The sequence below is a fragment of the Schistocerca serialis genome, chromosome 4 (genome assembly GCF_023864345.2).
Source record: "Schistocerca serialis cubense isolate TAMUIC-IGC-003099 chromosome 4, iqSchSeri2.2, whole genome shotgun sequence".
NCBI lineage: Eukaryota > Metazoa > Arthropoda > Insecta > Orthoptera > Acrididae > Schistocerca > Schistocerca serialis.
This window is the reverse complement of record NC_064641.1, coordinates 393,368,351-393,440,439: the sequence shown is the minus strand read 5'-3', so window position 1 is coordinate 393,440,439 and position 72,089 is coordinate 393,368,351. Positions and strand designations below refer to the sequence as shown.

The following is a 72,089-nucleotide window of genomic DNA, read 5'->3' as shown; positions in this document are numbered from 1 at the left end:
GCCTAAAAGTTTTATATAAAGTAGTGTACAGGGGACTTGCGTTGGATCGGAGACGATTTTGTGTTGACCTCATATTATGCGTACTTACTTGTGGTTTATATGTGTCAAAGTATGTAAAACTGTCGAAGTATGTAAATAAACTGTCAATATATTATTGACCTAAATAATTCGTTTTATGTAAGTGGTACACAACGCTGTAACAGGGAAAAGAAGAAAACCAGCTGAAAAATTCTCCTGTCGAAGAGAAAAAAGGCGAATACCCCTCTTTAAAAGACTCTGACAGAAAAATGGGGGACCAGCTGCCTTAGTCCTCATTTCGCCTGCCTCACCAAAACGTTTGGCATGCGAACATATTCGCGCTTTTTTGTGCTGAAAGAGAGTAGCTGAGAGACAGTGATGGTGGAAGACAGAGGAGGCAATGCCACTGGGAGAGAAAGAGAAAGGAGACAGTGATTGTGGGTGAGAGAATGTGCCAGTGAAAGAGATGGATGAAGACAATAGCAGGGTGGGGGGAGGGGGGAAGGGGGAAAGAGAAAGGAGATAGTGATGGTCAGTGATTTCGCAGCAGTAAAAGAAAAAGAGAGATAGATGGAGATAAAAGCAGTGAGAGAAAAACAGAAAGTAGACAGTGGGAATGAAAAAGAGAGATGAGTCGAGGCCATACATTGGCTTGGAGGGGGGCGGGGATCTGACGCCCCCCCCTCCCCCCGCCACAAACCCCCAGGCCAGAGAACGTTAACACGAAAAAATTTGCCCAGTTCCCTCATCACCTATACCTACTTCTTAAAGTTTCCCATCCAAGGGTCAAAACACCGAGCAAATCATTTCATGGACATGTGTGGGGAGGTGAGAATGTGGTTGAAGAGAAAAGTATCAGACTCTATGTGAGAAGGAAAGAGACAGTGGCAATGGGAGGAAAAAGAATGGGACAAAGACAATAAAGTAGGTCAGAGAGACAGTGGTAAGGAAGAGTGAGTGTAGAGTAAGGGAAGAAGACAGTAAAAGTGGGAGAGGCAGAAGTGAGAAAGTGTCAGTGGGAGGAAAAGGAGAACATGGGGGAGAGACATACGAGTTTATAGACAGTGGCAGTGAGAGGGAAATGCTGGGTATGACTATGACTGCTTCGCCACAAGAAGAGACTGGGTAAAAGGATTTGGAATGTTCTGTGTTAACAGAACACGAATATCTTACCATGCATAACTGAGGCAGCTGGTAGCCCACCTTTCTCTCAGTCACTTAAAGGGGATCATATTTACCTTTTTTGTGTTATGACAAGAGCAGTTTTCAGCTGGTTTCATATTAGTATGGTCTATTACTTTTTGCGAATAAGCCCATTAAGACAACGCAAAGTACTTAGAACTGGACACTTGCCTTTGATTGTGTCCATATTTCTTAGATTATCTTCCTGTGAGCTTCCTTCCTCTCCTCACTGTTTTTCCAATCTTCTTCTTTGGTTTTTCCACATGGTCACCTTGGCTATTTGTGGATTTTGGACCTGAAGATTTCATGGTTTTGGACAGGTTCTGGTGCAATTATTGCCAATTTCAGGTCAGTTTCTGTGGTGTGCATACTGTAAGACCTTCGGTACACACACCATCAGATTATTTGACTTATCGCTCTAACGAAGTAGGCGAGTGTCAGCAATATGTCTCATGGTCTTATCGTGGCTTGTTTACCTTCTGCTGTTAGGTCAGACGATAGAAATGCCACTTCCACGCTTAGAGTAGTAGATTGACAGTGACCAACATTAAACAGAACTTGATTAATTTTCACACACATTTATTAAAATAATAATAAGCATAAACATTACGTAACTTGATTCTGGATGCTATTTACAATTGACAATCTGAAGTTCTTTTGGTCTTGGTATGATAATCTTATTCTCACATATCTCTGATACTTGACGAAGTGTCTGTACATTTATCTTCATGGCTATGTACAGGAATATGGTAATCTTATTAGGTGCAGACTGGTACAGACAAATGCAGACTGACTAATTGGAGGTCTGTACACTCGTTATAATACCTCGCGTGTTCAGGTATCACTGCGCAAGTGTGATCCATGAGGAGAAAAGGTTCTACATTAGCAGCAATCTCATTGGCTACGTTACATATTAATACGCAGATCGGTGGAAGCAGAATTTGGTCCGTCTCTAAGGCAGCGCCATCTCGTAGTGCGGAGATGGACGAGCGCTGTGCCTGCGCTGTTGTGCTTAGCGGGGCGCGTTCTAGTTAGAAAGTTGTGTACGCGCTGACTACGCTGAACTATGTACACAACAGTTTCTATCTTGCCAGTCTGTTAAATCGTGTCCATTTTGGCTTTACTCCTGTTGTCAAAGAATTCAGCTATTTGTTTTGTACGCAAGCCGGCGTTCATTCTTTTAATTTGTCTGTAGACTCATACCCTGCGTTTTCTAATGACACCATGGATAATTACGTAATATTTAATTCCTTTTTACCTCAGAGTCAGTATTGCCTGTCTACTGTTTTGGGCCAGGAATGTTTCTTACAATTTTGCATTCCTTTTTCTCGATATTTTCAGTGTTTATTTACCTGATCAGAATTAGTGGTTCTGATCGATGGAGGCATTCAAGCTTACTGTGTTACTACTTAATTACTGTATATATTTATTTTTATATGCTTGGACCTATAAATAAGGTGGTCAAAAAGTGTCTCAAACGCTTGTCGTGATGATGTAGGGCAGATTGTACTGAGACATAAATGTTAAGAAAAAAATGCGATACGTTGCGCCGTTTCCGAGTTATTTAGCATTGAAGTTAGCCAATAAAGTCGTTGCGCGCGCGAATTCAAGTTTCTGCTAACCAAACAAAGCACTCGTTAGGTAACACCGCCCCTGGCAGGCTGCTTGAATGTGAACGCGCGACGCCCCGATTGACTACATTCAGTGCTTAATAACTCGGAAACGGTGCAACGTATCGAATTTTTTCTTAACATTTATGTCACGGTGTAATCTGCCCTGCAACACCTCTACGAGCGTTTCAGACATATTCCGACCACCCTGTACATGTATTCCTGTTGTACGTATTTTGGGTAAGTCGGTGTGAAGTTTCCGTTCTTTGGAATCTAATTACGTTTGCTTTTGTTTCGATTCCAGGATAGTTACACATATATATTTAAATAGTGAAACTCGTTTAATTTTGACTTATTTCATCCCCATGAATTTTTGTGCATGTTTGTTGCAGGTCGCCTACCCTGTCTTCTCAAAAGATATCTGGAGACTGACTTTTTTTGCAGTATCTTTCAAGAGTTCAGCTTGATTTTGGGTTGATGAAATGTCACGAGTTAAGATGGCTAAATCATCTGCAAATGCTAGGTAATCTATACGGTGTCCCAGGAGGAGTGGTCAATACTCAAGGATAATACAGGAATAATCATTGGAAGCAAAAAAGTTTAGTAAACAAAGTCTCTGAAGATCTATGAGCACTTCTTCATCTTCGGTACTGTAAAACAAATCCCTTCTACCGCAAGATCTTTCCTTTCCATGTTTCGAAAAGTGGTAGTAAGGACTAAACAAAAACAGTAAACATGGGGTCTAAAGTGCATACCTTTAGAGCTATGCAGTCTTCGCAACTGTGAAACACATCTCTTCTACTGAACAAGTGCTCATAGTTCTTTAGGTATGCGTTTCAGGACCCATGTTTAATAGACATTTTTGCTTCTAATGAATGTTCCTATCACCTCCCTGAATACTGACCATTCATCCTGGAAAACCCTATGTAGATAACTTGCATCTGCCTGCAGCGATTGTTTGGTCAATTTTGAGGATTGATTTCTTTTTGCCGCGTTCTAGTACCACTTTCTCAAGGACACAATTTAAGTAATAGAGACAGCTGTCTCCTTGTCTCGCTTTGATTTCGAAAGGATCTAATATTCCCTCCATAAGTTTAACTTTGGACATTGTGTCTTCCAGCTTCTGTTTTACAACTGCAAGTGTTTTCAGGTCTAGACCATCTTCTTTTGCATATTACTATTAGTAGCACTTCTAGTAGTAAAAATATTAGTATCTCTTTTAGGACCACTGGAGACCATATCCAGTAGCTATTCCGATTTATGGCAAACTGTTTCTGTAGCCCAGAAGCGCTACATTTTTGTTTTTCCTGTCCAGCAGCTGTTCTGCTTCTTCCCAGCGTGGAATCCCGTAAAGTTGTTGATCAGTGAGCTGCAATTCGAACTGATAGAGATGTCCAATTCTCTTGAGGTTCTTCATTAATTCCTTGAACCATTTATTGAAACAGTAGGGTTAGTTGTTCAGTACATTAAAAATCTGCTTCGTTGGTCTGGTTACATTCGTACTGAACTTATGTCTGTAGAACTTAAGTCGTCGTTTCCTTATTGAAGCCATTATCCGTTCATTATTCCGGTATAACTCTTCTCTTCCTTGCAGTCTGTACTTTCTGTTTATTATCTTAGAACTCATTTTCCGAAATATCGTGCGCTCTAACTTGTTACAGTCCTACCTTTCCTGTCATTCTGAGGGTGATCTTGCTAAATGTGGACAAAATGCCGAAAACTATCCCTGGGAGAATAAATAGGAAAAAAGGTCATATGGACATACGCCGGAAATATTTTCCATGGGAAGAACATGCACTTGAAGAGGAGATAAGACCTGTGACAGCGTAGCGCACTAGGAAATTGGGAATGTTATGTCTGTAAAAGTGCTTTTCCTCCAGACTCAAGAGAACAGTGATCTGGAGCACTATCACGTAGTAGCCACGTTACCTCCGTACCGTAAAAAGACAAGTCTTCCAGCATGGGAGGTAGACTCACCTTCAGGAAGTGCAGATATGCCTCATCTGTGAGGGGTTGTGGAAGGATGACTGGTCCCACAGGCGAGATTGAACCAGTGCTGATGGTTCGTTTTTACCATATCGTGGGGATTCTCTGTACCCAACAGGTGAGCGTTTTAAGGTTTGGCGACACCACCCCTTGTGTAGGTTCCCTCATCTGTGAATAGGACTGATGGCAGATACCCCAGAACCATAGTGGTCTGTGCAATGAACCAGTTACAAAACCCTCGCACAGAAGCACGTTCGTAGGTGTAAAGGCCTGTGCATGTTGTAAGTGATGCGGATGGGGGCAGCTGAGAATGTTACACACGGTCGTCTGGCTTACTCCACACTGACAGCCCAAGTGGCTGGTGCTGGCACCGGGGTAATTGTCAAAGATCTTTTATCTTCACTTTCAAGTGGGGGTAACTGTGCCTTCATCGTTTCCTGTAGTTTGTCCCCATGTAGCAAAATCAAACTGCTTACACTCGGTTTTAATTACTGTGTTATAGTGCATGGGTTTAACTTTTATTGAGATTTCCTCTGTCTTGTGCAGAACATTGTAAGGATGCAGATGTCGATCCGGCATTCGATGGATCGAATCTGCCTCTTAGGCTGCTTTGCTGCAGCATAGCGTGGCTCTTTGCTACGACGCAGCAGCATCGCTGACGGGGATGCCCCGTAGTTGTGGAAGGTGCGAGTTGACGAGAGGCAGTGAGTCAGTCGCGCTCGAGACGTAACTGGAGCCATGAAGAGAACAGAGTGCAAATTATATTAGAGCGCAATCGTGGGAATTGTGTTAAAACATATATTTGTCGATTATGAATCTTTTAATATTGAAGAGGCGATCGTACAGAAAAAGAATGGCAATGGCTAACTCTTTTTGTATCGTGAATTATGACTATGTACAAGTGGAGAGCGAGTGCTGTTAGAAACTGCTTTAAAGTTATTTCGAGTCAAGCAATGAATAAATCAAGTGTTCCGTACAAGTGTGTTACCTGATTTACAGCCTAAATGACTTTCATAACTTTCGAATGGGACTATTCTGTGATAGTGGGAGCAGAGTAGGTATGGCAAGTGTCGTAGGGTTCAAAGTTGAGACTCGACATTCCCCAGGCCGCAACCGGCCTAAGTGAAACATTTCCAGCAACCGATATAAAAAAAGGGGGGACAGCTTACAACACGCATCCTACGAAAAGGAGCAGCCACCTTCTCTCTCCTGCTGTCGTTGGCTTCTTTTCCGCTAGCTTTCCCCAGTACTCTTTCACCAAGGTATCTGGAACTGTGCACTTTTCCTATTTTGCCATACTCTTTTGTCAGGTGATCAGGCGCTCTTTTAATGTTGGTTATGTACTTAGTTTTCTCGAAACGGAGGCCAGTTTTTTCTGTTTGTGTTTTTTCAGCGTGTTTATCTGTTTTACAGCTATATCTGTGTTTGTTGACAGAATCGCCAGATCATCGGCGAATGCAACGTTGTTGATTCTAATATGGTTCAGTGAAACTCCATGCGATATTTGTTCAGTAACTCTTTCCACGATAAATCCTTTTCACATTCTTTGATGACCTTCTGTAACACGCAACTGAAGAGAACCGGAGACAGTTCATCACCTTGTCGAACCCCAGTTTCACTTAGTAACACTTTGGTGAGTTCTGCCATGAATTTTACTGTTGAATGTATGTATGTGAGTTTACTTGATAATTTCTACACTCCACTCCAAAATTTTATTCATATATCAAACCAGTAGTAATATTAGTATTTACTTGTGCTTAGATATTTTATAAAATTGATTAGGTACGGAACGTTAGACGCAAACCTAAGCAAATTTACACAGAAAATGTTCTAGCACGAAGTACTGGTCCGCTATTTGTCACTCTTTGTAGAGATTTCTGTCACGTAAAAGACATTAAATGATTACTTTCACTCCATTCAGAATGTCAGAATGAAGTGTGACACCCCACAGGCATGAATACATTCTTGTATTTGCTTTGGCGTGAATGCAAACAGCCTCTGAATGCCATCTGGAGGAAGCTTTTCCGAAACACATAAGTTTGTAAACTGTTCGCGTGTTGCGATGGTTAAAGTATACAGTGCGTTTCAAAAACAGCGATGCACCGTGGACCATAGAGGACAGGGGTGAACGACGGCCGCGCAGATGTGTACGGGCGAATAGACGTGCAACTGTTAAGCTGCTGACCGCCCAGATGAACCAAAAGGCTACCAACAGTGTTTCCTCAACGACCGTTCAGCGAACGTTGCAGCGTTTGGGCTCCCGTAGAAGGCGTCTAATCTATGAGTACTGCTCATCGGTGATGAAGGCTCGAATTTGAATTTGCATTTGGACCTCGACTGAGTGGCACCAGGTGACCTTTTCAGATGAATCGCGTTTTATACTCCATCGGACATATGGGCTTTGGCGTGTTTGGCGTCGAGGTGCCGTAAACCTTAAACCTTAAGCTTGCACAGTAAACCGGGAACTTTCCGACCAGGTTACACTCGACGTCCGCCTGTCTGCGCGCCGCCCACCACTACAAATTCTTACGCGAGCCAGCCACGCTTGCCCCTGACCGATTTAACCTCAGGCTGGTTCTTGAGACCGGCGCTGGACAGCCAGAGTCCCCCAAAAGCTACAACTTGCCAGCCACGTGCCCCCCAGGCTCTGCCAAACCAATCACACTCACACCTCGACCAGAGACCTTAGTTCGCGACACACGATGAATCGATGTCGGCAACCTAAGTAAGTGGTGGTGCCAGTGGAATGCCATGCCAACAAGATGTGCACACTACATGCAGTTTGTAGGTAAGGTGTCATCTCCCACCAGGATAATCCAATGTGTCACACAGCTCACAGTGTACATGCATGGTTCAAAGAGCACCAGGATGTGTTTACCATCCTCCCCTGCCCACCAAATTCCTCGGATTCAAACCCACGTGAAAAGCGGTGGGACCATCTCGATCTGGGAGTGCACGCCATGGTTCTTCATCCGAGAAACCTAGCGCAGCTGGCTGTGGCGTTGGAGTCAGCGTGGCTCCATATCCCTGTTAGGACCTTGCAGAACCTCGTTGGCTCTCTTCCTGCACATGCACGTGCCACAGTAGTCCGCGCTGCAAAAGGTTGTTATTCAGGCTTTTGACAGGGGGTCACATTAATTTCACTAAACTGTGTACATCTACATGATGACTCTGCAGTTCACACAGAGGGTACACAGTCTTGTTGGCTCTCAACACACACTGGAGGCATCCTGAGGCGAGGGCCACAGCTGTACTGGCCAGAAGCAACTTTAGAGTTTTGCCAAGGCAGAATCTGATCTTGTTAAATCAAACTCTGGAGTCAGGTCTGTTAAGATCTGTAAACCAGTTCATTTCAGCGCAAGAGGAGTCCATATCAGCTGAACAGCTTGTGCAAATGTCGCTCAGTATAGGGAGAGGCAACGACAAGTAACGACTGTTTTGAGAACCTCTGTGTCAAGTTCCATCGCAGCCTTAACTTTGTTGTGTGTTGTTTTTATTCTGATCAGGCAGAGAGCCAATTCCAAGAGGGAACCGACAGTAGTCCAAATCCGACTCACATCTAAGTTTTCTAATAGTAGTAGTAAATATGTCATAAGTACATGCCGAGCCAAACAAGTTTAAGAGTAGGTAGAGGTTGACCCGGGGATCGGGTCTTTCCGAAGGGGGGGGGGGGGGGGCGAATAATGTAGTGGCACCACCGTTTAAGATAGGAAAAAGTTAGATTTGGTGCAATATTTCTGAGCGCACAAGTTACAGCCAGGCGCGGGCCTGTTGACAGCAAGTTACACTTACCAGTGGTTGCAAAGTAGAATGGAGGCCACAGGGCTGTAGAACTGCTGAAAAGAGTAAACACAGCAGTTTGCATGGCGCAAGTTACAGGCAGAAGGGGCTCACTGGCCCAACTTAGGTGTTATGAGTACATGACTGGAGCGGCATGTTAGCAAAACAGAGGTGCACAGCCGCGTATAAATAGGAGCCGGTTTTCTACAGACAGGGATTCAAGTGTGGCAGCTCTCCTGGATGGCGGAGCATGTCACACCACCAGCTGCATGCAGCAGCAGATTGGGCACCAGCATTCCAGTCCACGGCTAGTCGCTGGTTCGACCCTCTGAGGCCAATGCAGGGTCCATAGCCAGCCAGCGGCGGGCCACTTGATGGCTCGCTACTGCGGGCAGTCTTGTTGGCTCCTAACACACGCCAGAGGCATCCTGAAGTGAGGGCCACAGATTTGGCTGTCGGATCACAGGCACTTGTTGTCGCCGCAATCTTAACCATGACGGTGAAGAAGCACGCAGCAGGCTGCCCTGCAGCTCCCAGCAAGTGGCACTGAGCCAATGGGGACGAACCTGCTGAGTCAACTGCTGGCGCATTCTGATGTCGTCAAAACACCGTGGCTGTACACGGCCGGCATGCCGCAGTATTTTGCATGGGTCGCTGAGGTAGCCCTTCTGCGCCAAGCTGTTTTGCAGACAGCAAAGTGGCGTCCTCGGCATCACGGGACCATGTGACACAGACAGGGAGGAATGCGGAACTGTAGCTGGGAATGATAAAACACTTCACGATCATGGCTGAGTTTTAATATGGTGCATCCAGCAGTTTCCATCCACATCCAGCATTCCGCCACTGCACACCAACATGTACATTTGGCAGTGACAGCTACGCATCATTGTTGTATTTACCTGACATTCCATTAGATTTCTTCCTTCACAAATCAGCTGCAGTCATGTCGACAGAACAAAACGATAAACTGAGACATGCCGCAGTCATAATATTTCCACAGATTTTGCACTAACACTGCTTAATATTATCAGCCTAACTCTAACAAGCTTAACTTCGACATTGTCTCCACCAAAATCGTCAGCATCAGTCCAGCTGTCTTGTGTTCCTAGAAAACCAAGCCATTTAACTAATGACCTATTCCCTACACGTCTTATGACACACTCTTTCACATACACGTCTGGTTCTGAGCTCTTCTGAATTTCCTCATTGTACAAGCATCCTGAAATTTCAGTGACTCTGCTGTCATTTAAGATATAAATTTAGGAATTTGTTCTCTGCACGTTGGAAACTGTACATTTTTCACTCAACCAGTTTGGGAAGTATGACTTTTCAAATGTTGTCTTGTCTTTTGAGATACATACCAAGTCACTCCCCCCCCCCCCCCCCACCCACCCGCAGGAACTATGGAGGCTTGCGTGCCTCAGCGATACAGATGGCCGTATTGTAGGTGCACCCACAACAGAGGGGTATCTGTTGAGAGGCCAGACAAACAGGTGGTTCCTGATGACGGGCAGCAGCCTTTTCAGTAGTTGCAGGAGAAACAGTCTGGATGATTGACTGATCTGGCCTTGTAACACTAACCAAAACGGCCTTGCTGTGCTGGTACTGCGAACGGCTGAAAGCAAGAGGAAACTACAGCCGTAATTTTCCCCGAGGGCATGCAGCTTTACTGTATGGTTAAATGATGATGGCGTCCTCTTGGGTAAAATATTCCAGAGGTTAAATAGTCCCCCATTCGGATCTCCGGGCAGGGACTACTCAAGAGGACGTCGTTATCAGGAGAAAGAAAACTGGCGTTCTACGGATTGGAGCTTGGAATGTCAGATGCCTTAATCAGGCAGGTAGGTTAGAAAATTTAAAAAGGGAAATGGATAGGTTAAAGTTAGATATAGTGGGAATTAGTGAAGTTCGGTGGCAGGAGGAACAAGACTTTTGGTCAGGTGAATGCAGGGTTATAAATACAAAATCAAATAAGGGTCATGCAGGAGTAGGTTTAATAATGAATAAAAAAATAGGAGAGCGGGTAAGCTACTACAAACAGCATAGTGAACACATTATTGTGGCCAAGATAGACACGAAGCCCATGCCTACTACAGTAGTACAAGCTTATATGTCAACTAGCTCTGCAGATGATGAAGAAATTGAAGAAATGTATGATGAGATAAAAGAAATTATTCAGGTAGTGAAGGGAGACGAAAATTTAATAGTCATAGGTGACTGGAATTCGAGAATAGGAAAAGGGTGAGAAGGAAACATAGTAGGTGAATATGGATTGGGGGTAAGAAACGAAGAGGAAGCCGTCTGGTAGAATTTGGCACAGAGCATAACTTAATCATAGCTAACACTTGGTTCAAGAATCATAAAAGAAGGTTGTATACATGGAAGAAACCTGGAGAATCTAGAAGGTATCAGATAGATTATATAATGGTAAGACAGAGATTTAGGAACCAGATTTTAAATTGTAAGACATTTCCAGGGCAGATGTGGACTCTGACCACAATTTATTGGTTACGAACTGTAAATTAAAACTGAAGAAACTGCAAAAAGGTGGGAATTTAAGGAGATGGGACCTGGATAAACTGAAAGAACCAGAGTTTGTACAGAGTTTCAGGGAGAGCATAAGGGAACAATTGCCAGGAATGGGGGAAAAAATACAGTAGAAGAAGAATGGGTAGCTCTGAGGGATGAAGTAGTGAAGGCAGCAGAGGATCAAGTAGGTAAAAAGACGAGGGCTATTAGAGATCCTTGGGTAACAGAAGAAATCTTGAATTTAATTGATGAAAGGAGAAAATATAAAAATGCAGTAAATGAAGCAGGCAAAAAGGAATACAAACGTCTCAAAAATGAGATCGTCAGGAAGTGCAAAATGGCTAAGCAGGGATGGCTACAGGACAAATGTAAGGATGTAAAGGCTTATCTCACTAGGGGTAAGATACTGCCTACAGGAAAATTAAAAATACCTTTGGAGAAAAGAGAACCACTTGTATGAGTATCAAGAGCTCGGATGGAAACCCAGTTCTAAGCAAAGAAGGGAAAGCAGAAAGGTGGAAGGAGTATATAGAGGGTCTATACAAGGGCGATGTACTTGAGGACAATATTATGGAATGGAAGAGGATGTAGATGAAGATAAAATGGGAGATATGATACTGCGTGAAGAGTTTGGCAGAGTACTGAAAGAGTCGAAACAAGGCCCCCGGAGTAGACAACATTCCATTAGAACTACTGGTGGCCTTGGGAGAGCCAGGCCTGACAAAACTCTACCATCTGGTGAGCAAGATGTATGAGACAGGCGAAATTCCCTCAGACTGCAAGAAGAATACAATAATTCCAATCCCAAAGAAAGCAGGTGTTGACAGATGTGAAAATTACCGAACTATCAGTTTAATAAGTCACAGCTGCAAAACACTAACGCGAATTCTTTAGACGAATGGAGAGCTGGTAGAAGCCGACCTCGGGGAAGATCAGTTAGGATTCCATAGAAATGTTGGAACACGTGAAGCAATACTGACCTTACGACTTATCTTAGAAAATAGATTAAGGAAAGGCAAACCTACGTTTCTAGCGTTTGTAGACTTACAGAAAGCTTTTGACAATGTTGACTGGAATACTCTCTTTCAAAGTCTAAAGCTGGCAGGGGTAAAATACAGGTAGCGAAAGGCTATTTACAATTTGTACAGAAACCAGATGTCAGTTGTAAGAGTCGAGGGGCATGAAAGGGAAGCAGTGGTTGGGAAGCAAGTGAGACAGGGTTGTAGCCTCTCCCCGATGTTATTCAACCTGTATATCGAGCAAGCAGTAACGGAAACAAAAGAAAAATTCGGAGTGGGTATTAAAATCCATGGAGAAGGAATAAAAACTTTGAGGTTCGCCGATGACATTGTAATTCTGTCAGAGACAGCAAAGGACATGGAAGAGCAGTTGAACGGAATGGACAGTGTCTTGAAAGGAGGATATAAGATGAACATCAACAAAACCAAAATGAGGATAATGGAATGTAGTCGAATTAAGTCGGGTGATGCTGCGGGAATTAGATTAGGAAATGAGACGCTTTAAGTAGTAACTGAGTTTTGCTATTTGGGGAGCAAAATAACTGATGATGGTCGAAGTAGAGAGGATATAAAATGTAGACTGGCAATGACAAGGAAAGCGTTTCTGAAGAAGAGAAATTTGTTAACATCGAGTATAGATTTAGGTGTCAGGAAGTCGTTTCTGAAAATATTTGTATGGAGTGTAGCCATGCATGGAAGTGAAACATGGACGATAAATAGTTTGGACAAGAAGAGAATAGAAGCTTTCGAAATGTGGTGCTACAGAAAAATGCTGAAGATTAGATGGGTAGATCACATAACTAATGAGGAGGTATTGAAGAGAATTGGGGAGAAGAGGAGTCTGTGGCACAACTTGACAAGAAGAAGGGACCAGTTGGTAGGATATGTTCTGAGGCATCAGGGGATCACAAATTTAGCATTGGAGGGCAGCGTGGAGGGTAAAAATTGTAGAGGGAGACCAAGAGATGAATACACTAGGCAGATTCAGAAGGATGTAGATTGCAGTAAGTACTGGGAGATGAAGAAGCTTGCACAGGATAGAGTAGCATGGAGAGCTGCATCAAACCAGCCTCAGGACTGAAGACCACAACAACAACAACAACCAAGTCACCAATATTAAATTTTTGTTTACATGGATCCAGGATTTTAATACGATAGTACACTGTAACCATGAGTCCATTTTTTTTTTTTTTGTGCTGTGTTTGGTTCGATTATACTGCACTGTTATTTCTCGGAATGTATCTGTCCATTTGTATGAGCTGTGAAGATTAAAACGCATCCACTTATGACCCTTTATTATTCTTTTCAGATGTTCCACAGTATTCGTCTTCAGATGCATGAATGTTGAGTAGCGATTGGTTCCATAATTCCATCACAGTTTTGAAAGACACATCAGTTTTGAGGTTTCCAGGGCCTCGATTTGTTTGTGTCTGCAACAAACATTCAAATACCATTGCAACATTTCCAGAAACTCGTTGAAACTCTACCTTGAGAGGATTTCATATCACTGGAGCTCCATTTCCCAACGAGGAAAAATATCAATTGGATTGGTGCATGCATAAAGCGTAGCGAGTCAAGGAAGCGGAGCGGAACTCTTGGCGTCATTCATAGGACGAATGGAATATATTTCTCGATGCTCTCAGGCAGGACACTGAACTGATTTTTGTCCCAGCCGAAATCAGCTAAGCGCTTAAGAAAGTGAGCATCATACCCGCTTAAATTATGGAAGAAAAACGGGTATTTGCCTTTGTTCATAATGGTTCAAACGGCTCTGAGCACTATGGGACTTAACTTCTGACGTCATCAGTCCCTTAGAACTTAGAACTACTTAAACCTAACTAACCTAAGGACATCACACACATCCATGCCCGAGGCAGGATTCGAACCTGCGGCCGTAGCGGTCGCGTGGTTCCAGACTGTAGCGCCTAGAACCGCTCGGCCACACCGGCCGGCATTTGCCTTTGTAAGCGGTACTTCAAATTGCATGTGGGCTGCGCAGTAGAACTGTGAGGCTGTGGGCTCACCTTCACAGTGGGTGACAGGGGCGAGAAGGCTTTCAAAAGGAGGCATACATCATAAATGGGCATCACTCCTGATGGTTAGTATTCTTAAACTTCAAGTATTTGTTTTCTTCAGTAGGCATAATAACACGTACTGGGTCCTTGGGAATGCAGTCTACTAGGCGCGATTCTGGTAACTTGTCTGAGGAAAAATAATTCAAATACCTTAAACAAACATGCTTTTTACATTTGTAGCTACTGAATTGAGAGGCGAGGAGTTGGGAGATGGTTGCAATCCAAACATAATGATTATTGCTGTTTTCCTTATTATTCTCATCGGAGAATAAGAGCATGTTTACGTGCATCTTATGCTCACCAACACATTTTGAGAAATAGTGGGGTCCGATGACTATATGGTCGTTCTGACTTGCGTTTCTCCAGACCATAAACATGAACCAATATTCTAGTATTCTGCACCTTAAATCTAGATATGTCCTGTATCTCGACAGGCACCTCAATGCCATCAGAGTTATTACACTTATGAATGTCAAGGTATCTACCATATCGATACGTGTGCTCTGGATTCTCTTTAATATTCCTTTTGGACGCCAGGACTGACCATGCACAACAGGCTGATACTTTTCATTTTTGACATTAATGTCTGCATTCTTGGCTGGTATATCCTTAGACAGCTTGATATAGCTGGCACCTCCATTTACAGGATCACAGACATTTGTACAGATATCCAGGTGTAGTATTCGGCTGAGTGCTTTAGCTGACCACCTAACTTCCATCTCGGAACACTAGGCCAGTATAGCTCTCAAGGTGGACTCTCCAAGCCACCCCGTGATCGATGCGCTCCACATTATTACGATAATGAAGACCTGCCTCTTGAATGCCAGAGGCAACTCTGGGGGGGGGGGGGGGGGGGGAGAAGATGACAGTTCAATGCACAGCATGCGCCATCATTAACAACCTTGAGGGGCTCCAACAGGAAGGTACACATTCTTAGGAACCCAATACCGTCGTGATACACGGCAGCCGCGGCAGCGGCTTCCCACTTGTGACTAGCGGCGCGCGAGGCAGGTCCACTGTCCCCATATTTGGCGAAGCAAGCATCACCAACCCCGGGTCTTGCACCACTTCTTGTTGCGAAAATTGTTCACCTGATGCAGTCGCTGTAGAATAGAGAGAGAAGAATGAAAATTATGTGAAATGGTCCAGACACAGCCTTCTGTTGCTAGAAGGAAAGAAAAAACACAATTATTATTATTATTATTATTATTAGGTCCAGACACAGCCTTCTGTTGCTAGAAGGAAAGAAAAAACACAATTATTATTATTATTATTATTATTATTATTACTATTATTTGTAAGCAGAGTGAGTATGTATTACTCATTCCGCTCTGGCCCCTTGGCATCTCCGTCAGATTATCCAGAGTCTCCTCATGCAGATGAAGGCCTCTCTCCATCTCCTCCACCCACTGTGGCATTTCATCCTTGTCTGAGTTGGGGAAGAGCCATCTGTCCATCTCACTGACATCACCGAAAACTACTTACCAGTTTTTAAATTATAAAAAAATATACACAGGTAAGAAACTACAAAAAATATATATTTCTTAGAATATGCACTTGGAAGAGTTCTGTGGTGGCTCCTGCTCATTCTGACACATGCCTCTCCCTGTTCCTCTTCTTCTTCTACCAGGAGATGGTCTACAACTGAAACGTAGAATATGTGCCATATTACATATACAAACATATACAATGAAATTTTTGTCAAACGCAATATATCACGCATACTCAATACTACAAAGAAGAAAATTTTATATACTACTCACAGCACTGATGCTGTTGCTGGCTTTCAATATTCAACTCACCAATTATACATTGGACGTAGACTGAAACAGTAAGATGACGTGTATTTAATACTACAAAATTCCAAGTGAAAAAGTTAGTTACCTATTTTGATTTGTTCAGGGATTAGTGGGACTTCCAGTCTGTGGCCACATGATTTGGCACAGTGTGCAGGCCTGTCTCCCGACTTGCACATGTGGTAATACACAAAGTGTCCAGCATGTCTGCCATGTGGTCAGTGCGAAGATGATGTCAGAATATTTTTAACAGTGTTATTAAGGACAGTGAGTTATGTTGATATCGATTTTCCTTCCATGATCGAACAAAAAAGTGATCTATGTAATTACTTCTTTCCTACGTTTTTTACAAGACCTGCATCTTCCAAAACAGCAGGGCTTTTCCCACCAAATAAAAAAGAGACCGAATCCCTGCAAATTGAATTTTATAAATAAACAGTGTATCCTTTGCTATGTAATGGACACTGATTTGAACTTCCTGGCATGAGATGCTTTGTCTCCAGCACAAACTGAGTCCTTTTCTCGCTATTTTCCAGGTGGGAAGGGGAAGGGGAGGCCTGAGGGATTTCCCAGAGGGGAGGAGAAATTAATTTATCGATTTAATTAATTAGTCAATTATTTCAATATTATATGTGTCCTTGTATCAGCGATGGGGTTTCCCAGAAGGGGGGGGGGGGATGGGGGTATCTCAAAAGAACAACTTAATTGCAGGGGTCATAAATCAATTAACAGAACAATAAGTTAGGGGAGGGGAGGGGAAGAGAGGGAGTCATAAATCAATCAAGTTTGCTCCTGAATGTATGTAACCCACTCTAACAATGTGCCCTAGAAACCCAGTTACCCTACTGCTTTTGTGTACCACCAGCAGCAAAAGGAGGATGGTTCGAATGCCGGACATTTGCCACACTTGCCCCTTCGCCAGGTAGCGATCCCTAAGGTAAGGGACGCCCTTCCTACTTCTGTCCGCTTTCAAACCGTCGTCTCCACATCTTACTCCATACAACCAGTACGTAAGGGACCTTCTTCTTCGACATCTTGGCCAAATACAGAGCTTCTTTTCCGAAATAGAAATATTTATAACTTTTGGGAAACAAAAGCAATACCGACGATTATGTAGTATGTAATTAGTTCTGCCAAGTATAAATATAGATCCCTCTGTCTGTACGGTAACTTCCTTTCACGCTTACTGATCGCGATAGAAGCAATCCATCGCCATGAGAGCAACAAGAAAGGAACGATGTAAAAAGAATGCGAATGTACGCTAATCATTTCTTTTTGATCACTGCATTTGTGCCTACTTTAATTACTACAACTGCATGCTCAAAAGACAATAAGGAAAGAAGAAATGGGTATGTGAATGTTTGAAAAGAACGACATATTCCATATTAATTTACTCTCTAAAATACGATATCCTTTGCGGCGAAACATTAGTTAATAAAGTGTAGCGGGACAATGTTCAAAACATGACTGAAAATACGTTCACTAAATAGAGATAAGATCATCTATGATCGACATGTCATCTAAAGTCGACATACAATTTTAAAATGTTAGAAATAAGGAAATGAAGTAATGCAGAATGCTATGCTTGTAACGTACGTTGTTGTTCTACATTGTTTAGCTCTGGTATTTACAGGGTCACAGAGAAAGCATCCTATGTTTTCGAGGGAAAATCCGTTAATTGTAATGATCTGCACTACAACAGAAACAATAAGCACAACTTCAGGAACAATAATGTAATGTGTGCTCCAGCTCACAAGCGACATTGAAGTAGATAGTTCCTGTGACTTAGTATGGGCAGAGGTTATATTCGACAACCGGAGTAAGGTAATAACTGGCTCCTTTTACAGATCCCCGGTCTCAAATGAAACAGTTGCTGAACAGTTCAAAGAAAACTTGAGTCTCATCACAAATAGATACCCCACTCATACAATTATAGTTGGCAGTGACTTCAATCTACCTTCCGTATGTTGACAAAAATACATTTTCAGACCCTACTGTAGATAGAAAACAACTTCTGTAATTGTTATAAATGCTTTTTTTAGATTATTTTGAACAATTAGTTCACGAGGCCATTCAAATTGTAAGTGATTACGAAAACACACTTGATCTCTTAGCCACAAATATTCCTGAGCATCACGACGGATACAGGGATTAGTGAACACACAGTCGTAACGAGGCTCAATTCCGTAACAAAGAAATTCACCAAAACTAAACGTGAAATATATCTATTTATTAAAGAAGCTAAAAATTCAGGTGACGTCTTTCTAAGAGACAGTCTCCAATCCTTGCAAACTATGTAAGTGAAGACCATATGTGGCCTAAGTTCAAAGAAATAGTATCAACAGCACTCGAGAGATTCATACCAAATAAATTAATAATAGACGGAACTGATCCCCCCATGGTACACAAAACACGACAGAAAGCTGATGCAGGAGCACCGAAAAAGGCACGTATAATTTAGACGAACGCAAAATCTGCAAGATTAGCGAAGTTTTACTGAGGCTCGAAATTTGGTGCGGATTTCAATGCGAGATGCATTTAATAGTTTCCACAATTAAACTCTCTCTAGAGATGTGGCGGAAAACCCAAAGAGATTCTGGTTCTATGTTAAACAAACCAGCGGAAAGGCTCAGTAAGCGATGACGAGGAGGAGGAGGAGGAGGAGGGGGAGACAAGGGACCCAACCCTCCGGAGCAGGTAAAATCGTGGCAAATGTCCGGCGTGGCAAATGTCCGCACACCGATGGTTCAGGTACATTCAATTAGCAAGTATTGTGATGAAGAGTTTTGCTTGTAAAAAGTAATTGTTGCTGCTTCTATGTAATTTAAATGTGTTTCAAGAAATGCTTCCAATTCTCAAGTGCGTTTTTCGCGTAATATGTCATTTACACATTATGTTTTGTGTTGTTAACTGTTGCCTAATTCTGTTGCCTACACTGTAAGTCATAAACATGAGCGTTTTTCTGAATGATGCTGGACCTTTCTATATACAGTGGGATCCTGAGAAACTTTGATAGTTAATGCTCTTGGAAAAATGACATATCGTTCCAATTTTAGTCTGATGGCTGCATAGTGGAAAGTATACATTCAAAGATCGCTGCGGGCTGTGAAAGGGGACGACCTGCATCGAATGATGGAGTAATGTGAGTTTCTTGAAAGCATGCTTTGAGGATGAACGGTTTACACGGACGGGTATTGGTCTGATAGGTGCAATTCAAACTGAACAGTTCTCTAAACCGCCACAGCTGCATATACTAGACTCCTTAAAATCCTCATGTTCACATGGACAAACATGTTAATCTAAAGGGTGTTAATGTGAGGTGTGATCTGTCGTTGAGCGGTTTGATTGGCCCATTCTTCTTTGGAGATATCGTAACTGTTAAGGTGTATCTTCATATGCTGCAAATGTCGATTTTACCTGCAATCCGAGAAGTGTTGAGAAATGAAAGATTTTATCTATAACAAGATTGCACTCCACCTCACTACCACAGAGATGTTGCAGCCTACTCGGATGATATCCTACCTGGACGATAGATAGGTATAGGTCGACTGTGAGCTGTTATGCACCCATCAAGGTCTCCAGATCTCACCTCTTGAATTCTGCTTGTAGGGGACTTTGAAAAATGAGGTTTATCAAAAAAACCCAGCTACACTGAACGAACTACGAGAAACCATTGAGGCGTCCAATGCAGCTATCACACTGGCAACACTGACACTTGTAGTTCAACCTTAGTTCAGTCAACAGTTCAGCACCATCGACGTTGTTTGGCTGCTAATTGGCGTCACTTTGAACACATAAAATAACCTTCCCTTCCCCCCTGCCCCCATGCAATAATGGTAATGGTATGTCATTTTGTTCCATTAATACTGACAATCAAATACTGTCCATATTTTTCTGGACCCCTCTGTAGTTAGTTGCAAATTAGGAAAACATTTACTTGCAATTTTCTTCTAGTCCTCTTATGCAAAAACGTACGCATATTAAACATGACTTTAACAATTTACAGTACACGTTCAAAACAAAACAAAAATGTTCAAATGTGTGCGAGATCTTAAAGTTATCAGTCCCTAAGCTTACACACTACTTAACCTAAATTATCCTAAGGACAAACACACACACACACACACACACACACACACACACACACACACACACTCGCGCGCGCGCGCCTGGGGGAGGACTCGAACCTCCGCCGGCGTTCAAAACAGAAACGTACAACAGCAAAGTCATAAAGATATTTTACATTTTCTCAACAGAGATGTGATGTTACAGGTAGTCCACAGTATATATATATTTCCTACAAGCTTTCCCTTTCCTCAGATTCGAATAGCTTCAGCCACTTCACTTAGCTTACTTCTGGAATGTCGTTTTACGGCGACCCAGCAGCGACTGGTTACGTCTGATACGAGAAACTCTCTGGTCACCAGTCTTGGAGATTTCATGTTCAAATGAATCTGAGATGCTTTTTTTCGTTGCTTATGCAACAGTGTTCTGACCTGTTTTGTGTACCATGGGAGATCAGTATGTGTTTTATTTATTTATTTGATATAAATCTTTCAGTCTCTGCTAGGATCAAGTACCGTAACTCAGGGTTGGAAAGCTTTGAAATAAAGGCACAGGGTCGTCAAGGAGATGGATTGTCACCGATTCTGTTCAGCTTACTATAAAATTAAGTGGTCCATTAATGGAGACAGATGAAAAAAATTATGACTACTGTAGGAGTGCTAACTGGGTACAAAATGAAACATAGCGCCACACTAGAAAGTCCAGCCGTTGCCAATGTTATGACGTTGTTACGTGAGAATGAAGAAGATGCAAAAATGGCACTGGAAAATCTTACTGTAGTTGCAGGCAATGGCTGTCTCAAGTTAGTGTAAAATGAGGTCAAGGTCTTTAATGCAGGCATCAGCTAGAAGGTTGAAGACCAAGTGGTGAAGAATGTGAACAGCTTTTTACCTTGGGGAAAACATAACAGACAAGTTACAGACCAACAACAACATTACACACAGGTCGCAAATGCTGTAGAAACTACGGTATGTTGCCAAAACATGTTGTGGAAAGAAAAACCTGTCCTGGAACTCCAAACCAAGACATTATATGTCACCAATCATAAATACCGCATTGTACCCAACGAAGACCTTGGGCAAGAAAGTCTGCATCTGTCTGGAGGAAGAGGAACGAAATATTTTGGGAGACATATCGAACATAAAGTTGAATCCCAGGTACATAGATCAAGGAAGGAGTTGTAAGCGAGTTTTGAAGATAAGACTCGGATTTGCTGTGCACTTCAGGAGAGGATGGAGGACAACACTTTGACCAAGAAGATACAGAATGCAGCATGCTGAACAGGGAACAGCTGTATGAAAGAAGCTGGGAGGACTGGGAAAAAATTGGTATAAGTGAAGAAAATCCATCCCCCGAAATGCGAGAAAGGACCAACTGTAGGAAGACAGTGGAAGGTCATACGTGAGCTGATACTAGAATCAAAATTAAGGTCATGGAAGTAGAGAGAACCAGGTGGAACGAGTGACTGAAGAGGTACTGGTAAGAAAGATGTGTAGTGAACAAGTCACCTGTTATTCTAAAGGGTTGAAACCTTGGCCTAATAATTATAAATTATTCAGCTTAGTAGAGGTCAGAGGATGAATGACCTCTACGGTGGATCATGGATCTAGGGTACTAGTGGTGAGGAGGGCCTGCAGTTCACCATTGTGGGTGGAGTTGCTGGGTGTGGTTAGTAGGTACTGAGTGGATGCCTGACGCCCCGTCATGGAAACAGTCTTTAGAGTTAACCTTTTATTCGATGCCAGAACACATTAGTTGGACAATGCCCCAAGGTGCAGACCAGAGTAGGACGGTGAAGTTTGCTTTGGACAGTGAAGCTTGGTTCTGTCAGCAAGTAGCTTCTTGGCACAGCCAGCAGTGGTGTCAACCTGGATAGCAGATGATGTACTCAACTTTCCCTTTCTTGTGGTATGACGTTGACTCAGGCGCCTAAAGAGGTCAATATGCAGCTTCTAGAGTAGACAGCCACACTGACTGATGCAAAGCACAGCTCAGTGTGACATGCACCAGAATGTACAGAATTAAATTGTGGACCCCAGTATGGATGGCAACAACTCGCAACAGTGTCATGAGCCTGCACACAGGATTGATCAGCACAGAGTTTGTGCACAGAGAGTAACGAACAGCAGGAAAATTTGACTGGGCAGTCGATGGCAGTTGAGTGCTTAGGTGACCAAGGCTCAACCCATCGTCGCCCATGGTAGGTGGTCAGTAGCAGATGGAAGTTAACTGACAGGTAACCTGCATGTTGGTATGCACCAACTCAGCAGCATTCAGACTTAATTTGGACAACAGACCTGCAGCTGGTGTAGAAAGTGTCTGTTGGTGGCAGCTTGATGACATATTTCTTAGTGATTCCTGTTGTAAGCTTTCCGTTGTGGCTGGCTCCTGATGGTGGCTGAACACTGCCTGTCAAAAATGCTAGATTTTATATGAACTCGGTCTGTTATCATTTTTGAAACGGCAGTGCTCCTCTCTCCTAAGCCATTACAGAACCAATGCGTCAGGTATGGCTGTTGGGCAGCCACGACATAATTGCCCCAGTCTTTTCGTTGTGTCAGCAATTTCATAATTCTGTCTGGGCAGTATCTCTGCAATGTTGGCATAGCCTGAATGCAGTTTCTTTCACAAGTAAACCTACTCGATCCCTGAGGCTGAGTTTATGGATGTCTATGTCTACAAATCTTAATAATCTTATCAGTCACATTGTTATTAATTTTTATTTTGAAATTTCTTAGGTAATTTTCGTGTTTGTTTGTTTGTTGCTTTTCTGTCATGACAGTCCAACCGCCTCAGCAGCAGAGAGGTCGGTGCAGATGACTTCCATGAGAAGACTCCAGGTCTGATTCCCAATACTACCAAGCATTTTTCCTTCCTGAGAGTGCACTCAACTGCATTATGCTAACTGAGGAGCTAGTTGAATGAGAAATATCGGCTCAACACACTGAAAAGTCGACAAAACAGCCAGGAGGGCGATGTGCTGACCACATGCACCTCTGTACCATATCTGCATGGCGCCACAACGTAGAGGATGATACAGCGGCCTCTCGACATGCTTTGGGCCTTCAAGGCATGGACGACAAACTAGTCTTTCGTTTTTATCCTCATGTCAAATGACATCACAGGGAGGTACCTCTCGCTGCAGATGAGCCGTGGGAGACCCTCGTCTGCCCTCTGGCCGTAGTCCAGCCTGACCCATATACTTTTATCTTATGTAATCATTTCTCATGTCTGGTGTCAATATTGCACTCAATGCTTCGATTTTATAACTCCTATATTCTACTACAATTCGTTCTGATTTCTGACTGATGTCGCTGGCACCAGATGACTGTCCCATGAACCAGGGTCTCGCTGTTTATTCCCTTAACTCCCAGACAACAATTACTATCTAGTTCGTTAAACATAGTAAATTTGTGAACACAGCTGCAATGTTCTCTAACCAAAATGAATAAAATACTGCCAAGTTTAATTTTTGTACCACTCGGCAATGAATAATATAGATATTTTTGTCAACAGAGTTGCCAAACAGCTAAATTGCTAAAATTAAATAACCACCGCAGGACCCAGCAGAGCTCCGGTCGGGTTATATAGTATCCCAGTATCCCCATGGGACCCACCGTTACGCAATACAACTTATATTTTTGGCTGCCGCCTCACCAGGCTCCTCATGACACCATAGCAGAGGTGCAGGATAAGCAGTATAGCCACAAACGTAAGTACACCATGGTTGTTGTCAACTGCATCTCCTGCAGGTTCCATCGTGAAACATGGCACCAGCTTTTCTGCTACAGGCACTGTAATTAGTGGTCTCATCATGGTATAACTACATATCACAATAGTGTTGCTGACAACAATCCCAAAAAGTATGCATCTTGCACTTTAGTGAATCATCACATTCTTGCAAAATAAAAATAGTCGATTCAGTGGTATTTGTCATACTTTTTATCAGAAAGTAATTCTTTCATCATGTATTTCTTCAAATTGGTTTTATATCTTTAACATATAACTTTGCAGAACAGAGATGAAAGAAGAGTGGAGCCATAAACAAAACACGACAAAACATTCTGCCTCCCATGGCATCAACTTATGTCCAAAGACTATAATACATCAGAGATAATTTTCAGAGAAGTTACATTGATCTACATTGTGACATTAATATTTCATGCATTATTATAAAATACAGTTTGTTTTAACTTTAATAATTATTTCTAGCCAATTTTGTTTAAGTTAAATGTAAAAATACCTGGATGACTAGTTTTTTAGAGTGAACATATTTTTGTAGATAAAACATTCAGAATATTTTCATAGCTGTCCAGTAGGATAAACAGAAATAATGGACAAATACAAAAACTCCAGCTCCCCAGCAAACAACCAGAACTACACAAAAATTAACAAAAAATAGTATTGGATGATTCATTAACAGTGACACCAGCATCGACAGAACCAATTTGGTAAAGAGAAAATTACCCTTGGATTGTTGCAGCAGGCACTGTTATCATTTTGCAGATCATGTGCCCCCCAATCTCACAGAAGTATTCTTTCACTGGGCAATTATAAAGGACGTCCTATAAAGGATGCCACCTGGCCGACAAAAGCCAGTTCACACCAAAGGTTTCTCCAGGCCATAGCTCCAACTCCAATTGCCATTACCTTAATTGGAACTCCTGTTACCCAGCTCTGTCATATGCTCGGAGCTGTGTCCAAGCCCTTTCTCTGTGTGCTGTCCGAGTTCTCCATATGAGCCATTAACATCTTCACTCTGAGCCATATCTCGAGTCTTCACTCCATGCCTTGTTAAAGTTTTCTATAGCAACCACTGATGCCTTAACTCCAATTCATGTCCACACTGTTGCTACATGTCTTGTCCGAGTTCTCCACAAGAGCCCAAAATTAGCCGCTTCCACTGCCCATTTGTGCGCAACTCACCATCACTCTCTGATTACATTGGCTGCATTATCAGCCTTTCCAAGGCAGCCATCTCTCCACTGCAGCCATCTCTTCCTCTGACCGTCTACAAGCTTCTGCCTCATCAAGAGCTCTTTCCTGGACCATCGTTGAGTGCTACCGCTCCCCACCAACACGGCCACACCGAGATTGCACTTTTAAGAAGTGTTGGAGCACAACATCAATGACTATCAGTGGTCTGGAACCAAATAGTGTATATTCAAGTCCAAATGACTGTTTTGTTGTATTCCATTGAGTGTGGATGAAGTTAATTTATTTCTTGCTAACTGGAGCACATCATTTTGAGTGGCTTTCTCAGCTACAGAATTTGTGGCTGAGTAATATCCTTTTTTAATTATAATACATTGTACATCACGTCAAGAAAACAATTGTGTCCTCTAGTGCAGTGAATGACAAGTGATACCACTTAGCAAGGATAGCAGAAGTAATTTATAAACTACCATTCAGTGTCTTGAAAATCATTTGCTGTAGAATCTTTGAACATATTCTGAGGTCAAATGTAATGAGGTATCCTGAACAAAGTGACTTACTCAATGCCAATGAACATGGATTCCGGAATCATCAGTCATACGAACCCCAACTCCATTATGCCTTGATAACAATGGATGAACACAATCAGGTAGATACATATTTGTTCTTGAATTCAGAAAAACATTTCACTCAGTACAAGACCAATGTTTATGAAATTAAGTGTGATATTATGTGGTGTTAAATGAAATTTGTGACTCACATGAGGATTCTTGCTAGGGAGGATGCAGCATGTTCTCTTGCATAGAGAACCACTGACAGACCTTGGAGAAACTTTTTGTGCACCCTAGGTAAGGGTGGTGGAACCTTTGTTGCTCTTTATGTATACTAATGACCTGCTAGACAATATAGTATGGTATTAGTTGTATCATTGGACGTGTTGTAGGTGACGCAGTCATCTATAATGAAGTACTGTCTGAGAAAAGCTTCACAATTATTCATTCAGATCTTAATAAGATTTCATTGTAATGCAAAGATTGGTTAATTTGTTAAGAAATGCATAATAACACACTCCACAAAATGCAGAAAATTACAGCCACTCAACTGCCACAAAAACCTAGTCGTACTGCTTTGTAGAAATATGAAGTGGGACGATCACTTAGGCTCAGTCATGTAAAGTACCGTACATGGTGATGCAAATCAAACAGGAGTAACAGCTCATACTGAACATATACATAAAAGGGCAACACGTAACTGCTTTATTTGACCCATGGGGAAACATCAATGAGATGCTGAAAGCCTGAACTGGCTGTAAAGGGATTAAGTCACAAACGAATCTTTGAGCCACCACAAGACCATCATGATGAAGCCAGGGCTCTGTCAAGTTGATCACAGACAGTGGAGGGAGCTGCATGATCAATGACTTCACAACACTAGGGTGAACCTGGCAGTGCAGCACCAGTCACCCAGTAGCAGAATGCACTGTCAGCAGCCAGAGGCCATTGTCTCTGGGGAGACGCCATCATATTCTCCGCACCGCCCACTAATGATTGTAATCAAAGCTCAAACTCATTGCAATCATCATTGGGCCTTCTTCAGATGCCCAATATCCTCCTTCAGCAGAGAATCCTAGCTCGCACTAAGCTTGAAACTCCAGCAATCACACAAAAGTCTATTTACCAAGTTTCAAGAAACTGCATTAAGCGAGCCATCTAGAAATGTACTACATCAGCCTACATATAGCTTTCACAGGAACAACAAAGACAAGATTAGATTAATTACAGTGTGCACAGATGTATTTAAGCAGTCATTTTTCCCATACTCTATGCAGAAAGGGAAAGAAGGGATACAATGGAAAGTACCTTTTTCCAGGCACTTCACAGTGGTCTGGTAGATGTAGATATAAACGTTACAACACAGATACATCTACAGAAGAATTGTAAACTGAAGTAAATGTGTTCCCAGTTATGCCAATCAGTGTTCATAAAAATGTTGAAAAAGTTGCTCTTGTAGTGCAATGTCTATGATAGCCAGAATCACGAAATGTTTTCTGGCTGGATAAATGAGATAATGAACACTTATAATGTCACAATTCCTGACTGTTATGGTTCCAAGCTGCCTGTAATATATTTTCTAAGCTGCGTGTGTGCAGTAGCAAATGAATTTGATAACCTTGAAAACACAAAGGTGCTTCATTCATTCTCAGTGATTTTGCTGACCTTCATGGACAAGCATTCTTTGGGCATCCACTGAGAATTTTTCGCCTCAGATGTGCATATAATTTTGTATAATATGTTAAGTTGTCAGTGTGTGTCTTTGAAAGACACCATTAGGTTGAACTTGCAAATTGGAGGGGTAATGTTTACATTCTCGTCCATCCATCTAGACTTAAGTTTTCCTTGGTCTCATTAAATGAGTTAAGAAAACACCAAGACAGTTCCTTTGAATCAGAAATGGCCAGTTTTTCCCTTGTGCCCTAACCAATGCTCACCTCTAATGACCTAGTCATCGATTGGAAGCTGAACCCTAATCAGTCCTCTTTCCTTCCATTCTGAATAGGAAACTTCTGGTTTGGATGAGACTGTCAGTTGGGTCTCAGAGGAGTTTTGGTACAGATTAGAAGCCCTGTGGGGCTCAGAGGAGAATAGAAGTTATTGCAAAGAAGTTGAATTTAGTGAGTTTCAAATAAAAGATGCAGATGGTTGTCTGTGCTTGAAGATGTGCGAAAAGTGGTAAATGTTCAGTGTGTAATTGCAGCTGGAAGAAAGGAAGGGATTTTAAATTTGTATTAATGCAATTGTGATGTGATCTGGGGTCTGACAGGAAAGATGTACAATTTAGTCTGAGAAATCATGTGCAGGGACGGTATCTCAGTGCATCACTCACGACAAATATGACTGTACATAGGAGATGCTACAGTAACATTAATTAAGAAATAATGTTTGAATTAAAGTGAAGGCATCTTAAGTTCTTAAAGAATGCCTGGAGCTGTTAAGTTAATGGATTTAATTAGCTACTGGACTTGCTAAGTGGCAACGGAAGATCGTAATGATGTGGTAAGTGGCTCAGGGATCATCGTGTCTACAACAGACAGACCTGTGTTTAATACACAATTCTGCCAGGGATTTTTAACTAGTGGAATAGCTGAAACAGTGCTCATGCAGCCTTTTGAATAATAATGAAGCTCTATTTGAAGAGGAGATAAAAGTTCCAGTTTTGTTATCCCACTAGGAGAGCATTGTGGTATACTGCTCCACCCACTAATACTCTAAGCAGGTGCTGAAGAAGAGGTATGTGCTTCACAGGACAGAAGATATCATTTAAATGAAATATGATAATGAGAACAAGGTGAAACTTGAAATAAAACTAAGGAATCTGCCAAGATAATGTACCTATGTAGCAGTTCACAATTAATGGTCATATCCCCTCAGTCCCTTAGACACTGAAGAGAGATTTTGATCTTAATGCAAACCCTGGTGGTCAGGATCGTTATGCTACAACTTACCTACAGCAGCCAAATAGTGATGATTAAAATGTCTTCCAAAATCAGAGTTCAATCCATCACATTTCTTGAAATGAGTGCCAAAAGTGTGTGTCAGCAACTTCAGCTAAAGTGGTGGTTTAAAAAAAGCAAATAATATTACTTTGTTTGAGACTAAGTATTTGTAGTAGAAAGGAGGTGGTGACCAAAAGATTGTTGTGGGTATTTTTGCTGTATAAATTAACAGAAGTTGTGTTCCAATGTTGTATGTTATTTTAGTTTGTCACTTATCTGAAGAGAGGCAACAGGTGCAAGTGGACCTCATATGAAGGCAATCCCATTATTGTGGAGCCATAAATTTACTATTTGTAGGGCACTGTGTAGTTCTGAGAGAGGCCAATAGTCACTCAGGTTCCTATTAATCAGAAATATGTCAATATAAGCAGAGACTAGAACTCTTTTCTGTGGATGTACTACATGCTAGTAAACAGTAGATTCAATTCTAATTAATCTGTAGCTGATCCTTGATGAAAGTGGAAATGTTAGAATTCACGTTCATGATAAAATTCCTTAGATTATATGTGTGTGCTTCTGCCAAGAGAACAATGGGTATGACTCTTTGAAATCATTTGCCAGCAAATTTAATAACAACTTTCTTTGAGTGGCAGTAAACTAAGCACTTGCTACTTAACAACTAAATGCAAATGCATTACCTTTATTCCCACAGACATTGCATGCATTACCAATGAAAATTAGTTTTTTAGAGTATGTTGGTGATTTAAAAAAAATACATGTCACTAAAAACCAGTAACTGTTCTGGCTGGGATAGTGTTTGTGGTAAGTTATTAAAATATTCGGTTGACATCTATAGGACTATTATTGTTCTAAATACTCGTAGTCAGTGACTCAAACAGATTCTCTGACACATTTAATTTTTTTGTATTTCTTATCGAATGACAACAATCACAAGCTAGTCACACGGATAGCCAGTTTCAAGTGTAAGATGTACCCATCTTCAGATCAAATGTGCAGCTAAATTGTCTAATTATGGGGCCTACTGAGTCTATGCTTTGTTATACTTGACAAACTATGGCCTCAGTAGCAAAGATCATTATTATGCATTCTATCTAAAGATGGTTTCTATGTTCAGCTGAAACCAGTCATAGTGTATGACTAGCTTGTGGCTGTTGGCATTTAATAAATACAATAAAATATGTTTTGCAAATATGGATCCTCGTCTGGCAGGAAATCAGAAATGGACATGATAAGAATTTATTCATGAATAATGATGTGTTCCCGATAAAAATGAGACATCGAGTTCAGCAACTTATGAAGATAATGCTAATATAGAAAAAAGGGGCTATTTTTAACAAAGGTACTTTGGCAAATAGAAGTTTCAGATATCAGGCAAAGGAAAATAAAATCTCAAATGGGTGAATGTCACCAACACATAGAAGGGTAAGAATATCACAGGAACAATAAACACAATATTATATGAGAGTATTTGTTAAATGACGTCCGTTTGTGATTGAGAGTGAGAAGGTACACGATCACCACAGTGTGCATGTGTGTCTGCTCTCAGCATGCTTTGTGCACATTTGGATGCCATTTTCAGCTGCAGTATCATCCATCAGTGTGCTGAGCGGCAGAAATTTATATTGTTTGAGAAAATTGAGTCATCTGCCAAGTTTCAATTTTACAATTATTTGAAAATTTATTTAAAAGTTTGATCTATCTGAAATATAGACAATTAATAATGAAAATGACATTCTGCAAACATACATGACAAGAAGAAATGACTGGAGCCTACAGACAGTAATGCTCCAGTACAAATTGTTACAGTTGCAACCAAAGGAATAGATAAAGAACTTACAAAAATACTTCCAGAATTGCTATGGTGGAAGACGATTCCACAATCTGAAACAATGCTTCAGTTGTGATATTTCACAAGTAAAGAGAGAGAAAAACTATAGACTTATCAGCCTCATCTAAGTAATGTATAAAATATTACCAAAAATTGTTGCCATTTGGAAGTCATGAAAAACATTATAAAACAATAGATAGAGTATCAATTTCCAACTTTTCTTGGATTTTCTGAGACTGCAACAGAAATATACTAACAGCCCTTGAGGAAAAAGATATTTCTTCAGCCTACCGAGCGAGGTGGCGCAGTGGTTAGCACACTGGACTCGCAATCGGGAGGACGACGGTTCAATTCCGTCTCCAGCCATCCTGATTTAGGTTTTCCGTGATTTCCCTAAATCATTTCAGGCCAATGCCGGGATGGTTCCTTTGAAAGGGCACGGCCGATTTCCTTTCCCATCCTTCCCTAACCCGAGTTTGCGCTTCGTCTGTAATGACTTCGTTGTCGACGGGACGTTAAACAGTAACCACCACCACCATCTTCAGCCTACATTAGTATACAGACGAATGTATAAATCACTGCTTCAGCCTCCATTAATTGTATCAACAAGTCATGTCATCTGAGAAAGCTATCAAATTATGATACAGAGTTGCTGACCTGTACTTAACTTAAGGAGATGAGATGGCTAGTACTGACAGTAGCTTCCAAAAGACGAAAAATACAGAGACTGTAATGTAATAGAAGCAGGGTAGCTAACATAAGAAAACCTACAGGAGTTTCATGGATGTGTATTTTAGAAGACCATAATGAATGAAAAAGTACTGTCCATGCCTTTATGAAGCAGTGGATGTCAAATGGCTGATATAAAAAATGATGAAATGTAACCAAATGTCGCAAAATGTTGCTTGCTGTATATCATTAAATGTTTTCTACAGTGAAAAAATGTAAGGACTAGTGGGGAAAAAATACATTTTATCTCACTTGAGACTCCAACTGTCTGCCCCAGAAGAATTAATGTAAAACCTTTACTCATTTTTGTCAAACACACTTAATGTACCCCAGTTTAAGCAGCACTGAACTTGCATGAAAGAAGATGTACATTGTAAGACACACCAAACAAGTGGTTGCCTAAGCACAACCATGACACAAGATGAATCTAGGAGGAAGTACCACACACAACACCAAATAAGGAAAATGGATGGTGATGACTGATCCTAACTCAAAATTTTATTGCTTATCATATTCAATCTACATTTTAATGTGGCTGATTTGTAATTTCACAGCTGCTAATTTTTCAAACATTTTGTGACATTGTGAAGTAGTGTAAGAGATACAAATAAGTGTTTAATTTGTGAAATAAAAGTACTCAACTCTAAAGCCACTTGTCACTGTGCCACAGAAAATTTTAAATCCTTACAGATGAAGAAGGTACATCATGCCTTTTTCTGTATAGAATTTATGCTGAATCTCTAGAAGATTACTGTAGCTATTAGACTTTTATCAAGCATCAGAAAGCCTGACTTTATAGGATAAGCAGGAGTAATTATATAATATAGTAGTTCACTCTGTCGAGTAAAAAGTGAAAAACTGGAGGCTTCAATAAAATCAACCTCACCATGCACTTTTTTAAGACATTGCTCTGCAGTAGTTTGTTGTTCATAATGCAGATATCAGACAAGTGCCGTGGTTTAGTCCTACGATCTTTTCTGGCACATAATTCCTACTTTCATCTCTAGAATTCTGGAATAGAAGTGTTTAGTGTACATTACTAATGCAGATATATAGTGGTATGTATTCCATGTTAGAACTGTAGTTTGCCCTCTAACTACCTAGTTGAGGCCATTTGTCAGTCAAAGAAGAGAAGAGAAGTGCTCTCTCTCTCTCTCTCTCTCTCTCTCTTTCTCTCTCTCTCTCTCTCTCTCTCACACACACACACACACACACACACACACACACAGAGAGAGAGAGAGAGAGAGAGAGAGAGAGAAATATGGATAAGTATACTCCCTCTCTCTCTCTCTCTCTCTCTCTCTCTCTTTCTCTTTCTAGAGGACTGATCCTCAAAGGGTGTGCTAAAGGATATTTTACCAACTATTTCATACAGAAAGAAATAATGACAATTCTTTGACAGTAATAAATACTGGTTTACTCCAAATTTGCAATATAAATATACAATATGTTTTAGTCTCTGAAAATAACACTTCCCACTGACATTATCCAAACAGCATTTTTGGTCTTCTGTAACACCAATGAATGGCAACTTATCATTTCTTATGACAAACACTTGGCATAAATGAAGTTCAATATTTATTTGACAAATATTTATATAGATTTCACAAGGCAAGCAGAACAACCTAGTAACCTCTCTACATCACACCAAATACACTTTACCACTTATTTTGCTCATAAAAATCAGTTGAATCATTACTTTCAGATCAGTTGGTAAAAAAGTAAACAAAATGTAGGAAATGCATATTGAGAATACTGTGCACACATAGAAAGCAGTATGGAAACACCATCTGCAAGTGAGACATATTGTCAAATACGGATTCTTGACACACTAATAGCAAAATGTGAAACAGATAGAAGTTACATTATTGGAAAGTGTTAAGTTATGATCTACAAAAATCAGGAAATGTGTATGTTCACTGTGAGTACTGTTTAAATTAAGCTGCAACATGTAGTAATAACATTATATAATTCACGTCTTAATTTTTTGGTCCCATAATGGAAACATTTACTTTGGAGGAAAGACAGATAACACAGACTTTGTTGCAATTTTTCTATAACAGTTCAAAAAACAAATGCAATTAAGGGAATTTACCAGTCATCAAAAGCTAAGCTGTGTACAGGTACACATAATTTCTACTGCTCAGGTAACACAGTGTAAGTTTTACCAAGCAGAACTGAAACACAGAAAACTGTAATAAAAAAGTCCATCCGTAACATAGCACACCACAAAAAAGAATTACTGGCATAACAATCAGTCTTAAAATAGTTTGAAATATCTTTCACATTAAAATGTCATGTCATGGCATGTCAATAATATCTCTTACATTTTTCTTTTTCAAGAAACAACTGATTCTTATCACTGAATCTGAAAACAGTGCAATACATCTATCATTACAGTTATTGGCAGCAATGTAATTAGGGCCTATGTGATAAATCAATCACGAAAACAGAGCCAGAAACATGTGACACATAATCTTTTGTTTTATGTTAAAAATCACATAAGTTTTATGTAAGTTTCAATGTGTAGAGAGAGAGAGAGAGAGATCATGCTTACTCTGGATTATAGAAACCAGATTCACATTTTTCCCTAAGAGAGATGCATTTACCACAAGAATAAGTTTAAAGAGCAGTTTTGTTTCACTTTACGTTATGGCCTATAATTTTCAACTTTTATGTTGAAAACAAATGTGCTTAAAGTGTTTTATTACATTTCTATGTAAAATTATACAGATGCCACATACTTGTCTTGTTTAATGTTTTCTTCACCTTTTTTAACTGTGTTGTTAGTTTGTCATAGGTCCTCAAAATACATGAACTTTGAATTAAAGGCAATGATAAAAGAGAGTATAGGCAATGGAAGATGTGCACTGTTCATTCTATCAGATACTTTTAAAATTATTCGTTGAGTCTAAGATGACATTGGGAATGTACACCATATTTCTTTCCCCCATAGAACTGTATTCAGCTTGTCTCGAAAGATTCACATGGCAGAAGTTGTGACATAATACATCGATTAGCTTACATAACCTCAGTCAAATCTTGTAAGACTTAATATTGTAAGGATGACAAATGCATTGTTACTGCACATTCACAGAACAGTCACTACCAATATGAATTTTGGAGGAAGTACAACAATTTGACCAGCACTATGTATCACTGATAATTTTAAGAGGTCATATAGAGTAATGGAAAATGATTGGGGTTTTGTATGAGTTTTACATTAAGAGTACTGTAAGCTGCAAAGATCATCATCCTGCAAATGTGGAACAGCATTGTAATTGAAAACATACAGAAAGACACAGGAGGAAGAAAAAGCAACAAAACTTGAGACATATTGAGAATAATGTCTATGGTGAACAATGTGCAGGGTTATTTTTATTATTACATGTATCATCCTGATTTTTTTTTTTTTTTTTTTTTTTTTTTTTGTGAATGAGTATATTTCAGTTTGCCATAACACAACAGTCAGATTAATCATGAAATATTGTCATCTATTTCTGGGGCTGAAACAAGTTAGGTATGTATGGCATTACTGTACATTCAGTGAAGTTGCACGATGGAATCACGCAGATATTTAACTTGCAGATAATGTAAGCAAGAGGGATTTAAATCTCATTAATTCTGTAGAGTGATGACTCCGTAACCCTCCTCCTCAGTAAATGTGCTGAGCTGTCTGGAGAAAATTGTGACTAGACATCCAAAGAAAAGTCCCTGCTCAATGTTTTACACTATCAATACCTCAAAAATGCAAGACCTGCATCTGAATGTTCAGCTACATAATAAGTATGAACCCTTCCCAAAATAAAACTCTTTACACACAGCCTTACTTTCATTTGCAAAACACTGCTTTACAGTAATTTTTACATCAGGATAATGCTCATGTATCAAGTTACAGTAGAATGTTAATTACATCAAATTCTTCATCTTTTTGCTTTCACCAGAGGTCTTAATTTAAAATTGCAAAGTAAAGGGAATTTGCTTTCTAACAAATATTTTTATAAAGGAAAATATTTGTATACTCAAATTTACTGTACGTTTTCCAGATCTCTTTGTCATAGACAAGCAACAGTGCTTTGTTTGTATTGCATTCCATACACTACTGTATTATAAGCACTGTTGGTGCCTTCCACTTTTACACTGTATCAAGTATTCAACACAGGTAGTGTTTTAATAAGTGTGTAATTACAACAATCAGTTTGTGATCATTGACACTTCACTTCTCTTCATCTAGAGGTTTCCTGTAGTTATCACATTCTAAATTTAAGCAGCACTAAAAATTTTTCATTAATTTGATGGCTTGCTGCTAGTATGCACAGATTTAATGAATAAATAATTTGGTGTGATTGTTTGTGCTCATTTGAGAGTGAAGTTTTCTTTTTCCAAAATAGAATAACATAAAAAAACATCAACTACTGTGTTCAGTGAAACTCTGTAACATTTACTGATAGTGAATGAACATGTATTTTGAATTAAAAATCATTTAAATTTTTTCTGTACAACATACAACTAGCCAGTGAATGAACATAATACTTACACATATTAATTAACAAGTACTATATTTTGAATGTGATGCAACCACTGTCTGTTAATGACACCTTTCACACGTGTATAGGCAATAGAGCCACAGGTAACAGTCATACTTTTCTTTTCCTTTTCTTTCTGCTGGACGACTGTAAGGTGGAATTTTGATTTAAATATTTCTTTTATGTGAAAACTTGTGTTCTAATAACCCTTGTTTATCATTGCTTTAATCCACCATTTCAGTATGAGAGGACAGTTTGAGTATTCATGAGAATGTAAAGCCTAACTTTTTCTCAAAAGATTGGAATAGTATACAAACAACACAGTTAATTTGCACAGCATCATAAAATATCAGATGGGTAATTGTACTGAAAGTTTATGTGCAACAAATGTGTGCACTGATAACATTTATTTGATTTTGTTCACTTTGAACTAATCATATGTAAGTGAAATAACTATAATTAAATGCACATGAATTACATAAAACATCTCCAAAGAATAGCAGAAGGAAGTTTAAAAACAGTTTTTAAACCATAAGATGCAAATATGTGGCTGTTGTACTTTTCGTAAAATAATGTTTCTTGTACATAATGTAATGTTGCACTCAGTACATGTATGACTTGATTTTAATGCAATATTGATACATTTGCTTAGGTACCAGGTTTTGAATGTTGCTGATTGGTAAATAATGTTCATAACTGTTGAAATAAAAATATAATTTTGTGTGTGTGTGTGTGTGTGTGTGTGTGTGTGTGTGTGTGTGTGTGTGTGTGTGGAAATAACATATGAGAGCAAACAGTTCTTAAAATCTAACATTAAAACAGAACTAGTCCCAACAGCAGCTAATTGCTTACATACTCTTACTGTAAACTGTAGTAATATCTGTGTACATACTAATAAAATATTACAATAATAGCAGTAGTAAAATGACACGTGATCATATGGAAATTTGTGGTACTGTTGGAGCTGCTGTTCTGGATATTACAGTAATTCTCTGTACAAAATTCAACAAATGTGTAAGCATTGTCATTCAAGACAACACATTGTATGTCCATTACCATAACAGGAAAAATGTCACAAACACATACAGCACACAATAATGGATGCTTAGTTAAATGCAGACAATATGAATGTACATATATACAGCTGAATATGGTGAACTCAGGTAGTAAAACTACAAAGTGAACAGTTGCTTTCCTGTGGTATTACCTGTCTACTGTATGATACATAAGTGAAATACAAGCATTTTATCCTCACAGCAAGTAAGGGAAAGGCATGTATAAAAATCAGTCACAGTTTACAGAAACTACATATGTATAACCATTAAATTTATATAGAGTATTCTGGTGCATGCTAACTTCACAGAGTCAGGTAGCAGCACTGAGTATGTGGGGAGCAGACCTTTAGCATGTTAACAGATTGCTTAAAAGTGCCATAAATGTATTAAATACCTATTGAACCTCAGTGTTGAACAGATACATGATTCCATGCATTGATAACTTTACTTAACAACATAGTGTTTGCACCATTTGTAAAAATTTGTACAGAGTTAAACAAAACAAAGACAATGCAATTTTAAAATAACTAACATGAATTCTAGGGGAGGCATTAACAATGAAGTGCTTTCTGTTTGGTTTTTTCATACACATAATCATTCTGCGAGGGGGAGTGTCACTGAAACATTCTCTCGAGAAGACTGCCAGTATTACAACTACCATGTATCAATTTCAGTGTACTTGGAATGTACATATGGAAAATATTCCAAAATATTCCACAAATATATTTCTATATATCACAGCCGTACACAATTTTTCTACAATGATTACTTTTCTTCTTCAGTTAAAACAAATACATCAGCAGACCGCAGGTATGTCATAGCTGCTGTTGAACTCCTACCACTGTACTTAATGCGTTCCAAAATTTTCTGACTTTATTTAAGTTACAGAAAGAATTTCAGTGAGTAAACAAAAATTTACGTCTGCACATCACACAAAATGGTAAAAATAATTTCTTCTTCTTAAATAATAACTTTTGACAACTTTTGTTTGTGTATATTATGATAATAAAATATATTAATGTTTCACGCAAACATTTTTTGTGTCATTCATTTAAATTCTAAATATATTTTTGGGAAAAATATCACAATAGCAACACAAAAAGTTAAAAAGAAAAATTTCTGTACACCATATTCATGAAAAATTATATGTATATATATATATATTTATATATATTTGTGTATAACAAAATCAAACTTAAACAGTTCTTGGCATTGCACTATAGGCTGCAACTTCACTTTCTCTTTTAATCATTCACACAAAATTACAGCGAGAATAAGTTCACCTTACACATATACACATACATTAAAAAAATCATCTGGAACATCTCTAGAATGCTCATCAGCATATTTATAATATTCATTTACTATAATAAAGCTTAATGGGAAGCTCAGCTTCCATCTGATATATTATTACTTTGAAACATACAGAACATCATGCTGATGAAAATTCATTTAACTGTCTCTTTTTATCTTCACGGCACTTTTTCTTCATTACTGGTTTGAGATCACATCACATTCAATTTAGGGGAAAATTTTCTGGTACATGTTCGGCTGGAATGTACGCATTCTGATTCTCCAATAAAAGCTTGCGAAGTAATTTTTTTTTTTTTTTCCTATGGAATGTAAGACTACTGAAAATCATTCCCCAAAAATGTGGTTACAGATCTGGACTAAGGACTTGGCGTCCTGTCACCAACATGCTCCTCTATGCTAGGCATTAAAGGAATTGACAACTCTAACATTTACACACTGAAAATATAAATATTGTCTAAATGGAAAAACTCAGACTATTAAACACACTGGAAAAAGTTTGTCTGTAACTGTGCCAGACATTCACCGACTGCAAAGAGTAAAATTGGAAGCAAAGCAAGAACACAATTATGTCATCCTGATGGATGACAACAATGTATATGCTCAAACTTATGTAAGGACATGAAATACATTTACCCAGTTCCCGAAGTAAATGCAACATGAAGTTCATGTTTACTTAATGTATCCAAAACATGTGACTGGTGTACTTATGATTTCACCCTGTATTTAAAAAATCTTATCAACTGTCCACTTTCCTGTGTCAAATATCCCACTAATTAATGCAGAATGGTTATACAAGAAATGACCTGTGGTCGAATTCCAATTGCTTAACACTGTCACTGATTACATCCCTCACATTTGTTTCATCATTTCTGCCTCCATTTACTTTGTAATTTAATGCCATATACTCAAACATGTATAAATTGTAAATATATATGTATGGTACAATGTGTATAAGTTCATACCATCTCTAATTGCACTTCAATTATCAAACAAAATTCAAGTTTCTTTTATCAATATATAAACTAGTCTAGTATATATATAAGATATTGATAGAGAAAATATACATTCAAAATTTGGCTTCATCACAGACAAGTAAAATTCTTGGAGAGCCCCAAGACATCTTTAAAAAATTTTTCCTTAATATTTAAATTTCTGAACATCAAAGCACCTGTCTGAAGGATAAGACAGATACCAGGATCATCTGTTATCAACAGTATAAGCACAGACAGAAGACACACTGGTTACATACAGTGATATAAGCAAAATGACAATGCACGCAATGACAGAAAAATTGTTGGAACAAATGACTCAAAAGCACATCACAGAATTTACAACAGTGAAAGTGATATTTTAAGTACCCAGCACACCAGACTATGACTATAATTTCATTCGTTTGAGGAAAAAGATATTAAAAAGGGAACTGACCATCACATGTCTGTACTGTACCAATAATCTTACATTTGCTGTTATGAAAATAATGGGACACTTGGAATTGTGAAAATCGAAATGACAACAAATATGACAGAATTATGAAATAATTCTGAGTGACATAAAACAATGATGATAGAAAAGGAAGTATGAATGCACTGACATTACTAACACTAGCATATTAATTTTTTTCTAACCAACATTCAGTGTAAATAATGAAAAATATAAAGAATTTGACAATAGTTACATGAGACTTTGAAGATTCTTTGGACAAATGGGAATGAATTTTAATTGCTCTGATAAATATCTTGGGAAAACTCCAGAACATTTTGGTTATATTAAAATATATATATATATATGTTTAAAAAGTCTCCACAAATTTATACACCTACATTTTTAAATAAGTTACATTCAGATTACCAACTCTACCTACTGTAAAAGAAGGACAAATAATTGATGAAATCTGATAAATATAAGGGCATGTGTTCCACATTAGCTTTGGCAACATTTGGATTGTCGACCTCACAGTAGCAGGAAAAGTAGTCGCACATCAGTATGTTGAAGAAAGAATGTTATGAAATGCCAGTGACACACTCAGGGCAGATAATATTAAGTTTGCAAATACCTCATATTTAAAAATTGAATTCTTTTGCTTTCCTAAAATAAAGAAGAAATACAGTCAGTATCATTAGTGTTAAACACCTACAAAATCAGTACAGCAAGGTGATTAAAATAAGATACACCTTAACAATATACATAATAAAATCTCTTGCATTCACATTAAATTTTTGACATGTTATGAAATAGTAGCTAAGAAATGCATCAGTCTCTCTATGAGTTGACCGTCATTGATTTGGTATCCTCAGTTTGTTCTGAATCCTCATTGCCTTCTTCTTTAGGGAGTAAGTCTTTGGCAGCTTCAATATCACCAAGTATTTTTACAGTTTTACTATCACAGGCACTTTCATCAGTTGGATTATGAACATGTTCTTTATGAAATTCACTTGAATCTTTAGTAAATAATTCAGAACTATCTTCAGTTGGTGTCACACAGTGCACCCCTGACAGTGGCAAAACACTGTCCTTGCTATGTTTTTCATCTGAAACTGAAGTAACATGTTCACTATCTATTCTACAGTCATGTTCTGGCAGGCCACTGGATGAATTTGATAGACAAACTACAGGCTCTGCAGGAGAAGCAGATTCTAAGGGCTTGTCCTGGATGACACTTTCTTGCTTTACAGGTTCTTCATCTGAGCTATTTACACTGGTACTGCAATCTTTTATACTAAAAGGTGTTGGAGCTTTGGGCAGAGGAGTGACACAACTGTTACGACAAAGCTGGTCAATGAGTGCTTTGTTAGACATTTTTCCGCTATTTCCCACACCTGTACTGCCTTCTTTGGGTGAGGATGATGGCAAACCCATCTCAAGACTTGAACGAATTATACCATCAAGAAAATTACCATTAGCTCCTGTTCCATCATACAAAGATGCTGCCATCTCTCGTGCAGTCTTCCCAAGAGGAGGAACTACTGAAGACGGGCTTGTTCGTGGTGCAGTCCTAGTTTCATCTTGTAGCCTGTGTATCATTTGTGGTGCAAAGAAATGTTCAGGATTTGGAGGAAAGCTACCAGCAGGAGTGGCAAAATCTGGAACTGGTAAGGCATGAAATGGACCAGGCCAAAATGGAAAGGCTGTTGTAACATTAGCATATGCAGCAAGAGATAAACTGGGATCAAACAAGGGTGGTATTTTCAGACCATTTGGTGCACCAGGTAATGGAGCAGGTGAATTAAAGGCAGTCTTGGGAGGTTTAGGCAAAGTTTTAAGTTTATCATTTGCCAGTGCTGATGAGGTCGTTGCTGTGCTCCTTGGAATTGAAGTTACAGATTCATCTTTCCTTTTAACTTCATCAGACTGTTGTTGCTTGGGCTCCCTCTTCCGAGGTCTCATCAAATGTCTCTCTTTGACCTTGTATTCTAATGTTGAATGTGGAACACCATAATATGATCCTGCCCTATGGACACTCATTTCACCCCTCTGCACTGCTCTAACAGCTTCCACCAAACTATCACGGTCATAATTACGGTATTTTCCACGTTTTGGCCGGGTTCCTTTGCCAGTAGAATTTGATGAAGCTTTTCCACCTGCAGGGGATGTCTTGTTTTTATCATCAACATTAGTGTTGTTATTGTTATTGTGTTTTATAGTGCACGATGTGATATTTGTATTTAATGGAGGAGTAAAACGACCTCTCTTAAATGGGGGTGGCTCATCTGCTGATAATAAGAGCTTTTGTGACATTGGAAGATCAGTCGGTTGAAACTTCTGACTAATGCTTTTGGCTATAACATCACGTAAACTGACCCCAATCCCTTTTCCTACAAGGTTAGATGCTGGTGGTGAACAAGACTCATTACTGTTGTTACTGCTGCTGTTCAATACATGACTAGATTCCTGGCCAGGAAATGCAGGAACTCCAACAGTCTGGAATGGAATTTCACTAGAAGGCAAACTTCCACTTCCTCGAGTAGCCACACCATTTTTCGTAGTTGGTTTAAAGGACGGAATTCTCAGTATCACATTTGGTGGTGTGGCAACTCTAGAAGTGGAAGCTGTTGCATCTGTGTCAGATGATTCGTCTGCTTCCCCAACTTTTGTTGTAGCTTTCAAAGGGTCTGTTTGAGATGATGCAGATGGAACTCTCGGTGGCCCAGCACTGTTGTCGCTATCACCTAACTTCTGTATCTCATCACCTGAAGCACCATTCAATGTTACATTTGTATTTGCTTCCAAACTATTGGCACTACCTAGCTTCTTTATCTGCTGTTGCTGCTCTTCTGCCATCATGCGGCGGACAAGTTCGGGGAGAAGAGGGGAAGAAAATTTTGGGAGTGTACCTCCACTTTCAGCATGGCAAGGATCTTGAGCACTTCCAGCTATCAGAAGCTGGGAGATGTAAGGTCCCAATGCACTCTGTTCTAGACCATGCCAAAGTTCACTAGACTGTGGGAACACTGGGGAAGATGCTGACTCACTTGCTTCACGATTGTGTCCTGCAGAAACTTCCTCCAGAAGAACTCTAAGAGCATCCCCATCTAGCACAGATAATCGCAGAAGATCATCAACAGAAAGAAGAGGACGACTTAAAGCACGTTCAACTTCCTTCTCATCCTCAGCGCCAGATAGGTCTCTTTCCTCTACTGTAGGAACCACTAAGTGTGCGTCACGTTCACGCTCCATAGCCAACTTGTACACTTTGTTCCGAAGTGTGGAGCGTGGTATACCATAAATAACAGCTGCACGCCGAGTTCCTAATTTTCCACTCTGGATATCTCTCAGAGCAGCCTGAAGCTCTTCTTCTGTGTATGTCCTTCGACCTGCCACTGCACTCATTCTTGGTTTCGCCCTGTATTGAAAATAACAATAACATGTATCAGTTATGATCTGAATTTAAACCACAACAATTATTTTAATATCAAAACTTATGAGTCAGTTGTATGATATTCTTTTACTGTTAGATATATAAGTCATGAGGATATTCGCATGATGTGTGCAGTAGGTATAGTCCTATTACATACCTGTTATTCACAACAGAACATTGCCCTGTATATAGTGTTCAATTAGGAACTAATTAGCATGATATATGCATCCTGAGACTTCAGTGTCAAACGCAATAAAACAGACTATAACAACACTATTATTGATGCTTGAGTGTCAATCATGCTTGAAAACAGACTATAACAGCACTGCTCAATCTCTCAACAGCAACACTATTTAAATAGCCACAAATGATAGCAACTCACTGCTCAGCAGTAAAAACATGAGTTATAATAATAGTGCCAATAGTTAAACAGTTTCATATGGTGGTGAATTCTCAAAAACTTACTGTTTTTAACTAAACATTATTGAACTCATTTACTGTCTCCTAACATCATCTGCCTTCAGCCTCACAACAGGTGAGTCCCTCTTATACTGGGATGTGAATGACCTACCCTTACTTTTCATTCTTTCCAAACCTATCCCACTTTTGCCCCTGAGGAAGGAATTATTAGTTCCAAAAGTTAAAATACTTTCTTGTACTAATAATTTTGTCTCCTGAAGGTAAGTGATAGTCGGTCATTCTGTCTTACTACACTATAAAATTGTATGTGGTTTCCAAAGGAAAAAAATTTAGCAACAACAAAATGAAGTGTTCCGCCTTGCACATTGAATGATTTATTAATTTTTCCTATCCACACTCAAGAAAGAAAACTATACTACATAGTTTTTGGAAACACTATAAGAACGATTTATGTTACTGAGTAGTTGAGTCAAATCAACTTCAGTGTGAGGAAAGTGTCTACTGCTTGATAAAATGTATGTGTCTCTTCAATTTGGAACTGTTAAACAACTGTGCCTTGTAAAGGACACACCAAAAGTAAGCATGAAATACATGTTTTTACTATTTATATAGACATTGGTTTAATGAAATAAAAGTTTTGAAGTGATGTTACAGATAAAATCCAGTTTGAAATGCTGTATAAGATTGTAACACAAGTAATAACAGAAAAAAATTGAAATGCCAATAATTTTTATGGTCTTGTTAAATATATTTACTTTGTAAATAAATGAACTCAAAAGAATAACAGTATTGTAACAAGAAGTGTAGGCCAAGTTTAGAGGTGGTCTACAGTTTCTACTTCCACACAAAACCAAATATTTAAATTTATTTTATTAAAGAAAAAAAGGGAATCCTAAGAATAACATTTAAATTATTTTAGTACAAGTGCAAATATATTTGTGGACAAATTAATCATGTCTAAATCAAGACAGAAAAAATACTATCTGAAACATATTATATCATATCATTCTCCTTGCATACTGACTACAGCACTACCTTATATCCATGCAAAAAATGAAAAGTAGCAATGAATAAAGAAAATCAAATCGTAATAATAGTAATGTGGCAGAGTGGCTGACCAGCAGGCATCCTTGTCTTCAGGAAGCATAATTCCTGTGCTGCTGACTGACATATTTAAAGGGGAAAAAACTGATCCTTGGTTTCAGGACTATTTGATCCATCCTCAGGAAAGAAATAATATTTCTGACAACTTGGACTAGTTGCATCTGTCAGCAGTATTTGAATTTTGACTCTTGAAGGTAAGTAGTTGCCAGTCATTCTGTCTTGTAATTTTAAAGTTTCCAAAAGTGAATTTGCTTTTTGATACAACTGTTATTAACAAATGCACAACAAATGCAATGTGATGCCTCATGTAAAGAATACACTTTAGTGCTGATAGCTACACCATGAACAGTCAGCTGAGGACCTGTCAATGATACTGATAGAGGCAAGTAAGTATATACACTTTCGTACTGGTCAGGGGAAAAGTACATGCGTCAGAAATGACAGAGGACCATGCAATCAGAAATGATGGAGGACCTTGGAAATTTTTACTCAAAATATAAGCTCAGTATAATTTCCAGAATGGTGGAAATTTATGAGACAACAATGAGAATAGTACATACATCACATCAATTGCCAAGTACAGGAACAGTAGTACTGATAAAAATTATATTAATCTTATGTTTAGTAATGGAAGGAAAAATACAAAAGCATCAACATCCTCCACAGTACTTGCAACTCTGAACAAACTCATTGTACCTCCCCTTACGGTGTCAAATGTTTGAAATTCTGATAAAAATGGTCACGATACATAGAACGAAGGTAAAAGCCAAATGAGTTGCTGAACAGGGAAAATAAGGAAGATGCACAAGGACGACAACAACAAAAGTTCTGTTTTTCACAAAGCAATAACACATACAATGTTTATTAATAAAAATGGTGACTAAATGACAGTCTTCTTCATAATAGTCACCATGGCCACAAATCTAGTAAATGGATGCTGCATATTTCCACCTAGGCTATATTTATTTAGATTACTTCTTGATTCCACATTTAGTTTTGGCTTTCTAGCTTGTTATTGAGGGTTGATGAACTGTAAATCAAAATGAACCAGAGCACATCAAGTGAATATGCTGCCATTTCCATGTATGGCACATTTTCCTAGCTAAAAGCTTGATAAAGGCTTAAAAACCTGGAACTAACTGTGGAATGAAGAACATAAATACAGCCTACATGGAAAAATGCCATCTTCATTTTATAATGAGTAGGGTTCTACAGATATTTGAATCACAATAATTTGAAATTTTGCATGTTGTCCATCCAGGAATTTCAATTGTTGCTATAATTTGAAATAAAGGAAGTCATGAAACCAAACACTGCATGAACTTGCTGTTATGAAAGGTTTAAAAATCAGGAAATTTCATATTTCTGTAGTTATTCATAATTATGATTTACATTTTTAACTTCATGACTTATACATGCATCTAATGCAGTATCTGAAATCTTACAATATTTATTGTATCAAAAGGAAACTTCACTTGAAAACTCTAATATGACAAAACAATAGTTTTTTTTCTGGGAAGTGAGAAAAATAATTAGCAGAAATGAATGTCAAAAAAACTGAAATTCTAGACAGGTCACCTTTTGAAACAAGATTAGGAAGTCTGGGAGTTTTCAGGAAAAGGTCAGAAAGTACATTGCTGCATGGACAGAAAAAAAAGAACACAGTGAAAGAATCAAGAAATATTGGGAAGACTTAAAATCAAGAAAAAGACAGAACAAAGAGGCAGTTTACTTTATGCAGCCCACAGTTTACTGAAACCAATGAAAGAAGAAGAAGATAAGGAAATAGGATGGCTGGCGAGGGATCCTGCTTACCTTCAGGATGAGAAATTGCGAGTACTGTCTTAAGAGAAATAAAAGTACAATAAACTAGCCTAGCTTTTGGAAAGTTTTTTTGCATTTTTATATATATACAACACAGCACTTAGAGTTTAACCTTCAGAAGTACTGGTCATACATTTTACAGTCTTGATCACGACATCAAATCAGAAAAGCAAGACCTGTAATTATACCACTCACAAATTACAGAGCTGGTATTCAAATGATACAAACAATGTCAAGAATGTAAGGAAGTACAGTCCTTCTAGCATGTCAGTGTGTGTAACAAAGGAAACATTGTGTGATACCTTTGCTCATAGCCGGCCGGGGTGGCCGTGCGGTTCTAGGCACTACAGTCTGGACCCGCGCGACCGCTACGGTCACAGGTTCGAATCCTGCTTCGGGCATGGATGTGTGTGATGTCCTTACGTTACTTAGGTTTAAGTAGTTCTAAGTTCTAGGGGACTGATGACCTTAGAAGTTAAGTCCCATAGTGCTCAGGGCCATTTTGAACCTTTGCTCATAAAATATTTGTAGCCATTTTGCATATATTACCAAAGAAAGCAATTGTCATTAGTTCCTTAATATACATTTTTTTCAGTTGCTCAGTAGAATGTCTAAATATGTGAAAAACATGGTGTCTTCATGGTGACCGATCACTAATTAAGGATACGTTACTAAATTTGTACTGTTGTACTCAGAAGAGACTCTTCAGCCCAAAGATATTTTGAGTGATTTGAGCATAGAACACAAACAATTTGACCAGTGTTTGAAGGCACTCCATATATGTTTTTTCCCTGTGACTGTGACTTCACATTTTAAACTGAAATTGTTAACTGCAGTACACCTATATGCTGCCACTGCCACTGCCACAATAAGTTACATAAAAAATTCCACCAGGACAAAGGGGTATGAGCTTAGAAATCGCAGTGTTGTGCATTAGAATGATTATTAACAAATGTTATCTGATGCCTGGAAATGTATTTAATTCATTTGTTTTTGACATTTATGGGATTTAAAGTAAAGTAATACATGACCTAATTCTTAGAATGCAAAACAAAGAAATGGATAAAACCACAAAATACTCATACAAATGTTGGTTTCTTCACTGATGTCAAAGAGGAAAGAAATTTTTAAGAATCAAATGAAAATAATATAAATACAACATGTGAGCAACATCAGACAGTGAGTTGTTATGGGGCAAATGAAACAAATTTTCTGGGGGCAAATAACACAAATAAAAATTTAAGTTTGAAAATTTGAGGAAAACTAAAATATGTAATAGTGATCGAAACCATAAAATATGTTCGTGTAAGTGAATTAGTTTTATTTCACTGCTGGGAGAATCAATGGGGAAGGAACATACTAGGGAATGCAAATTTCACTTTTACAAAATGAACCAATAATTGAAAAAGAAACTGAAAATAGCAGTGTTGTTGGGCAATATGCTTGATTTTGTCAAATGGCTCTGAGCACTATGGGACTCAACATTGATTTTGTCCAGATCAAATTATGGATAATCACATCATATTTTAGGAAATGTTGATTACTTGCCAGAACTTAACAATGGAGGAAGAATTGTAAATATCTGTTCATATTTTACTGAGGTGGTTGAGGAACAGCAAACTATATCAATGTTTTTTTTTTCTTCTTTTTTTTATATTTTGTCCCACTTAACTGAAAGAGAGATCAATTAAAACTCTTGGTCACATAGAACTGTATGGCATAGTAAATTGAGTGAAGACAGGAGACAAATACCTACAGGCTTGATAAGGAAGTATTTTCTAGTTTGTATATTTGATTCCTTTTTTTAACATACCAAACAGCAATGTTTACTGTTCATGAACAAATGTGTTATCCCATATTTTTCTACTTAATTAATTGCTTCTGTTGCTGTGGGGCTTATTACAATTTTAGATCATTTACTGTTTACTACTACAGACATTTTCTGAGTATTAAGAGAACCAGACTGGTGACAGTATCATTTTCTTCATTTACATCACTACCACTGTCATCATGGAACTACTGTTGCTCAGGTTGCCACAGAACATTTCCACTGTCACACCCTAAACACAGGGCTAAAAAACTGCTTCATTTAGTTAATACTAAACACAGTATTAGCACCCTTGCAAGAGCTATTAATTTGGTGCACATCAGATAGTTTCATAAGCAGTGACTACTTTAGTTTTGGCCACTTCCATAAACTACTGTAGCACAGAGTTTACAGCTAAATGCAAACTTAAATTCCTATACCTTGGAGTAACTGATGAAACTTCCTTTCAGATCGATGTACTGTTCTCGCTAAAATGAGGCAAATGTAGCAACAAAAAATGCAAACACAGACAGCAAACCTGTTATTTCACAACTTTCTACGTCTTTGTCTATATTCTTATGAAGAAATACCTTCAAAGGTTCTAAAAACTGAAAATTAAGTAACCTCCACTCCCACATTTCAACATCCTATGGACCCTTCTAGCTATAGTTATTTATCCTGCAAGTATGTCTTCCTCTTCCTTCTCTCCTCAGATTTAACATGACATTCAAAACATATGCAGAAAACTGCTAATTTTGTTGTGATTTTGACACTATGCTACCTTGATTTTTTAAAATCTGTAAAGAACGGGAATGAATTCAAGTAACATACAAGTTGCTGTTAAATTTGTTCTGTACAATATTAGTCCTAAGCTTTATACCTAATCTGAATGGCAAAACTGATATGGACCACCATATTTATTACTCTTTTATTGGTAATCCAACCAAATGTTCCCATATCCTCGGATCGACTGTGCAGTGGAAAGGTGAATGCAGAACTACATAATATACACTATTCTGATAGACCACAGACCTCAGAATTATAACGATATTAATGAGTTATGAAAGTGTCCGACAACTGTAGAAGTATTTTTAACATACGGATAAGTGCACTTACTTGAATATCTGCTTGCTGTCCAAACTCAGAGTTGCCAATCCCAAAGGCTGAGGCACAGGTGAGGCGCTGGGTGCAGATGCTTCTTCCTTGGCTTTGGCACTCAAGTCCAAAGGCTGCTCACTCGCTGCAGCTGACGGCACCGACAGCGGTGTAGATGCAGGGAGGGATACGACGACGGGTGGAGTTTCCGGTTCAGTCTTTCCTTCCGACTGCACGTTCGGAGCAGGTGCCGTCGGTGACATGTACCACGGAGGGAAGAGTCCCGCAGGTGTTCGATGGCGTGCTACTGCGGGGTAGAGAGAGAGGCCTGCTGGAGGGGTGGTTGCCATTGCGGAGTGCCCCTGGCTCTGGCCCTGTGCGGGTCCCGGGCTGTAGGTCGGGATAGCTGCCAGCGACGCGGCCAGCGATGTGACCGGTTCGAGTGTTGTCATCGCCAGCCTGGGAGGTGAATTGTCTGCTGCTACTGTCGACTGAGTTTCGTGAAAACTGCTGTGGCTGTTGGAACTACTGCAGCTGTCTGACTGTGGACTCTGTCATTGGAAAGCACAGGTTTCTACATTAGCATTATGTTTTAATGAAATTTTTATTTTACACAGCCTAGTTTGATAAAAATATTGATAAATATTTTGTTAAAGAATAACCATTATTGTAGTGACATTTGTCACCCATTGCCTACCAGGTGACATTTGAGCAGAACCAAAAAGTATACAACAAACATCATTTTTAACATACACTATCTAGGCACAAAATGCCTGGAAGGTAATGAGTATATCCTTTGTCTAAAGGTATCTTCATCCTCTATGAACATATTATTAACATGCACTTGTGACTACATTAAGTATTTGCACCAGTACTGGTTCATCTATTATTCTCAATGATGAAAACACAAAATTGTAGAAATATGCAATAAAACCAATTTTTGTACATACACTTCAAATCAAAACTCATAAAAAAACGACTTTATGTAAGAAACCTGTTACTAAAATTACAATAATTAGGGCTAATTATATAAAACGTATTTTAAATTAAATTTTGATTAGGTACCACAAGTTACACAAAAAACCTTGAGTGGGATGGTATATTCACCCTGACCTATAGCGCCCTTAAACTCCAGGTGACTGAATAAAGTCACCAACAATATAAAAAGAAAAAAAAACCGTGGGCAACAGAATGAAAAAATCTGTCTGCAAGACAAACCTTCAAAATAGGTTGAGCAGTTGACATGACATTTTGTATAATATTTTATACATCTGTGTCATGCAATGGCTTGAACGATGACAGTCAATACTCACTGTTGCTGGTCTTAGGAACATCCCACCGTCGCAAAAGCAACATTTGTCTTCAACTTGCCAATCACTGTTGCTGGGTTCTATGTCTGCTTGCGGTCTACTTCTCAAAACTGACTCCTGATAATGTTTCCATTTCCTTCTTCCCATTAACTCCTCCGCTACCCGTTCCAAACCTGGGCAAAAAAAGGAAAAACTTCAGTGTTCACTGAGCGAAAAGAAAAATTCATTATGTGTGTGGCTGGAGGTAGTAACGAAAGTTGGTATTTGGTTTGGCATTTGCTTACATCAAACTTTAAAGGATATTAGGTTCAAATAATGTATTTCTCTGTTCTATGATGTACGCCGTAGATAAAAGCCTTCTATTAAATTTAATGTGATTTCATTTCTGTCGATGTGTAGTAGTTGGTGATGGAAATAAATGCATTAGCAGTCTTTACCTTTTTTCCGACACACATTCAAATGATCGAATCAGTGTAGATGCTAGTTCTCAAATAAGTGACTAACACAAAACAAAAATTTCTGACATCCTTATCGTTTTTGGTGCAAACAGATTATTATTCAGAATCACAATGCGCCTTTTCATACCATACAAACAACAGGAAGTAGTCTGGCAAAACTAAAACTTTATCCAAGAGCTGACATTAGCAATTCACGAAATTTCACGTTATCATTTATGTTACGTAGGATATATGTCATGTATTCCCATCGAAGAAGAGTTTCAATCACAAGTAGTTGTGTGTTACCTGTCTAAAAATTTTATTGGTAACTCTGAACCATCTCACCTGTGCACACAATATCACAGTTTATTTTGCTACGTTTTTTATTATACTTAAAGAGTACGTTATAGCGACAGGAAGCAGCTTTCTCCTCGGTCACTCGCAATACGACTATTCTCGTCTTTATATATTATTCTGTTACAGAAAAAGGATTAAAGCAGTGCCTTTGAAAAGTCCGCCACTGAGTGTTAGAAATCGTTCCACAGTACTTTCACAATTTAATTTGCACCGCAAGAGCTGTGAAATTCTCAGCTTCTTTGTCTATAGCTCGCCAAATTATAGTATTTTTAAAAGACTGCAGTCGGCAGTTTCACCAAGTGTCAAGGAACGGCGACATTGTTGCCATGGACGTAGTCAGAAATTGTTGACTTTCGCTCTACGGACATTCACAAACTTAGTCGCACTGTCAAATCTTCGAAACAGACAAGCAGTATGAAATATACAAGCCAGCGACAAAATATGACACAAATTTCCATAGCGCAGCATTATAATTACGGGAATGAAACCGATGTAGTCGTGATCACTTTCCATTCTTCCAACCAGTATCGTAAACAGAATCTCAAACTGCTCTGAATACCGTGTTAATATACGACGCACTTTAAGGCAACAAAGCACGAATGACCGCATTTCATTTATCGTTTACAATTATTTCGATAAAGTCCTACGATAAAAATTAATCTTTACTGTTCGGACTCGAAGTTTGTGCTCGCATTTCTCTTTTCACAAATGATGCCATACAATTTTGCAAACACGAGTTCTCTTTCTATTAGAAATAATATCACGAGATTTTGAAAACACGCGTTTGCTCACGGAAGCGTTCTGCCGGCGAATGAAAATGCATTTTCGATTGTACTTCTTACCTGTGAGAGGCGCCTGCAACCGCGGCGCATTTCGTGGATGTAGAGCGCAATGTTTCGCACGCTATTTCATTTACCGTGTGTTTTGACGTCGCACAGCTGCTCCATGCAAACAATTATGAGAGCGCAACATCACATCACTATGCATTCACGTCTTCGGTTTGTCACTTGTCGGCTCGGCGTTACCTACTTTTCCATTTTCACCTACTATTTACTCCGCGACTATTGCGGTGGGTCATGGTAAACGCTCAGTTACGTACTAAGTCGATGACAACTAGGCCTCGGCTGTTCTGCGCGCGGGCCTTAACCCCCCATCTCAGCTGATGCTTAATTCGGTTGCACACGCAAACATTAGCGAATATCTGCAAAAAAAGAAAAAAAAAGCGCGTTGTTCTATAGAAAACACTTCCACTCACACGAAGAGCCACGGTTGTAGTGCATCGATGCAGGCGTGTGCGGCGCTACGATGCGAAACACCACACTGTCCGACAGCAGACTGCAGTCGTCACCCTAGCCAAAATACGGAACTGTGTTTTAAGCATTTTTTGGCAACAGGTCGAAAACACGAAGGTTATTCTGCAGATACACAGCACAGAGTAACAGGGAGATGCACCTCCTCTGGAATCTATGACACTTTTGCCACTCACCTACTACGAAAACCATATTCTTCGTCCATCTTTGCAGCTCTTTTTTGATTGCTCGGCGCTCCTGAACACAGCGAGCATAGGAGCACTCCGCCATTTTTGCCTTCACCCTACTTGTGACGTCATGTCTCTCATGACGCAACACGTTGCACCGCCTATTGCCGCGTCTTCGATGCGATCTTTAGCAGAACGTTGGGGGGGAAGGACTGGAGGGAGGGGACGAGCGCTACAGATGGAGGGAGAGAAAGAGAGAGGGAGGGAGATTCGTTCAGCAAAGGAAGAGGGGGAGGGAGTAGTTTCGCAGCGCTGGCTCTCCCCACCACAGCCCGAACTCGCGAGTCCGTACTCGGCGCTCGCTCGTAAAATCGCACACACAACTCGCCCCCCCCCCTCTCTCTCTCTCTCTCTCTCTCTCTCTCTCTCTCTCTCTCTCTCTCTCTTCGATGTCGATGGTGCAGATATTTCTCCCCGATGGCCGAGTGAAGTATAATAAATGGCGAGGAGCACAGTTTCGTAAGACACAGCCACTGGAAAATTTTTTTCGGTGTTTCTGTAGTTTTCGTGTGTTTTTGCTAGGCACTTCGGAGAACTCGCCAGAAAGGCTTCCCACTAGAGCGTCTGTCTTTCTGCCTCGCGTGCTGCCTTTGCCGGCCACCACCTGCTGTCAAAAATACTGTAGGCCCTACCGCGGTGTCCGCCGGCTCTTATGACCTTTCGGGATATAGATCGGCGCGAGCGGGCGCGCCCGAAGCCGTCCGACCAAAACGCAGCGGAAAAAACGAGCGTGTCCCAGCAGAGCGACAGAGGCGCGGCAGGTCGGCAGCGGCTCGCGTCGGCGGCACGGTGCGCACTAACTGGCCGCCTGCCTGCCCCTACTACTGCCTCCCAGGCGGACAGCCCGGAACCGAATGGCAATCCAAACTGACCCTGAAGGTTTTTCTTCTTTTTAAGTTCCCCTTTCTTCCTTTTTTCCCTCCGTGCTTCTTTCTGCAATATTCTCTCCCCAAGCAGGCGTCACACACTTGCATTTCGTAACGCCACGCCTAGACCTGTTTTTATTTTTTTTATTTTTTGCTTTTTCTTGTTTTTTCCTTCTCTCTCTTTCTCTCTCTCTCTCTTTCGAGAAAGAGAGGGGGAGAATGGGGACCTCCGATGTGTCCATCTACCGATCTTACACGCGTTCTCGCCAATCGTAATTTGCAGGATGAGCATACCGGTATTTTCGCAAATAGTTTAATTTACAGAAAAAAATATATGCGAGGTGTCAAAATTACTCGCTTACCTGCGTAATTCCCTAGGACGCTGCTTTTCTTCGGTCCCACTACTGGTGAACATGTGAGTGTGGAATAAAGGAAGTACGATAATTTGTCGCAAAAATGTAGAACGACGAAAGTGACAAAGAGCGGGAGGCGCTGTGTGTCGTTGCTGCTCGTGCTGCTTCCGGGACAACAGCTGAACCGTCAGCGCCAGGTGGCAGACGCAAGCACCCAAACTTGGAAGCGGAACATCCGCCCTATTACGGGAACACGAGTTACAAAACTGCGATACTCGTTGTTCTCATCTGGCAGACACAACCAACCGAAAGTATTGGTCACCCATTACAATGCGTGGAGGAAAACAGAATTCAGTCAAGTGTTATTTGTCAGACAGTCTACGCTCAACTCGAAGATACTAAACATGTCGAACATTTTCATTGTTCTCTCTCACCAATAATGCGAAAGTACGGTACACGAATATCACGCTGTGTTGCACAACGAGTGGAGCAGTTTGTCTGAATTTCTCACGTGCAGTTTTATGTGCATCTGCGCTTACGAGAACAGATTGCGAAAGGCAAAACTTCTCGAGGTATCCGAAACGAGTAACACGGCGTTCTTCGTTCGCAGCGAAACTCTACTGTGCCGCCGCCAGTGGGCGTTAACAGCAAGCAGTTTCTTCCTGAGCGGCGGAAACTTGTTGCTTCTGACCCCGTTTCTACTATCGTTGCCCGCCCGGCAGATTAGAGGAACTGTCATTTGTCACAAAACGAAAGGCACACTGCAGCATCGCTCCGCCTCGGGCCAGGCTCACTGCCGATGACTCGCTGGCGACGACAGAGCGCTTGCAGTAGTACCTGCGCCAGCAGCGGCCCGCGCGTCGTCGACGTCTTCGTCGTCGTCGTCGTGGCTGCTCTCGGCGCTGGCGCTGGAGCGCCGGCCACAGGGATGGCTCCCCGTCGCGAGAGAGCGCGCCGTTTGGCCAGCAGCGGGCTACGGGAAGCCGGCGGGCGTGGCGGCGGCGGAGCGGGTACCATTAAGCATTCGCGGTATCGCCGGCCGGCTACTGCAGCGGCGTGCGCGCAGCCCACGTCCCACCGCCAGCGGCCACTAGTGACATCTACATTCGGCGGGCGGAACCGCGGCGCGCGTCGTAACCCAGTTCTCGGCGACTCGTCTGGCCGTAGTGCGCGACGCAGCGGCGCGATCCCACTCGGCGCGTACGTCTCTTCCTCGCCTCGGCCTCCTGCCTCGCCTACCACCGACCCCTTCCTCCCTCCCTCACCGTCCGTTCGGCCGTACTGGCGTGCGCTCCTTTTCGCACTCGGCGAACATTTTGCGAGGCACGAGACGGGGAGAATATTTGGTGCCGTTGTCAAGACGACGGGCCAACCCTGCGATAAGGTGGGGCGATTCTAAAGATTTCCCCAGCGCCCTCCCCTCCGACCCCTCTCCGACAGTTTGCTTTTTTATTCTTCTTCCTTCGTCCTCCCCGTAATTTCTTTCTTCGCCGTCGGTGTACACTTTTTGAACGTCGTACCGAAAGAAAAGATTTTTAAGTTTAATTTCTTTCTTACGGAACGAAAGAAGGCGAGGTCCCCAAATATCTGAGCTGAGGGTGGGTGTTCGGGAGATTACCGCGCGAATATTGTAGCGGCTGGCCGGTCGATAGCGCCGCGACCCCTTCGTTTCTGCCCCCCCCCCCTCTTCTTCCCTCCCCCCCCCCCCCCACCATCAGAGCCTCGTCTTCCGCCCCCTCCCCTCGGCCCAACTACGGGTTATGGTTTATTAAATTTATTGATCGCACTGACCCTCCATGGCGGTTGTAATTCGTGCGTGTGCTTTATTTGGCAGGGGTGCCAGCGGCAGCAAGCGCGCTCGCACGCAACCGTCTTGGACAAGGCAGCGGCGAGCCTACGGGATGAGGACGATAAAGCGACAGCAGGTGACGTCTCGTCGCGGATCTACGTTGTATCCTCGCTACAGCAAGTAGCAGTCTGACTACAAACTGTTCAAACGTGCTTCACTATGACGTATGGATGGGAAAAACCAACCGGTTAAAACCGATACCGGTTTTTCGTTCCGAATATCCGGTTTTTTTTCAGTATTTGTTCGGTCTCTATTATAACAAAATGGTTCAAATGGCTCTGAGCACTATGCGACTTAACTACTGAGGTCATCAGTCGCCTAGAACTTAGAACTAATTAAACCTAACTAACCTAACGACATCACACACATCCATGCCCGAGGCAGGATTCGAACCTGCGACCGGAGCGGTCGCTCGAATCCAGTCTGTAGCACCGAGAACCGCACGGTCACTCCGGCCGGCTTCCATTATAACAGGTGTCCCTAATTTTTTCCTAATAACCGAGTAAAAAAAAACTGAAATATGAATCATATCAGTTTTTAAATACATCTTTTTGAAAGGACGAGTACTTTTTATTCGTACAATTTGCATTGCTCTGAAATATTCTGCTATTATGGAAAATTCTAAAAGCGATCAGTGCTATTTTAATGACAAAGTCGACTGAAACGAGCAAGAAACACTTGCTATAAGAATCGGTACAGCACTGCCGGGAAAGTACTGTACCTATTACCACGTGGCGTCGCCGAGTGGAAGGTACATGCAGTGTGTAAGACTTGCCCCATCGGGTCTCTTTGGTAGTTTCTCATTGTCGTCGTCGGATATCTGTTGTATTACAGAAGGGCACCAGCCCTAGTCTGCAAGTATTTTACGAAGCGTGGTATTCAATGCCCTATTTACTTTAAAAGATTAACTTGTCACGTATTATAAGGGGAAAAAAACGAACAACTCAGCGGATGATTCATAGTTTACAATCAAAATAGAAACCGGCTGATCTGCTGCTGCCTGTATAAGCTTGCAGCCCCTAAAAAGTACAAATCAACCGAAAAACTGAGTTCTGCAACCTCAGTTTTCACCTATTCTCACTGAATATTCTAATGTCGAAATAGTGGTATGGTGTTTCAAAACATTAGAATCATCAGGAGAAAACTGGTTGTTTGTAGCAGTCACCCACTTTTTGAGAAAAGCAGCGAACGGTGGACGCACTAAGTATTCTTTTATATGCATATTTAATTTAATATTTTGATTGTATGTATCTTGAAACTGACGGAGTCAAAAATTTTCAGTCTTTGTTTGATTTCTACGTTTATTACAGAAAATAATAGAAACAGAAAGCCGAAAAGCGGTTGTTTCAACGATAACCGCCATACCTGCTCTGACGCCTGTCTGTATTACAGGATGAGATCAGCAACAATACAAGACTGCACTGATGAAGGCTGTTGTGAAACCTAGCTCGCTCTGATCGTTCACGAGGTACGGACGGCGGCTATCGCTCAAACAACAGGTTTCCGGTTATACTGGTTCTTTTCGTTTTCAGTTCAAACTGACTGTTAAAACCGTTCAAAATAACCGGTTTCCGAAATAACCGACTTCTAAGTTTTTTTATTGCTAATAGCTGTAGATATCGAACAAAGACCGAAAAATTTTAATGGAGGTGAAGGAGCGGTAGTTCACAATTGATATGCGGTTAAGTCTCCGGCAGAAATCGGTCTCATTGTCTCCAGCAAAGCTTACGAAGGTGAAGACGAGCGTGGCGATAGCGATAGCGAAAGAAGTTGATTACTTTCCTGCAACGTCACTCTTGGACGGTCACAATACTAAGTGTCCAGTTATTATCCCAAGTTTAAAGCACGTCAGTAAAATTATAGGTAGTCCTATATCAGTCAAATTTACCTTCTCTTCCAAGGAACACTGTGGACGTCGCAAGTTCTTTGTGCCTGCTACCTTTTTTTTATCTTTGAAAGGAAATGGAGCATTTTCCTTCATTGCTACCCCACTTTGTAATAAAATACTTCCAAATTAGGGATGGTGCCATTCTACAATCCAGACGATACCTGAGGACGACAGCGAGAAACTATTGAATAGTCCAGTTGGGGGTATGTCTTACGCACTGCATGTGCAGGTGTACCGTCTAATAGACTACGCCACGGCGCACCAGGTACATAATTGTCTCTACAACGTTGTACCGATTCTTGCCACGTGTTTGCTGCTAGTTTCTACCGTAGGCGTTGTTATTAATATAAAGGTGACCGCTTTTGTCAGTTTCTACAATAACCCAATATTTGAAAGCAATGGAAATTGTACGAATAAGCATTACAAGTGTTTTTTTAATGTTTTATTTTAAAATAAATTTTTTAACACAATAACAACGGTAAATTTATACGCTGGTTATCAGCAAAGAACGAAAAAAGCCTTTTTTAACCGAGACCAAACATATACCAAAAAATTGTAGTTTTCAGAACAAAAATATCAGTATCAGTTTCAACCAGTTGGTTTTTCCCACCCCTACCACGAGATCCAGAAAGCAGTAGATGCAGGCGCCTACGTAGACGTTGTCTTCCTTGACTTTCGTAAGGCATTCGATACAGTTTCACACTGCCGCCTATTGAACAAAATACGAGCGTACGGAATATCAGACCAATTATCTGACTGCACTGAAGAATTTGTAACAAACGGAACACAGAAGGTCATTTTGAACGGACAGAAGTCTTCAGATGTTAAAGTTATTCCGGGCTTGCCCCAAGACAGTTTCATAGGACCATTACTTTTAACAATATATATGAACTGCCCAGTAGAAAACGTAGGAAGTTCCATGAGGCTTTCCGCTGATTCTGTACAGAGAAGTTGCAACGCTAGCAAGTTGTAACTAAAGGCAGGAAGGCTGCAGAGGACTGACGCTTGGTGCAAGTACTGGTAACTGATCCGCAACTCAAGCGAAGGTAACTTGTTGCGAATATATAGACAGAAATACCCTTTATTGTATGATGACACGACTGCAGAACAATCACAGGAAGCAGTTACATCCATAAAATATCTAGGAGTATGCGTACGGAGCGATCTGAAGTGGAATGACCATATATAATTAATCGTGGCTAAGGCAGATGGCAGAGTGAGATTCACTTGTAGAAGCCTCAGGAAATGCAGTCCTTCAACGAAGGACGTAGTACAAAGCATTAGTTCGACCATACTTGAATATTGCTCGTCATTCTGGGTTTCGCACGAGAAAGGTTCGATTTCATTTGTCAAACGGACGCTCTGTCAACTCCAGCGGCAGGCGCTGCTAGAGAGGTATTTTGTATCGTGGTATGATTTACTGTTAAAACTCCGAGAGTGTAAGTTCGTAGAAGAGTCACCCAATACATTGCTCCCTCATGCAATACACCTCGTGAAATTAGCATGGGGATAAAAATAGAGAGATTCGATTTCACTCGGAGGCAATCGTTCTTCCTTCCGACCATTCAAGCCTGGATCGGTAAAGGTGGAAAGTGAGTGTAGTACACAAAATATCCTCCACCACACACAGTAACAAGCTTGCGGAGTATAGGTGTAGCTGTGTGTAGGAAAGTATAGTCGTTCGACAATCGGAAGGAAGTGTGGAAAGCCTTGGACAAAAACTCCACTTGGTGTAACGAATGACAGGTCTCTCTAAAAGTGGATAAATCCAAGATAATTCCAAAACAAATAGAAGGAACCGATAACATCCGTTTACAAGATCAGTGCTGAACATCCTGAGCACATCACATGGTGCAAGTAACTGGGGCTAATACTAAGCATCTACAAGAAATATGACGATCTCGTAAAATCAGTATTAGGGCAGACAAATGGAAGATTTAGATTTATAAATGAAGGAATGGAAGGTAACCTGATGAAGATTTAGATTTATTCGAAGAGTCACTCGAAAATGCAGTGCAACTGTAAAAAAAAAATAGAAATAAAGTAAAAAAATATTGGTGCGACCTATCCTGGGGTATTGTTCCGCTCCTCTGTGACAGAAATGCCTGGGAACTTCGAAGGAAATCCTTGGAAGAAAGACGACATAGTTCCCTCGCAACCCTACAGCGTAAATTCGTAGAACCTGTGTTCGAAGAAAACTTTGTGAGCATTGTGCCATCACCGCAGTATAACTCACGTAGGCACCACTAGATTCCTGTAAGAGGCTTTAGGGCGCCTACCGAGTCGCTTTCCCTCGCTCCGCTCGCAAATGGCATATGACAGACAGTCGACAGTATTGGTACGGTGGACCCTCCGACACGCAGGATACAAAGTCCCTTTCGGTCAACACTTGTAGATATAGATTTTCCTTTGTTACACGTGCCATGGTATCATGGTAAATGGGATTTCGGCGTTGGTCTCTTCAGAGCAATATACTGTACATATTTGCCTCATCTCAAGTAAGATACATTTCAATAACACCATGCGTCCGACTAACAGCAACGCAGAAAAAGGAATTTAATTCTAGAATAAAATTCAGTAGTCAGTTGCACAGATATTTTTATTTCGGTTTACAGGTTCCACCAAATTAATTTATCATCTTCAGACTCCTACAGAATGAGGTATATTATAAATCGTTATACCTTTACCATACATTTATGTAAAGTGTAAGAAGCGTATTACAGAAATTTACTTAGTATTTGTTTAGCAGAGTCAACATCTTCTTCACAGAAGCATAATGCCACGGCATTTCCAAAACTGTACTTATTGTATGTGATTACCGTAAACACAGAAGGATTACAGTAAATGAATTACATCTATGTACATGTCAAGCTATTGGGCCATAGGTAAGGAACATATATGCAAAAAGTATAATATAACATATCTAAAAAGTACAGTTAAATATATAAGGAAATTACACACAGTACATTTCTGTGAAGATGATGCTGAGCTCCGCTAAATCAATACCTACTAAGTAAGTTTCTGTAATATACATCTTATACTTTACATAAATGTATGGTCAAGATCTAAAAAGGTACAATATTCCCAATTTCGCAACCTTCTGAAGACGGCAAATTAATTTGTTGAAACCGTTAAAGCGAAACAAAAATGTCTGTACAACTGACGACTGAATTTTATTGTGAAATATATACTACAGTTGCTGAAAAATAATAGCTATGAACAAGGTAATAAATTTAAGTTTATCCAGTTTAACTGCCTGAATACAAAATAAGATGCAGCGGTCTAGTTGAAGAAGTACCTCGTATCCTACTGAAGACGGCCAATGGCCAAAACGCGACAGAAAATTTATGAAACATTAGTTGTCCAGACAAGCATATAATTAAATTATAAAAATGTAACAGTTTTACAATAGATAAATACTGTTTTGAATCTCAACTATCAGTATTTTATTGCGTTATGACGAGTATTTCGAGTTCTGTGGACAATACTCAGGCGTTATTTATTTTTTCGTCACTTCTCTTGATCTTGAGAGTCGAATACACGGAAAACTGCGGCCTTGAAAAGATAGGTACGTTCTACGACTACCAACTGACGCATTTTTTGGAACAAAATATTTTACCACGACAAATTGCCTCTCTCAAGGCACGCATAAGTAAATATTCGGGACAGAATAAAATTACTGACGAGAGTGGCCATTAGTTGTACAAATGAACAGTTAATCTTTTATCTGCCACACCGTTAAGATATTGCTCCGACGGGTAAGTCAGAAGATGAATATTATTTTGTTATGAATAAAACTTAGAGTTTACGGGCACGAAGTGATTGTGTGGTATAGAACTGAAACACAGACCCAGTGTGCGCTAGGGAAACCCTATGGTTCTGATGTCATCTTTGATGCAGCCGTTACTAAGCGAGGAACCGTAATGGTTAAAATACTGGAATTGAAGTTGCTCAAATTTCCACCGACCCACCTTGATTTAGATTTTTCGTGATTTCTATAAACCATTATAGATGAATGCCAAGATGGTGCATTAAAGTAAGACTGAGCAAAAATCTTCGTCTATCCTCGTCAAAAATGAGTTGCGTCTCAATGCCAGCGTGACGCTGCACACCAAAAATTTATGACATCTGAGACCAAGTCTCCTACTTTTCTCCAAAAATATAGTACGTAAGTAGATATTTTCTTATAGTAAGTGGGATCGACCAAAACAGACACGCTTAGATCATGTTACTAAAGACCTGGAAGTAATGGATCTGTATGGCTAGAACTAGACAGAACACAATAAAGGAGAGTGGTGGTGAATGGTAAGGACAGCCAACGCCCATACTGGGCTGTGGCGATGTACGCTAAGGCACTCTCTTTGAGTAACCTTCCTAAAACTAAGAACATGTTCTAATTTCTACAAAAAATATGATAAAAGCAACCCAGTCTCTTTTTATAAAATATATTTGACAAAGCTCTTTTAGAGTGGCTGAAATGGCTCTGAGCACTATGGGACTTAACATCTGTGGTCATCAGTCCCATAGAACTTAGAACTACTTAAACCTAACTAACCTAAGGACATCACACACATCCATGCCCGAGGCAGGATTCGAACCTGCGACCGGAGAGGTCACGCGGTTCCAGACTGAAGCGCCTTTAACCGCACGGCCACACCGGCCGGCTTTTAGAGTGTAATGCGGGTCTAAGAGTAAGCTACACTTCATCCTTCGTAGACGTAACACCAGGTATCGGAAACATCAGAAATTCATTAAAGTAGAGAAGGTCGCTTATAACAATTACGACTCAAACTGTAGCATGCGTTCTGCAACCTTATGTTGGGTGATTAATATACGTGATAATCACAGGCTACTGGTTATTCGATGACGACCAAATATCAGTGATTTATTGCATTATGACGAGTGTTTAGAGCTTTGTGGAAACTGCATTCTGGAGAAGATAAACTAAGATATTCAGGGAAAAAATGCTACTCTAGAAAGCCGATGTAGTATCTTTCGTTCGCAACACTCAATAATGACATTCCAACAAAATAATACCCAATTATTTGCTGCCGTTTTCCGAGACTAACAGTTCGACAAGTCTGTCTCCCTTGGGCACTTAATGGATTACGATGTCTTGGTGACTAGCTCTTCAGACTCTGCGCCATTAGTTTGCAATGAACTGCAGACGACACACGACGGACATCCAATACGTCTGTGACTCCATGATGCGACGTTTAGAAACTATTATATTTCGTCTCATGGTATCATCAAAAAATATTGAATACGTCACTGCAATATGGTCGTATTTGTTGGTTATTTAATTAGTATTTGGTGGCAACATGTTGATTTCACTAAACAAACATAATACTTTGTGCTGCAGTCGAATGTTACTAACACTTAAAACTAGCACTAAGCGGTTCGGGAACGTTTACCATTTTCAAATGCCTTTGTAATTGCGTTGTGCAAAATTAATGAAGCCCGGATACATATTATATGCTGAATCGCGATATTTTTGTTACCTGTACGACCAGAGCAATATGGCTGTATAACGTCTGAGTTGACCAGCAATATATACTATGTAAGTGTGTATGATAAACCGGTTTCTGTTATTGCAATTATTATTAACATTCAGTAACATCAGCAGTGTTCATTCATTTTGAGAAAGCTTCCGATATTGAGTAAAAAAAAAATCTATACTGAAATTAAAAAGTACGTTACATTTCATTTGTCTACATCAAGAGAGTGGAAAATCTAGAACCAAAAGACGAGTTAGTTGAAAATATCCAACATCACCAAAATTAGATACCTGCGAATTTGCTACATGGCAACAATAAACTGAGAAAAAAATGTGAGGTACTGGCATGTACTTGAAGCATCTAAGTTTTGTAGTTGCAGGTATAAGATATCCACGAAAAATAATAGGAAAGCATTTATACCCAAATGAAGTAACAATCAAAAATATCAAAGATTAACGGATGTTAGCAATTTGTAGAGCTATAAGCGTATCGAATTCGCCGCTCTCGAAGATCGACTGCAAAAACTTCATCATCTGAACGATTATTTCGGACTGAAGTTCTTTGTTCCTTTTAACGTATTAAAAGTTGATTTTTAATGTAATACAACAAACACTTTCGGCTACAACGTAACTATTTATAATTAACAATGTCTTTTCATACCAGCCATTTCACTTACATTTACTCTGTCAGTCGTCAACGCGTGATTTAAGTTTTCGCCTTTGGTTTCCTTTCTAGAAATTAAGATCAATACTGTTGACGTTATTGAAGGTCTTCTCCACCTAGTTTGTGAGGGATTCCTTCCTTGAGCTAATCCCACCAATGTGGAAGCACTGTTCCATACGTTCTCACACTTTTTGAAAAACAGCCTTTTCAAACAACTGAGCTATCCGCTATCTCATTTGAATAATGAGGCCGAAATACTTCGATTCAAACGTCTAGGTTCCCAAAAAGACGATATTTCACTCACATTACTTTATTGGAAGATTAACAAGATTATTTCGGTTACTTTCCGAATGCATTTCCTCGACAAAATCAGATCTGTAACCCCCCCCCCCCCCAATCAAATGCCATCGTTTAATACACATAACAATGCTCAATTCAATATTTATTTTGGCATTTGTTGCGTTTTAGCCCAGGTACCCTAGCGTCAGACCGATTCAATTAACCTGTTTAAACGTGATTTGCATGCAAAGTGAGGGAGTCTCATCATTGCATGATTCTCTGAACCAAGCAAAAGTTGGCTTTCAGCTTCGTTTGAGATAAATAAAACATGAAATGCTAAAAATCAACACAAACAGTCTCGATCGCGTTTTCAGATTTTTTTTTAATAGTTGGCAACCGGCTTCGGCCCTTTCCTCAGACCATCTTCTGGCTTACCAACGCCATTATGGCTGCTTGTGGCGGCAGACGGAGCGAAATCTGTAGAAGTACGGTTTGCAACGCTCAAGCGATCGAGAGTTTGTATTGATTTTTAGCATTTTGTACCGATCGCTGTGCTCCAGTCAAGAATGCTTTCTAAAATTTTAAACACGAAACGGTTTTAGAGACATGTCATTACGAAATGTGGTACGATTGACGCCATGACAATGACGCAAGCCTCCATATCAAAAGAATCTGTCTGTGCAATAGAGGGGCAGTGCGTGACATACCGCAGCAAGGGGACAAGTCGACAATCAGTCACTACGTTTACATGCGACGCATCTTCCGAAAGACGAAAAACGAATTTCGCAAACGGTTTTACGCTATCGTGTTTACATGTTAATTGAGGTCTGAAGCGGATTTACTAGCCCAGTTAAATACGGCGCCTGGGACACAGCTATTCTCATTTAGTCAGCACAATAACTATTTCTCTTCACTTAAGTATTAGAGATAGACAGTTTGATATTCAAACATTTTTGCTTCTACATCATTGCACAATAAGTCACCCCGTCCATAATAGTCGAAAATTTTGAAAACAAGACGTAACCTGACAAGAGCGAAAATCGATTGTGGAAGTGAACAACCGGCAGTTAAAAACGGATTTCCAGAATTGATGACTGACCATAAACGGTATTGCGAAATCGGTTTACGAAATCGATTTTGGGGGTCCCATGTAAACGTAGTTACTGCGTGTACCACACGTGTCGCTTCAGTATAATCGTTTGATATCATTTTATGGTGGCAGCCATCTTGAAATGTTAACTAATGTCTTTCTCATTCATATGTTTTGTTGAGCTGAAAGTGAAAAATAAACAGACGTTATGTAAAGTTTCTTTCGTCATTCGTTGGTGACGTAAGATTAAAAATATCCTGAGAGCTTAAGAGAGTGTTGACTTGCATCTAGGATAAAACAACGTCGTCAGAAATATAAGTAAGACAGGGATTTAGGAATCTGCATCTGTGTGTTCGTAAGGGCTCGGTAACTTGCTAGATATACACTGTAACTGAGAAAAGTGTCTGTCCTGTAAGTTGTGGTGGCCCAGGTGCACATTTCAAGACAAAGGAGAAGAAATCGTGCAGTACTTTCCGCTCGCATTTTGGTGTACAGAGCACTAGGAACGATTTCTGGGGCAGATGGCGTCGCTTCAGGGAAGTCGTTGGGTTGGCAACAGGTGGACGCCGGGCTTGCGGCCGAGAGCGGTCCGGAGCAACGGCAAATTGAAACGGAGCTGCCACGCGCAGCGAGGAAGGCAGCTCGCAAGCGTTCGCTTCCGCCTGGTGTATATTTCGCAGCTCGCCCGGGCGTTAACACTGATAGACACGGGCTATCTGGGTACCCGGGCACGGATACGGTTCTCAAGGGCGTTCACTGTCTGACTTAAATTAGTCGGGATATTAGTCGGCATCTAATGTTTAAGGTGCAAAGTTGCGAAGTTATCCCGATAAATACTGTCCGCAGGCAGCCGGCACAGCGCTTCGCTCTCCTTGCGGTAGAAAATCGCTCTGACATAAGTCACGTTAAAGAAAAATCTGAAATTCACGTATAGTATGGATCTCCACACTGTGTACAAGCCTTTCAAAAATCTGTTCTTAATGTTAATTAGGACCGGAGTTACGTTACTGTTTTAAAACGGTTGAAATTTCTCCGTCCGGGAAGCAGCTTCAAGCATGTCGCGTCAAACAGAGGAAACAATTGAAGTCACTAAAGTACCTTTTTTGTTAATTACGCAGATATCTCGCTTGCCAATGGATCATTTCAAAGTGACGCATGGTACTGCGCTTCCTGTGCAGAAGCTTCTCAAACAAAAGTCACGTAAAAGTTCTGAAACTGCCATATAGAACCCTGGCAGTAAAAGCGACACCAGTAAAAAAAGGCAATATTTAGTTTTTTCACCAAAATATGCGTGTGAAGTGTCCCAACGTACACGAAAAGTGTCACATCTCTATCTCGCAATTTGTCCACTTTAGGGCAGATGTGAGTTTTGTTGTGCTTTCCTTCGTGATGCGCTGCGGCAAGATCAGTGTCTCTTCAGCATTGCTACTGGCAGGCGAGTACGGCTCATTCACGAAGACCGGCACGTTCTGAGATGTGAAACTTTTCATGTATGATGCACTCTGAATGTAATTGTTAATATTATTGATTATTTCAATGTCAGTGTTTACGCCGTGTCTGTATCTTGCATTACAATGTTCTTCACAGGTTCACGCATATCTGAAGAAACAAACGATTACAGTTGTTGTAAATACTGTATTACGAAATTTCGTGCGTTGCAGCGTACAAGAAAAAGAAGGGGCATTTCTGCCATAAAGAAAGTTCATATTGAATTCCTACATTATATAAGCCCATTAATGGTTCTGTGCTTTCGTAAATTGTGTTCCTTAAATTGTACGTAATTGATGTTCCTTATTCAGTTGTATTAACTTTCATGAATTACAATTTTAGGTTTAGTAATTTTGTAATACAAGAATTTCGACTTCTTTAACTTATTCACTGATTTTGCCTGATGTAGGTTTGAATGTCGTATAATATTACGGTAAGTAAAAAAATATATATTATTTGCGATGGAAAGTGGCAAAAGTATTACATAAAGGGTCAAAAGTATTACATAAAGGATCAAAAATCAAGAAAAGTCACACAACTCAAAGAATTAATTAATAATTACCTGACAACATCTCACAATCGACGAGAACAGAATACATCTCCGTATTACTGGTGTATAGACTCCAATGAAATTTACCGGCAAAATCATTTACTTGAAATTTAAACGATGCTTATACTGTTTCAATGCAAGTTTTATACAATTCCTTAAGTCGATTTAACTAAAGTAGTGCATTTTTTAGTTGTGTCCCTGTTCTTGCTGGTGTGCGGTACGGAATAGATCCCTGTACGGTCTTCATGCGTCGACAAAAATATTTTCTTAATTTTAATTCGTTTTTTTCCCTTTAAACTGGTGAAATTGTCGCTCTCGGAAAAGTTTGTTTCCCACCTGCGAGGTGGTAGGCACAGTGCTTCGCATGGGAAGGTGGCAACACGGTGGCAGCTAACAACGCCAGGCTCCCAGTGGCGTATTAGTAGCGGGAACAGTCCAACCTGCTGGATGTTTAAGGTTTAAGGTTCTGAGCACTATGGGACTTAACTGCTGAGGTCATCAGTCCCCTAGAACTTAGAATTACTTAAACCTAACTAACCTAAGGGCATCACACACTTCCATGCCCGAGGCATGATTCGAACCAGCGACCGTAGCGGTCTCGCGGTTCCAGACTGTAGCGCCTAGAACCGCTCGGCCACTCCGGCCGGCCTTGCTAGATGTCAAATGCCTACTAATTCAAGTCGAATGATGTTTCCATTCGACGTGCGGAAGTAACCAGACACAACTGGCTCAATACAAGCTGGTCTTAGCAGACAGCCAAGCATTAATGAATGGACAAAGCTTGATTGTATATCAGGTTGTTAGACGAACGAACACACATTTTTACTCAGCTCTGTAAACAAGAAATCTTCAAACGGTTATCGGTTAAGCATATATTTGGGCAATTTTAGCAATGTATATAAAGCATACGGATGTAACCTCGGCCCCCGTAGGGACGTGAACGAGATTCACGTGTGACTACACCAGCAGCAACCAATCCGTTTGTAGGAAACGAGGACAAAAAGATGACGCTCATAACTGTAAAAATCAGGACTTTGGGTTTTATTTTCGTGTCGATTTCACGTACTAACAGCAATTACGTCGCCTTCTGCGAAGAAACGAGCTCCGGGCAGGCAGCAGCAATTAAACGAAACCCGCCAAGCCTGCGATATTGTCTTACAAGAATTTATGGGTCTCCGGCGAAGTATTAATGAACAAACTGTATATGAAATTATTGCAACTGCAGATGTTACAAGGTTCGCGAGACATTTTTGTCAACGTAGGCAGTGATACTGAATAGTATTGTCGTGTCATATATATGGGGACCTAGGAGGAATGGTGTATATTCAGCGCTATGACAGGAACGATCACTCGAATGAAAAAATTCAATTACCATGGGCTCCAAAATGCATACCGCAACAGCTATAAGCACTTCATCTTTGATACTGCGAAAAAAATCTCATCTACTGCTAGCTCTTTGCTTCCCGTGTTTTGAGAGGGGATAATATGGGCGAAAATAAGAAAAAATCGTCATATCGTAAGAGCTATAACCACTTGTTTATCTTCATTACTGTGAAACACATCCATTCACTTGTTCGGTAGAATGGATGTTTCACAGTAGCGAAGATGAACAAGTGCTCATAGCTGTTAGAGCTCATGTTTAGTCGACACTTCTCAAAACATGGAAAGCAAAGAGTTTACAGAGCAAGAGATGTGTTCCACAGTATCGAAGATGAAGAAGTGCTAATAGCTCTTAAGGGGTATGCATTTTAGAGCTCATGTTAGTAGACTCATATATACGAGTATGTAAGAGATTATGTTTTTACATACTGGTGCGCTAATTTTCTTTTACGTACTGGTGTACTAATGTCCAAATTACGCAGCCAAAGTTTGGAGAATATTGTTCCGTGAAAACTAAGCGTCTCGAAAATGACAAGAAGTTCTAGAAATTATTAGTTACGTATAACACAGGATAATTTTTAGTTGCTTGCGTACGTGTATGTGGTTGTGGCCGACTATAATAACTTCCTAGCCAGGTAAAGGCGCGCACGCGCAGTCCGAAGTACCAGCTGTCGACAAGGAGACTTGTCAAAGGCAAACGGAAACAACTCAAAGAGGCAATGTTTCCCTCATTTACACACTCGGATAGATACGGAAAGTTGTTATTGCACATTTCGATTGTATTTTGTATAAATTATGAGGTTCACAAAGTTATGAGATGTTGTTGCTGTTATAATTCTTAAATTAACTGCGTGACACATGTACTTAAAATTTTCAGACCAGTGGTTTTCAAAAGCTGTATTTTTCTGAACTGCAATTTATTGGACGTTATGCTAAAGAATATGTTTGTGCCTTTCTGTTAGTTCAGTATTGTTTCATTGTTTCTGCTCTTGCTTTCCTTTCTTCTTCAGAGATTTAGATCACTCGTTTGGCTTTCATTTCGACGTGGAACCTCTCTTCATTGTCCTAGGATTTTTTTCTTTGCAATTTATTTTCTGTCATTTAGAATTCTCTTAACTGTTTCTCTATTTCTTTTAACCAATTTGGTTGGACTTTTTGTTTCGGAAGCAATCAAAACATTTTTTTGTGATTTATTTGGGATAAAGAAATCAATTCTTTGCCTTTGTGTCTGAGAGCTTTTCGATAGTTGGGTAAAAGGGTCTCATTTCTGGTGTGGGTTAGTTTGTTGTTGTGCAATCTGGGGCCAAGGATTTTTCTTAATGCCTTACTTTACTATTATTGTATAAATTGTTATTATTATTATTAAATTCGTACACTTCTGTGGCACGATAAAAGCGGCGGTGACAGCCAGGTATATTTGCGGAGGGGTGGGAGACAAATTCAATATCAAACCATGTCCCTCTCCAGGAGTTAAGAACGTGTTTTAAGTGATAATACTGAATGCAAAAAGTGCACGCTGTCGCAGCGTGTCCGATCTTCGTGTATGGCAGTTCACCATAGTGCAAGTAATAAGTTTGGCATTACCACGCAATTATAGTTGTGGAATACTTTGGAAGCGTAGGTTATTCACTCTAGTATAGCCATTTCGAATCCTGGAGATGAAACATTTTCTTCGTTAGTATTTGGGTGGCGTAGGCCCTACAGTTAATGATTGCCAGAATTTGCACCAAAGTTTTCTGTTAAATTCCAAATCGCAATGCTGTATCTCGTGAAGTGAGCCGTGTAACAATGTTAATGGCGATTCGACCGCCAGATGGAGACGTAAGGCTCGGCGGACTCCTTGGTGCTATTCAAGAGGGGGATAGGCTGTATGCCAGCACCGGGTTTAACCCTTCCCTTTCTTTCATCCACAACAACGCAAATAAAGCACAACACTATAGCGCAAAGGCAATCACCCCAGTCATCCACACGACATAGGTCGCAGTAAGCAACAGTGCTCTGTTTCCACTAGATCCTTGCCCCAGACGGTAGTAGGGGATTATCGAACCTGCTCCCCGTGCTCTTTTCCTGATACTGGAACTGACTTAAGACTTTTATAAACGAAGAATAAGGGCAGGCTTACAACGTGAAAACCATTGGTATTTGAGGATAATATGATGGAAAATAAGGGACAAATGATAGCGTTCAATGTCCTGTCTACATCTTGTTGTGGTACATTAACTGCGCGGTACCACCGAGAACATTGCCGCCTACACCATGTATGAAGTGTATATGCTTAATCTAGTATCATATAATAATATTTTTGTTTGATGTAAACTGCAAAGTGTGGTGTCTGTGTTCACTTGTTACATTTACGTCGCAGGGATCTGACGAGCAGTGGAGGTTACGGTTCCTCCTGCGCGAGTTTATCGCGTTGCGAGATACAGTATCAAAGTCGTCAACGGCCGTCCAACTCAACAAGGAATCTGAAGCTATATCATTCTTCTCTGGCGGTTATAAAGAAGTAATTGAGTGAATAATGAAGGTCACGGATGTCTTCAAAAATGTCGTCATTCTCACATTTATGCTACCAATTAAAACATTTCATTGCGTTGCCAACCTCTGTATACCGTTGATGCGAATAAACCACGTGAACATGTTTTATAGGAAAAAAGTTTGCTAAATGATGCGTACTACCTTACCAAAGATGTAAATAATTTCAGCAGAATTTATTAAGAAATTTTAATTAACTGGTTAAGTTTGCATAAAGAAGTTATTTAATTTTGAGAAGTGCTAAAAGTCAGAAGTATGTTTTTGGTCTTATAATACTACGACGATGTGAATTTACGAAAGAATATTTGGACTTTGAAGGACACGAGAAAACTACGGAGTATATATTAATGAAAAGTACGCAGCCCAATTATTTGGGAATCGTTTTCCTAAGAAATATTAATCTTGAAAATTATTATTTTAAAATGTAATTGCTCGTACAGAAGAAAACAGTTCACCGATTTTATTGAGTATCTAAAAACAATCGCTGGTTGTCTTGGCAAAGAATAGAATCGATAGCCGGCCGAAGTGGCCGTGCGGTTAAAGGCGCTGCAGTCTGGAACCGCAAGACCGCTACGGTCGCAGGTTCGAATCCTGCCTCGGGCATGGATGTTTGTGATGTCCATAGGTTAGTTAGGTTTAACTAGCTCTAAGTTCTAGGGGACTAATGACCTCAGCGGTTGAGTCCCATGGTGCTCAGAGCCATTTGAACCATTTTGAACCAATAGAATCGATAAATGAATTTTACGACGATATCTGATAGTGATCGTAGAAAAAAATCTTCCTCACTTTACGTTATTCTTCCTCAAATGAGGCTAACCTGCAGATGTACAAGAAACTAGCGGCACAGAGTCAAAGGAATTAATTATGATTACGATGTAGGCTCCGAAGTGAAAGTCCAGTCGATACCAGAGTTAAAATTTATTAACTTGAAAGAGATTGTGAATTA

At 40.1% G+C, this 72,089-nt stretch overlaps 1 protein-coding gene across 1 annotated transcript; it reads right to left on the bottom strand.

Moving 5' to 3' along the window:
• Window positions 1–32,461: 32,461 nt before the first annotated feature.
• On the bottom strand, window positions 32,462–52,752 carry LOC126474912 (mushroom body large-type Kenyon cell-specific protein 1). Its single transcript, XM_050102408.1, has 4 exons — window positions 52,657–52,752; window positions 50,380–50,549; window positions 49,088–49,617; window positions 32,462–42,801 (listed from the first exon to the last, which is right to left on the bottom strand). The coding sequence occupies exons 1-4, from the start codon at window positions 52,748–52,750 to the stop codon at window positions 40,221–40,223; spliced, it is 3,375 nt and encodes a 1,124-aa protein (XP_049958365.1). The 5' UTR covers window positions 52,751–52,752; the 3' UTR covers window positions 32,462–40,220.
• Window positions 52,753–72,089: the final 19,337 nt, after the last annotated feature.

Coding starts and splice junctions, on each gene's coding strand:
- LOC126474912 (XM_050102408.1), bottom strand. CDS start 52,750: ATGGCGGAGTGCTCCTATGCTCGCTGTGTTCAGGAGCGCCGAGCAATC. Junction 49,618..50,379: donor TGTTCCTAAGACCAGCAACA/GTGAGTATTGAC, acceptor TTCCAATGACAG/AGTCCACAGTCAGACAGCTG. Junction 42,802..49,087: donor GACAGCAAGCAGATATTCAA/GTAAGTGCACTT, acceptor TTTTCAATACAG/GGCGAAACCAAGAATGAGTG.